General features: G+C 41.4%; 7 protein-coding genes across 11 annotated transcripts in view; 4 read left to right on the forward strand and 3 right to left on the reverse strand.

The window, feature by feature from the left end:
- Positions 1–13,550: 13,550 nt before the first annotated feature.
- On the reverse strand, positions 13,551–29,672 carry LOC111658719 (alpha-1,6-mannosylglycoprotein 6-beta-N-acetylglucosaminyltransferase B-like). Its single transcript, XM_023411357.2, has 17 exons — positions 29,623–29,672; positions 27,645–27,760; positions 24,497–24,626; positions 23,967–24,112; positions 22,006–22,067; positions 21,596–21,769; positions 21,281–21,448; positions 20,728–20,897; positions 20,357–20,488; positions 19,737–19,870; positions 17,475–17,611; positions 17,222–17,377; positions 16,992–17,138; positions 16,728–16,844; positions 16,527–16,601; positions 15,868–16,028; positions 13,551–15,660 (listed from the first exon to the last, which is right to left on the reverse strand). The coding sequence occupies exons 1-17, from the start codon at positions 29,646–29,648 to the stop codon at positions 15,462–15,464; spliced, it is 2,250 nt and encodes a 749-aa protein (XP_023267125.1). The 5' UTR covers positions 29,649–29,672; the 3' UTR covers positions 13,551–15,461.
- A 3,868-nt stretch (positions 29,673–33,540) lies between these two features.
- tbc1d24 (TBC1 domain family, member 24) lies at positions 33,541–43,079 on the forward strand. The gene is made up of 8 exons (XM_023411360.2): positions 33,541–33,617; positions 33,936–34,061; positions 36,915–38,029; positions 38,953–39,111; positions 39,356–39,419; positions 40,132–40,227; positions 41,145–41,391; positions 41,747–43,079. The coding sequence occupies exons 3-8, from the start codon at positions 37,041–37,043 to the stop codon at positions 41,899–41,901; spliced, it is 1,710 nt and encodes a 569-aa protein (XP_023267128.1). The 5' UTR covers positions 33,541–33,617; positions 33,936–34,061; positions 36,915–37,040; the 3' UTR covers positions 41,902–43,079.
- Positions 43,080–46,354: 3,275 nt separating this feature from the next.
- Positions 46,355–54,057, forward strand: atp6v0cb (ATPase H+ transporting V0 subunit cb). The gene is made up of 3 exons (XM_023411370.2): positions 46,355–46,643; positions 52,006–52,189; positions 53,030–54,057. Exons 1-3 carry the CDS (start codon positions 46,571–46,573, stop codon positions 53,232–53,234), a joined length of 462 nt encoding a protein of 153 aa, XP_023267138.1. The 5' UTR covers positions 46,355–46,570; the 3' UTR covers positions 53,235–54,057.
- Positions 54,058–54,834: 777 nt separating this feature from the next.
- nubp2 (nucleotide binding protein 2 (MinD homolog, E. coli)) lies at positions 54,835–57,931 on the reverse strand. Its single transcript, XM_023411369.2, has 7 exons — positions 57,805–57,931; positions 57,220–57,335; positions 56,769–56,967; positions 56,407–56,561; positions 56,067–56,177; positions 55,747–55,816; positions 54,835–55,137 (listed from the first exon to the last, which is right to left on the reverse strand). The coding sequence occupies exons 1-7, from the start codon at positions 57,818–57,820 to the stop codon at positions 55,001–55,003; spliced, it is 804 nt and encodes a 267-aa protein (XP_023267137.1). The 5' UTR covers positions 57,821–57,931; the 3' UTR covers positions 54,835–55,000.
- Positions 57,276–65,066, forward strand: spsb3b (splA/ryanodine receptor domain and SOCS box containing 3b). Of its 3 annotated transcripts, none has more exons than XM_087175369.1 (8): positions 57,276–57,390; positions 58,491–58,658; positions 60,687–60,822; positions 61,564–61,744; positions 63,026–63,213; positions 63,403–63,505; positions 63,627–63,752; positions 63,865–65,066. In XM_087175369.1, exons 2-8 carry the CDS (start codon positions 58,618–58,620, stop codon positions 64,407–64,409), a joined length of 1,320 nt encoding a protein of 439 aa, XP_087031495.1. In that variant the 5' UTR covers positions 57,276–57,390; positions 58,491–58,617; the 3' UTR covers positions 64,410–65,066. The 3 variants fall into 3 exon arrangements, with proteins under 3 accessions (XP_087031495.1, XP_023267132.1, XP_023267131.1); XM_023411364.2 differs by having other exon boundaries at positions 57,330–57,533; positions 60,647–60,822; XM_023411363.2 differs by having other exon boundaries at positions 57,330–57,533.
- On the reverse strand, positions 65,066–67,838 carry eme2 (essential meiotic structure-specific endonuclease subunit 2). Of its 3 annotated transcripts, none has more exons than XM_023411367.2 (8): positions 67,308–67,838; positions 67,038–67,159; positions 66,706–66,798; positions 66,493–66,617; positions 66,267–66,324; positions 66,038–66,153; positions 65,681–65,870; positions 65,066–65,554 (listed from the first exon to the last, which is right to left on the reverse strand). In XM_023411367.2, the coding sequence occupies exons 1-8, from the start codon at positions 67,762–67,764 to the stop codon at positions 65,399–65,401; spliced, it is 1,317 nt and encodes a 438-aa protein (XP_023267135.1). In that variant the 5' UTR covers positions 67,765–67,838; the 3' UTR covers positions 65,066–65,398. The 3 variants fall into 3 exon arrangements, with proteins under 3 accessions (XP_023267135.1, XP_023267134.1, XP_023267136.1); XM_023411366.2 differs by having other exon boundaries at positions 66,706–66,801; XM_023411368.2 differs by lacking the exons at positions 66,267–66,324; positions 66,493–66,617 and having other exon boundaries at positions 66,706–66,801.
- A 1,104-nt stretch (positions 67,839–68,942) lies between these two features.
- mfsd1l (major facilitator superfamily domain containing 1-like) overlaps positions 68,943–69,171 on the forward strand; it is a 4,162-nt gene continuing 3,933 nt past the window's right edge. The window contains exon 1 of the mRNA XM_023411212.2: positions 68,943–69,101. Coding sequence (XP_023266980.1) covers positions 69,080–69,101 — 22 coding nt within the window. The 5' untranslated portion in view covers positions 68,943–69,079. The remainder of the gene's footprint in view (positions 69,102–69,171) is intronic.

Genomic DNA, 69,171 nt, shown 5'->3' on the forward strand with positions numbered 1-69,171 from the left:
TTGCAATCGACGGGGCACAGGGACACCTGCAGCTCTGGCTCAGCGGTGACTACAGATCAGCCCTGGACGTGACTCAACACCAACCCGAACACACAAATGCACACACACACTCACTCACTCACCCTAACACTTGCATTCACACAGAAAAAGGCCTCCAGTCCCTCGCCTACGCTTCCACACATGTACGGTACATTCCACCCTGCAACTTCCCCCACCTTTCCAACAGCCTCTCCAGTTCATTCAGGGATGTCCAGCCTGATGAGAGTAATATGGTGAAAATGAGGACAGCTGCTCCCATAAACCCTGTCATCAATTTGTCCCAGTCATTAAAATTGGCTGTAATTGGCCTAATTGTGGTCAATCATGCTTGCCAATGGTGCAGAAAAGTGTAGGGTATCCCTTTACAAGAAGAGTGGACGATGAAGTTGGAGCAGGCCGTGCTGCTTTGAAACAATGATTGGTAAGTATAATCTTTGTCTAATCCTCACCACAAATGACCTATTTGATCAAAAGTAGAACAAATGATGCACTAATGGCAGACAGGTTGAAACAGTATGAGGCCGTCAACTGCAACTTACATAATTCCCTCTGAACAATGTCTTATTTTTACTCCATAAACCAATCCCATACAGCAGAGCTCTGTTTAAAGTCAATATATCATTTGATCAGTCACAGCACCTTATGACAGGAGCTGAGCCGCCACAGGATTACATTCTTAGACCTACATGGTGAGGTCTGCTGAGACAAACCAGTTTCAGGTACTGTGAAACTAGATTCCTCCAGCGGGGCCATCAACTGTCACTCTCAGCTGTGAGATGATTGACTCCCAGAATACTTCTCTCTTCAAACATCACATTTCTTATGCACACAAACAAGGACACATCAAGCGTGAGGAGAATGTGACAGGCGGCCGTGAGTGACAGCTAAGCATGCTGGAAAGCGTGGAGGTGGTTGGGAGGGGGAGGCAGGGTGGCGGGTGTGAGTTTCTACAGAGGTGTGCTGGGGCAGCTCAGGTCGACTGGGACACATGGCTGCGCTGGGAGGAATTTGTATTAAATTCACCCCCCCTCCCCAAAATTGTTTCCAGCCTGCGGCCATCAAAAGGCTGTCAGATCACCGGCTCCTCTCCTTTTTATTCTCCTTGCTCCCCCCATATCTCACGCACACACACAGACACACACACACATCCCACCCTCCTCCACTTTGAGTCCTCGCTTACACAAACAGTCAGAGGAAGGGGGGGGTAGTCTGGGCAGTCTGGCTGTCTGAGCTGAGGTGTTTGTGCAAGTAAGTGTGTTGCTGCCTGTATTGTTGTGTGTGTGTGTGTGTGTGTGTGTGTGTGTGTGTGTGTGTGTGTGTGTGTGTGTGTGTGCATGCGTGCGGCCTTACTCCTGAACCATCAGCAAAGGTCTACCCTTCAAAATACAGAGCTTGGAATAATTTAGCTGCAACTGAAAATATGTCTTGCGATTTCATGCATGCTTGGCAGCGGTAATCAATCTCTTTGAAGTGGTAGCCTGTCTCATTTGGAAACCAAATAAATGGCCAATTTCACTGAGTTGTTTGACATCAGGTTAACTGATTGTGGAAAATAGGACCATAATTTTAACTTTTCATGTCACTTCAACAATCCCAGGTACTTTATAATCATATCATGTGCCTCTCTCTTTGTTTTCTGGGTAGTTATCTAAACTGTCTCTGCCAGTAAGAAAAGGAAGCCTTACAGCACATTTGCGCAACCACTAGTGAAGCTCGACATCACATATATTGCCACCATCACTGAATTATCTGACGTCGCTCCGGAGGAAGCAAAGTTTCCTCAGAGCTCTGGTCCCAGGTCATGGTGCTGGGTCCCAGCTGTGAGCGGTTTGATGGTTGGTTGATTTCAGGCAGCAAAAACAACCTCTCCCCTGCTTCTCAGGCCAAAGGTACATGGCTGTGTGTGTCAATGGAAGGTGGGAGAGTGAGAGTGCGCCTATTCACCACTCATGGATGTGGAGATGCTGCGTGGGGTTACTCGGGGCAACGGGCCACGCCTGAGTGGGGGGCCCAGTCGAGAGGGTGGAGGTCAATTAGAAGCAAATGTCCTCCATCATGATCCTTCCATTGTAGCACGCCTCTCTGATGTTTTGTTGTGCACAAGAGGACTTGGTCTGACCCTGGCCGTATCACTCTCACTCCATATCACTCTCAATAACCATCATCCCTCTGAGAAAGGCCATAAAATTGGGTAAACCTTTTTTTAAAAGCATCTTATTTCTCATTGCTTTCACGAAGTTACTATAGTCTTGGTAATGCAATCCCATTGTTGATTCTGCGACAGAGTCCAACTCAACCACAGCCCCCCACCCTTTAACTTTCAAAGAGGTACGAGGACGGTTTGCATTGGCGCTCTTCCGGCTGTCAAAATTGAAACCACTCTACAAACTCGACAAACTTTAAGTGATTTTTCATTGTTTTCCTTCAGAGCTGTGGAAACATCCAGCATTACTGTAAACAGCAGTTCAAGACTCCAGCAGGGGATGAAATAAGTTCCATGAGGTGGACGGGTCAATAAAGACATCTCCTTTTCAGCCATCCGCTTTTATCATGCTAAAGTTCTCAGCACCAAGAGGCCATGTCTCCCTCACACTTGGACACAATTATGCTTTTAAAACTGTCTCTTGGAAAGACAGTTACTTAGCCACTTGCCCACACACACAAGCACACCTCAAAGAAAAGATTATCTACTCCAGATCTTGGCTTTTTTTAAGTCCCTGGACAGTTATAAAACACACACAGTATGTTTCTCTGACTCCTCATGGTTTAGGAAACAACTCCAACCACACACACACACACACACACACACTACACACACACACACACACACATACACAATCACACATCTCTGGAGAAGAGAGATGTTTTTGGCATGACTCTCTCAAAGCAGTGGGATGTGAGAGGGAAGTAATACATCCTGCAGTGACACAGTTGCGATGCTCCTGTAGGAAAATAGTTCAAACACTTCAGAGTAGAGTGGATGACAAGTATAGCGAAAGCTGATGTGTTCAGTAGAGACAAAGTGGGGGAAAGAAGGAAGAAAGACTTCAGCAAAAAAGGTGAAACAATGTAGAAAACATGTTGGCAAGGGACATGAGAAATACACAACGGTGAAAGAAAGGAAGGCTGCTGTCAAAGACGTAGATATGGGAGCAAAGGCGGGACTGATGGGATAGATGAAGAGACACGAGAGAGGTTTTTGGGAGGAGAAAGAGATGCAGATAGAGTGAAGGAGTCTGTCTGTATGTGGTGGATTAAAACCACATGTGTCTGCCTGAGGTGAGGACACCGCAACGCTGCACACACACACGTGAGGAACGAATGCCGTCACTTGCACCCACCAGGGGCTCCGCACACTTGTTTCCAGAATTTATTTCTCCTGCCAACTTTCTGCTGCAAAAACTTTGAACGTGTCATCCGCACCGCGTCGTTCATCTGTCTCGCAAAACAAATAAATAAATACACTCTTTTGTTCCGAGGTCATCTTCCCTCTTACTCAGCCTGCAAACAGAACAATACTTTGGTAAGCGTTGCCATGACAAGAAGCTCCCTGAAGAAACCTATGCGGTCAAAGAAGTCATGGGAAGAGGGCAGCATTGAAACCGGATGCCCAGGATGCCCTGGAGGTCCTGCTACAACGAAGTGTGTCCACCATGTTTAGGAACTTCCTTCCTTCATTTTTTTTTTTTTTTTTTTTTTTATTAATTTTTTTATGAATTTGATCATAAGTTCGTCATCACTCCTTAAAGTACATCGGACAAAACTGATTGTTAGAAAAACAGACTCATTTTTAGATGTAAACGGTTCCGGATTTGCATTTGAATACATTTAGCATGACTTATATCCTGATTACCTCCACATATGTTAACATGTATGTTCATAAATCATGTCAGATCACAAAAAAGTCTGAGATACCCTGACGTTACACATATCGTCTTCAATAAAACGTATTTAAGACAGTTGGAAGAATGAGAGGGAGGGGGAGATGAGAGGAGAAGGGTAGCTGGGAGAAAAGGGGGCGAGACGGCCATGCTATGGGAAAGTGTTTTGGGGAAACCAAATTAAGGGGAAGAAAGGCCGGACACAAAGGCCTTTGAAAGTGGCAGACAGTTCCCTTGACATGTGTCTTAAAAGAGATGCTGCCGCCGATGCCAAGAAGGGGGGAAAGGACAGAGGAGAGAGAGGGAATGGAGAGAGGCTGAAGAAGGAAAGGAAGGAGATCAAGGGAAAGATGGACTAAAAGTAAGAGGGCAGAGAAAAGCGAGGGCAACCTACACAAGACAAAACTCAAAGGAGGGAAGAGGACAGCGGAAGAAAGCGGCTGAGTTGGGTTCATGATAGATGTAATGAGCACGAATAAAGGCATCAGTGCAGGTCTGTGGTCTGTGGAGCAGACCGCTTCAAAACACTCTTCACTCTTCAAAAGGTATGCACTTTGTGAGCATGTCTGCGTACATGCGTGTATACTCGTGTGCATGTGTGAGAATACTTAAATGAGATGGATTCCGACTGCGCAATTGTGCACGAATGCGATGTGTGTGTGGGAGAGACATTAGGAGGCGGAAACGGTCTGAATTTCAAATGACTGTTAAATGGCACGTATCCTCAATTTTCTAATCCATTCCTCAAGGTCTCACTATTATGCAGTGTATGGGGATCACAGATAGTCTGCTGCATATGTTTTACATAAATGGCAATGTGCACTGAGACTTTTCTAATAACAAAATATGTTAATTTTCGTAAGTGAAATGATCCTCAATAAGTAAGATTTAATTGCCTTAAGGGGATAATGATATTTGAATTTAGTCCAACTTTGCTCCAGTTTTATTTTGTCAATGTTCATGGAAATATACATATTTTCTTAGATCTATCTGAACTGACATATTAAATAAAATAATGGTTGTTGTCTCCTGAAAATATAGTCTAATGGACTTGTCGTTTGGGAATCTGTGGAACTGAAAGAATCTGTAAACAACAATCACCCACTTTGTGTTGCTGCTTGCTGCCGATGTCAACAGAAAAATAGCAACATGCTTTTTCTCATGCAGATCCAGTCTCTTTGATGCAGGTCGGCCCCTCTCTTTTTCGGTCTCTCTCTCTCTCCTTCTGCCATTGTGTACCCCTCAGAATTCACACTGGACTCCCTCACTCTGTCTCTCTTCCTCTCTCACTCACACACACACTCACACACACATTATTCCTTCCTTGGGGCTGTGTCTGACTCCGGCATGAAATCAATTTCGGAGCCTGCACCCTCCCACCACCCTTCTTCGGCGCCCATTTTCTCTCACCATGAAGCGAGACCGTTGCTGTGCCAGCCTGAGGACAAAAATCGCCCTCCCCCAACCTAATGCCCCTTTCCCCATCCCAGAATCCTCCAGTTCTGTGCCCTCGTAGCGCCCGCCGTCGTCATCCAACCTCCCTTCCTTTCTCGCCATCACGCACTGTGGCTCTAGAGACCTCATCTTTCTGCCATATATCCCAAATTTTGGCCCATATTTATAATATGATTTCATCTGTTAAAATATGAAAAGGCAACGCACAGACAGTTGAGACCACACAATCACTAAAACCTATGTGTCATTTTCACCCTGCTGTTTTACTACAAACTGTATGTGTGGATACCTGTGAGAATCAACTTTACTGTCGGAGAAATTCAAAGACTTGACTTGGGTATACAATAAAAAGCTTGCCTTTGATCATCAAAATACACTAGCAAGGCTAAATGGGAGCCCATTAAAACTTCACATAAAACAGTTTGGCAACATGACAGCAGCATAAAGAGGTCTGGAATCCCAAAATTGGTATAAAGTGACAAATAGTGAGTAAGCTGAAAGAGGGATGGACATGCAGAGGTGCGGCGGCACAGCTTTTATCATTGCTATTCCCTCCGCTGACGCACACCGCTCCTTCCTAATCCGCACTGACAGAGTTTTCATCATATGAGGAGGTGGGGACGATGGAGGACTGGAGGGAGCTGAGAGAGGTGGGGGACTTTCCTCCACTTTCTCCCCAGTGGCGGTGCACGTCGAGCGGCCTCAGCCGGGGCCACCAAGGCCCCCTTTGTGCCGGTTATCACCAAGTGGTGAGTGATGGCACCGCGGCCTCCCGCTCTCAGGAGAGGGAAAGGGGTTAGAAGGGGGAGGAGGTGAGGAGGAGAAGGTGGGGAGCAGGAGAGGAGTAGATTGGAATGTTCCCAGAAGAGACGGAGAGCGCGAAAGAGAGGAAAAGAAAGAGGCCGTTTGAAAGGATGGCAGTTGTATCATCTGCGCTTGTCTCACAGGTGCACTGCAGGAGAAATGTGCTTTGCTGTGATGACTCAATAGCACATTAACCATCAATGAAATAGCAAAGAAAAAACTTCCAACAGTGTGGGAATGGTCAGGATTTCACTCATTATCTTTCTAGTTCATCTCATAACCTTGTTTTATTTGACAGGCCCCAATTTAACAAGCTGATGTCATCTGAGCTCTAACTAGGCTCGCTTCGTGTTTCCTGCTATGATTTCATGTCTTGACTCAATTACACTCGCTGAGACGAGCGCCAAGTGACGGACAAACGTCTAGACAATGAGCAGACGTCGAGGTACATCCGAGTCGCTGCAGATGGATCTTGGGAACTGCCCAGACGACGCAAGGGGTGAGAGGTCAAATTCCCTCCTCCCCGCTGCTCTTCTCTCTCCTCTCCCAGCCTTCTCCCACGCTCCCTCCATCACTACAACACCTGTGTCCTCACCAGCACCCAGGTCCCTTTCCCCCCTATCTCTGTCACACACACAGAAGCATGCATACACACAGATACCAGTGTCATAGATGTCTCCCTCTCTCTCTTACACACTTACACACATACACACATTCCTAGCCTTCCCAGCTGCCTGTGCACCTGGGCTGGCAGCTGTCATCGCCGTGGTAACTGGCATACAGCTGGTTGTGTCACTATCACCTGGCTCATCTGCCGTGGAGAGAGAGAGAGAGAGAGAGAGAGAGAGAGAGAGAGAGTGTAGTGGGCAGAAAAAGAAAGAGGTATAAAACGGAAGAATATTTAAAATGGCAGATTGAAGGTGGTTGTGCGTTAAAGGAAGGTGAGTTGGAAAGAAAAAAGGAGGATAAATGAATGGTTATTGTAGAGAGAGAAAGAGCAGAGAAAAGTGAGTGAAATGTCTTTTTTTTCTGCATACTAACCTCTCCTCTCATTCTACACGTGCCCAACAGCCGTCACTATTGAGTTTCCCACCTTTGCTCACCCTCTGACTGCACGACCAGCTGCTCCTCATTTAGAATCAGCCTCAGTATATATATATATATATATATATATATATATATATATATAGATGACAGGTATCAATCACTTTTAGCCTGGTGACCCCGGTCTCTTCTGACAACCATATGCCCTTTTTCACCTATGACACGTTAAAGGAAAGATCTGAAAACATGATGATGCACATGCTTCCATACGGGGCATGAGGGGTCACTTAAGAGTTTAGTATAAAAATGATGTTAATCATATGCTCTGGCATTAACGGAGCCACAGGATGAGTTGGGTTTGACGTCAACACTGATCGTCGTGGGTTGCAGTGGGCTTGAAAAGCCACTGATGTGAAGTTTGACTTGTGATCTTACAATGTTGTTTAAGTCGTGCCTCCTACCATCTAAACATTGTATGCATTATATTTCATAATAGTGAGCCACCACCATAACCATGTCTTTTCCCCCCTACTGGTTCGGAGTTCCTGCCCAGATATTAACTTATATATTGGCACAGACAGTGTTGGTGGGTTGTGGTGGGCCAACACTTTAATGTTATATGAATGGATTTTACTTTAATATGTCATCCATCTGTAGAGTATTTTAACAACACGGCTGTGTCTGCTATAAAGGTACCAGATCTGTTATCCAGTGTTAACTGCAGGACCAGAGAAAGAGTAGAGACTTTGATTTTGTGACATCAAAACCGTGATGAAATGTTTCTGAAGCCATTCTAACACAAGTTTCCTTTTTAATAATTTCCATAGTGTTTGTTTAGGTTGATGAATTTGGTCAATCTGTCAAATACTTAGTGGACATTAAAACAACAGAAAAACCACATCACCACCCAGAAATGAACTCCAGCCTATTTTTCCAACCTATTCCACAGTGTGATAAAAAGAAAAGCCTCACCCTCTCCTTTTAAAAAGGTCAGGATCAGGGGTGTAGCAAAACAAGACTTTTAGAGACCCCCCTGCATGGGTGGCTTTAATTACAGCCGAGGAAGTGGCACAGCTTAACGTGTACCACCCTGCTTGGCTGTTACATCCCATGACTGTGAATGAAAGCAGAAACGCAGTTTAATATCTTTTAATGTGCCTGTGTGTGCGAGAGTCGCACGCTAGCAATGTGTGGCAAAAGCACCATGCAGCATATGGGCAGGCACGTCTGCTCTGCCTGTTAAGCAGAGGGGACATCAAAAGGTGGGTTTTATACCCCCCCACACACACCCCATTGCCACCCCTCACTATAAATCCCACCCCAAAAGGAGCCATTTATGGGACAACGAGAGCCAATTTATGGGCCCCAAGAAAATGAAGGCAATTCAGAGGTGTAGGATGAAAGATGACAAGGGCTTTCTTGGGGTTAGCAGGCGTTAGCTGGTAGCTCTGTGTTTCTTCACAACTTTCTCCTCTGTAGTCTGTGTGTTAAGAGGGAGGAATGGAGAGAGGAAGTTGGAAATCGAGGTCTAGAATTTAAGGAACACTAGAATGAGAGAAGATTTTTGTTGCTCTCCAATTTTTCATTGCAAAATGTCATGAAAAATTTGTCCGCTGCATAGGTACAAATGGGACCTGCAAAATTATGTTTATGCATTTTCTGTTGTACCTTTTGCAGCATGTTTTTCTAGAATCTCATTTAATCTTGTGGTTGCTTTTACTAAGATCTCTCCCTGCTCAGATGACCTCTCCTGTCCCCAAGAGGCCACAAAATGCTTTCAGTCGAATACATACATAAAGACAATGGGATTAGCAGCATTCTGGACAGACAGACGCACACACACACACAAACACACACACACACACACACACACACACACACACACACACACACACACACACACGTACAAGAGAGGTGAACCGGATCCCGTCTGCCTCAGAGTTACTCAGGTGTGATGAGATTGCTGGAATACTGACATGAGACATTTGGGGAAAATCACAGAAAGGCCTGCCCCAATGCAACAACCATTCAACCATACACCACAGCTCTCTGGCCTGTAGTGTGTTGCTGATGGATGCAACAGCACATCAGGAAGAGCAACTTTTTCTGTTTTATCTATCTATCTCTTGGCGCGTATACACACACGCACACACGCACACAAACAAGCTTTTTCGTCCAACAACTGAGCTACACACAACAAAGAAGTGCATCTCCTTGAGGCCGCCCTACAATGAGTCAGCTACCTACGTTATGTCTGGAAACAACTTCTGAACTAATCAGTTTGCTCCTCTCTCCCTTCTTTCTCTCGTTCTGTTCCTCTTTTATTCATTTACTTTAATAGTCTGTAATAGTTACCAAGTATCATTAAGGCCAACCTCTGTGGCTTCTAACAGCGCTGTAGGCAAGCCAAGTGTTTGTTGTCAGCATTTTATTGGCTTCCAGGGAGGAGGGTTGTTGTTGTTCAGTGTAATCTTGGCACGCCAATAACAGGTTTCAATAAAAGCAGCTGCTTTCTTATGGTAATAAAGCTGCTCTTCCCTCCCCCCTTTTGCAAGTGTGTTTGGAGGAATGAACTGAAGGCTACCTGTAGAGAGGACTGGAAGTGTCTCCATGTGTCCTAACACCTCTACAGTATTTCTGTTTCCCTCCTTCTCTCTCTAAAAATCTCTTTTCTCTCTTTTTAAAAAAATCTTTTTCTGTTTTCATCTCTGTCACTCGTCTCCCTGAGCAGGTTTCTGATGTTTGTAACTGGTGTGCTGTAACTTAGGCTGGTGTTAGCTGGTTTAGCTTGACCACACTGCCCCCTTTAGGGTACAGCTGGCTGTTGCAAATCAACAAATCTATAGAGGTAGCGGAACAGGCCATAAAGTGATTTAATACAAATTATTCGGCCAATTTCCGTTGCATTTGAAGAAATACAGTGGTAAGCAAATGGTGTACAGCAGAAACTGGAGGTAATCCAATGATATGCAGCAATCTAAATAAGTATGTCCCTTATTTGTATAACAAGTTACTTTTCTCACCCATCTGCATTTAGATTAAAATCAGAAGTGATACATCATGCACAGAACACATATTTTCTCTGAACTCTTAAGCACAAAGCCGACTTGATCAGTCCTGGATCAAAATCCATGATTACAAGGGAATTTAACATGGATAAAGATGTAGTAAGGAAGGGGAGACAGGAATAAGAGAGTTGAATGGATGTGAAGAGGAGGGAAAAAAAGAAGCAGGCAGGAAACCAAATAAATTAGAAAAAGAGGGAGCATTCGTTCAATCTGCAGTTGTGTTTGACTGGAAACGACAAGAGCATTGGGAAACACTTGAAGATCCAATGTAAACAGTGTGATTCATAGTACACAATCATGCAAATATAATACAGCAATAACAACAAATCATGGGGGTTGCAACATTTTCCAGTAACTCTCAAGAAGAAAAAGACATGGGTGAGTTACATCATTGAGTTATTGTGTAACTAAACGTTGATATTGAGCCCCGATAGGGGGAAGTCATTTTGGACTGGATGTAAACTTTATCTTATTTTTCTGCTTAGTCATCCCCAACTTGTAAGTAAATTCATGTATGTGACACAAAAATAAATTCTGAAAAACAGCAAAATCTCTGTAGCATAAGGTTTCTCAAAGTGAATCTTTGTCATACAAAGAGACAGATATGACATTAGCTGAAAGTTCAAATTTAAGTGAAACTCTGTTGCTTTTCTTCTATAGGATCTCATTTTTCTTGGCAGCAAAGTTTGATTTGGCACTGCATTCCACAGTTAAAAGGTATAGGAGAATAAGTCCCTGTGTGCCTCAAAGAGTTCCTGTCTCTCATGTAAAATTAAAAAGCACTCATATAAACATTATTGAACCTCTACTGGTGCATGGACATTCCATGATGTCTGACTGAACCCAACACAAGTTCATGTTTCCTCTTGGTTTTTTTTTATTTTTTCCTCCATCAATCATCTCTTATTTTTAACAGTCTAATCGTTATTTCAACGTGCAGAGGTGGTATGCAGCAGACACTTGCAAGTACAGTGCAATGGGTGGTCAAGCATTTGTAGGACGTCAAACAAACCAAAGATCCCAAGGATTCCCATTTGACAGTATTTTTAGCCATGTAAGCAGCACGGCTCAGTGTATGGTCAGTCAGTCAGTCCATCACTTTGCTCCAGACTGAAAGATCCCAACAAATATTAAACGGATTAATAAGAGATTTTTTACACACACTCATGTAACCCACTACAATCAGCATGGTTTATGACTGAATTGCCAGCACAGAGACTGAGCAATGTATATTGTTTCAGAGAGCAGTTTTTTTTTGCTAAAACAGGTTTTTGGGGATGTCCACAGCAGCACATCACTCAGCTTCCTTGCTGGTACTTGTGTCTGCCGATCCAAATCTACTGCAGATAATACACTGATTATGTATAAGTGCTACACACAACCCTACGTCAAATAACCTGACCTATTCCTTTAAGATGGTGAACATGCTAAAAATTAAACCTGTTACCATGCATCCCTTGTCAAATAAGAAAGATGTTGATTTTTTTTTTCTTTTAATGGAATAAGGCAACCCCTGCAGACAACACATTTAAAAACCCACTCCAATGAAAATCAACTTTTTAACCTTACTAATATGTCCATATGGTGTTTTTTTATATAATACAAGCCATATCATGAGCAAAATAAGCAGCTGACACCATGACTGCGCCTTTCCACCTTGCAACTGCAGTGAACCAATAACAGTGTCATAAAAACGGATTCGGACAGCCAGGTATTCATTCGTCATCTAACCTGAGAAACCAATCCTATCAATGTGCAGGGACGGGAGGCGGGAAAAATAAACCAGAAACCTTGTCAGAACAGAGAGCGACAGTTCACATCAGCACAACTGCAAACACTGAGTCAGCCACTGCCACTCACAAGCTAACAGACATCATAAACAAATAAAAGATGCTCAATTTTGGTGCACAACACACTCCTGATCTGAGTCTGGGTCTGACTGAGACTCAAACATGTAGCTGAGTCTCTCCCGTGTTTCCTTTAACACTAACCATCTTGATACACACTGCTGAGTCACTGGTCACCAAAAACTTGTCAGCACAGAGAGCGAGAGTTTGCATTAGCACCGCCGCTAACACCGTGTCAGCCACTGCCAGCTACAAGCTAACAAACAACATAAACAAATAATTACACTTACCATTCTGATACGTCTTCTAGTCGCCGACTTTGGTGCACAACAAACTCCTTTAAAAACTCCTGAGTCTGGGTCTGACTGAGGCTCAAACATGTGGCAGAGTCTCTCCGATGTTTCCTCCAGTAGTCGTCTTGATTGGCCCTGCTGTTTCACCTGTGAACCTGGCGCGAGCAGCGCGGGGCACAAGGCCTGATCCAGATTTCTCAATGAGGAAGTAAGTGTAGACGTGCTTCCAGCCCCAGTTTTTTTATTTTTTTTTATTTTATTTATTAATTTTTCTGAAAACCATGTTAAACACAATATTAATCATAGCAGAGTATTTTTACATAATTTAAAACATGTCTGTAGATGAACTTAATTTCTTCAATTGTTATTGCCCTGCTCCCTTTTTTATTTAATGATCTTAATAAACAGGAAAAAAAATGAATTGGTGATTCTGTGCTAAAGTTTGGGCACCCTACTAAAAGTCAGCAAGCTCCCCAGATTGCAAACACTGTTTGTATCCAGCTAAGAGTCTTTCTGCTCTTGAATTCTTGATTTAGGAATTTTCACACGCATGAATAATGACAGTCACACAGAGTATGATCTGCCGAGAAAACCTCACATAATAAACATAAAAACATTAAACATGGTTTGTAGATATCTGAATGACAGCAAGCAAAAGGAATGAACAAAGATAGCTAATCTACTTATCTTGAGCCTTGAAGATGAACTTTAGGCATAAAACTAATTTGCAGCGATAACCACTTAACCCAGAGAACTAAATTATCCACACCACTGTCTTCTTGAAACACATCACTGCATAACAACATCAAATGGGCTTCTGACAAACATATGGACTTTGTCAGTTTTTGCACTCATATACGGCCCCATTCAGCGTGAGGTCCGTAGGCAATCGTGTGCAACACTAAAATCTTTGTCTGTCCACATTTACACATTTGCTCCATATACTACATATACAACCCCGTGCTGTTTTGGAACCCTTCGTTTGACCCTCTGCTATCAGCCCCCAGGGAAGTGAGTGACAGCTTTTATATGCCATAACACATGTAACTGATATGAATTAACATGACTCTCCAGGAATGACACATCACTTTCCTAAAATATGTCTCAGGGACGCCCCTCTGAGTCAAAAGCAACTTTTATTTTCTTTTATTCCAAAAAGCCTTTTGACATAAACACAACTTCACTTCCATCATCTTTGGATCATTCAGCTAATTACACAAAAGTCACATTTGACAGGGCCAAATGAATTCACCAAAATCCACCAAAGTCATCACAAATATTGTTTTCATGGACCGTTTCACAGCCATTTACTAGTCAATCACACTGTCGACCAGTTCTGTCGTCGCAACCCTGAGCGGTCTGATCCCGGAGCGACAATATGTTCTGGTCACATGGAGTGTATCGGTGCAGAAAAGGTCTCTTTTTCTGCCAATTAACATCCACGAGTGCGTCATTTCCAAGAAAAACCTCACATCGATCCAGTTCAACACAGCAGCTTGTTGCCATTGTGTTGGAGACATCTTTGCTAACAGCTGCGCCATGTAAGTGTAGCACTTACAACACTGAATGTGGGATGAAGTTTGGCCTTTAGTTGTTATCATTTGTTTCTTTCACAAGCTGTTTTGCAGGCAGGGACGATGGGATAAGCCTGCGTGACCCTTTCAGGCTTCTGACATGGAAATGTTCAAATGTTCAACCTCTCCAAATCATTGTATGTACTGTATGTAAAGTTTCCATGTTTGTTCATATCAACCTGGGGTGCAAAATACCCTTGGGTCTGTAGGTCATGAAGCAATCAGGGAATAATTTTGAAGCAAATGCAAGAACTCTGGGCAAAATTAGTCATCTGTTCTGATCAAAATCATTTTTAGGTGTAGTTTCGAGTAAAATAACTCAAGAAAACATAATTAATCCTGCCTTCAGTGACTTTATCCCGCTAAATGATGCAAAATATGTGTTTGAAAGACAAACAATGAGGTTCTGCCTTTACTGGCGGGGGCATGAATTGAAACAGAGCTGGGAGGGGGTTTCCTAAGTCAAAGACGGTTGGGAACCAGTGGTTTATATGACAGTATAATCATCGTCATATGGCTGTGACCTCCCAAAGGCATCCAGAGGTTATCCATGATTCGCTCAGATAATGAGCCTCATCACTTAGGCTGTCACCCTCTCTCCTCTGAGGCCCGGGATAATATTTGCAGCCAGCGATACATTGAGGAGCTAATCCCATGCAACACTGACCACTGTGCTACATTACTGTGTACGAATGAATGATTAGATACTTATTTAGCATAATATTGAAGTGCACTGTACTATGTGTGATCTGGAATTGAACTGAATGGCTTTACGGTCTTTGGTGCCGCTTCCCACTTCATTTAAATACACCTAAACAAATTTTCCCTAAAGTGCGTGTTGCCTTCATTATTTGCTTAAGGGACCAAGAAAAAGCTACAACAACAAGAGGGATTTTTATCAGGCACCATGAAACACCAGGCCCACAATTCATTATCCTTCAACACTTCAAGTACTTACGAAATGACATGTCATTTATTTTTGGTTCCTGAGTAATGACTGTCATTACAAAAACAAAACAAAAGCTTGACACAACAATTGCACTGGACAAATCTAGCTACAGAAATTTAAATGACGTAGATGTTCATTATTTGGCAAAACCTCTCTCATATTGTTTTAATAATTGTTAATCACTAGTGTCGGCTGCCTGCAGGACAAGTAGCAATCACTTGATGTGTTTGTGATGAATTTGTAACTCCAACATTTTTATGAAAAACCAAATGTTAGTCGTGCTGACTGAGAGGATTCCTTCATATTACTGGGACCCTTCAGCCTCTGTATAAAATCAAAACCACAAAACTTTCAGTAGCATTGGAAGCTTGCTTTCTTTGGTTGAAATCAATTCTTCACGTATACAGTACGCACTGCAGATGGCTCATTGGTCGCCTTTGTCTCCCTAACCCTACTACCTTTTCCTCTTCTCTCCCTGCTGTTTCCCAGGTTCTTTCACAGTTGTGTTTAGATGCAGTCAGGGCACAGTGCCACCTGTCCAGGTAGGTGAGCTCTGCAAGGGCACAGTCTGCGGTGCGAAGGGTCAGAGCCAGCACAACTGAACAGTAGAGGCTCCTGCTGAAGGCCACAGTGTCGACCCCAAGGATTGTAGGCAGGAAACAGGTGGTTGATTTCGGGCCCCACGCTGGAACAGCCTAGTCCAAGCCTACAAAATGGAAAATAGTGATAAGTTCAATTTTCTAAAGTGCATCTATCAGCGTTCACATGCATCTCTACGTTTCTTATTCAACATCTGTAGTATCGTTCTAACATTGCTCTGTTTTTTGGGGAGTAAATCCCCACTGTGTGATGATGTTGTACAAGTTCCCAAAGTCTTAGACAATAAGCTTAGTTATGTCTGCTGACCTCTCACCTGGTGAACGCGGAGGGACTGTTGAGGTGGTGAAACAGAGCAGGCTCACACACCAGGGAGGAGCGTCGGCACACACTCACACACGACTGGCCCAGGGGACCCAGGTGCACCCTTAGAGCACTTTCTGGTGGCCAAACAGGGACAGATTTACTGCAGAAGTCCTACAGTGATTTATGATAACAGAGAAAAAAAGAAAGTTGACAACGATGAGAGTTTGAACCAAGCAAGATCTGAACGGCTTCTCTTCTGTCTGTATGTGGTGTGTAAATGCCTTTGAAACAATATTGACTACGATATGTTAGTATTTCATCTTGTTTAACTAACTGTTCAGTGCCCTGCCTAATACATACAGATTAGCCTTTTAAATCAACAATTAAGATATTTGGCATTAATGACCACAAAGTAAATTTAGAATAAAGGTGTAGATATAGTTCATGCTGTATCAGAGGTGGATGACATCACTGCTAATAACTCATGTTTCATGAAAGGCCGATATCAGAGACATGTGCCGGTAAAGCTTTACTGTAGATGATTTGATTCTACGGATACAATCAATAGGTTTAAAAGGATATCCACTGCATTCTGAGATTTCTGTCTCCACACATTTCATAACAGATTGCAGGGCAGTGTCCTGTGACTCTTTCTGTGTATCTCTGCACCTGGTGAGTGATATAACCATGAACCCGCTCCAGCATTCCCTCACAGGTGAACTCTCGGGGGGTGAAAGGCTTCACCTGCAAAAACAAACAAACACTTTCCTTTAGTGCTACCGTAACATAAATTTGGGGAAGACAAGGCGTGTGTCGAGATATATGTATATACAGTATAACCGTGAGTTTGTTAGTCAGAAGCGAAGCTACCTCTGTGCTTAGGATAGCTTTGACTGCCTCTCGTACATCGGTGCTGTTGGTCATGTTCACAGTCCACACATGAGGTTTACCAATGAATTCTTCAGCATAAGGGTGCTGGGAGGAGATCTGTGATGCAAAGTTTTTACATGTTTTTTCAAATATTTTTTACTAAAACAACAGAAACAGCGTTATTTCTCTAAAAATATATGTGCAACATCTTTTCTCAATTCCCATGAGTTTGGGTTTTTTTTCACTTTGAGGAGTTATACCTACCTGTCTTGTGGTGGGTTTGCCCTTGTAAAAGTCATTGTTGTCTGATGAGTGTGGTGGGTCAAATTGTGGTTGAAGGAAGATGCAGCCCAGAGCTATTGCCTCAATAGGAGCTGGACCCTCATAGGGAAAACCAAGGCCTACAAACACCTGCCAGGAAGGAGGGAAGCCGCATCTTAATGAGGGTCCTTCATCAACAAGGCAGGACAAGAATACATGTCCACAATTCTGACCTTGGCTCTGCGGAGAAGTTGTAGGAAGTGTTCCTGAGTCAGCAGGCCGTGGTTTCTGATAAAGCTGGGCAGATTAGAGGTGTGTCCTGGAGGCTGAAAGACTGTGGCATGGGTCTCCAGCTCCTCACTGACCACCTCCACATACTCAGATTTACCCTGGACACAAAGGGAAATCTTCAGCATTCATCAACATCTTTTTTCTTTGCTCACCATTTTTCCACGTGCATACACTGTGTTCTTTTGGTCATTATACCTGCCACATGTAGTCCTGTTTGCCGTAGACAATTGCTATCCTGTCTTTCCTGTGGCTCTCCAGCTCCTCCTCTCTCACCTCCGCCCTCACTGCCTCCTCACTCGCAAAGCCCAGGAAGGAGTTATCAGGAGTGTGAGCTACAACAAAAACATTGAACAGAACATGAATTTTATCTGTGGTCTCAACTTGCACACAACACTGAAATCCCCCGTCACTAAATAACTATTCTACAAGAAAACTGAAAAAGATTTTTGAGATTAAGCTAAATTGTCTTTAAAGGTGCTATATGTAAGTTTTCTCTGATAACGATCGCTCGCCCAGAGCTTCAGGCTTTGTTGCATTTACAAGACGAGACGTTAGAACATGCACTCTAAGCAGCACTACTTCTTCATCCTCTCATGCTAAACTGAGGGCAAACTGGACGCTGCACTATGGAAAAGCAGTATTACAGGACAGGCCAGGGTAGCTAGTTGGTACGCTAACTTCAGTTGAAGAAAAGAAGCGAGACATATAGAAGCAAAACAAGAGTAAACATTGGCGTTGCTTTTCAACGCTGGAGACAAGTAAAGAAATTAAGTCTGATGCTGAACTTGCAAAGTTTTTCTAGACTGCAGTAAACAGCTGTTAATGATAACGTCGGCTGCGTAGCAATAGCAAAAGCTTATATATAGCACCTTTAAGCATGTGTATGTCTGTATGTTTTTCTATAGTATTAGATTACTTTATTTGTACAGAACAAAACTGGTCTTAAAGGTAGTCTAAATTCAGTTCTTAATTTACTAAAAGATGACCACAAATTGTGAATGCCCGTGCACAGACCTTCCTTGAAGACATCAAAAAAGAGAAACCATTATGGGAAATGTAACTGGAGGATCACAAGTTACTTTTGGACAGACATAGCTAGCAACGCAGACCAAGATCACAGGTGAAAGCTAAGATAAAAATTTTGCGAGAGAGGAAAAACATACGGTGCAGTATAAATCAGCTGTTAAAGGAAATGAGATTTCTACATATATGAGAGGTTGAGGTTGGTCTGTTTGGATAGGCAGCTGCCACCCTGCTGCCCTCCGACACACTGAGGGAGGTGTGAGAGATGAGTATTTACTTTACTAGGAATGTTCCAACAAAGGTGTGTGTGTGTGTGTGTGTGTATGTGTGTGTGTGTGTGTGTGTGTGTGTGTGTGTGTGTGTGTGTGTGTGTGCGTGCGTGTGTGGATGTGTGCGTGTGTGTGTCATTCTCTCCTGTCTCCAGGTACTTGTTTAAAAAGGCTGTTGCCAGATCTCTCCTCATTCACCCTTAAAGCAGCACAGAATCCGCTCCTGGCTCAGTTCCATTTGTCGCTACTCGTCTCTCACACCTGTCCAGGTTCACTGCCTCACACACTCACCTATCAGATTAGCAGAGATACGCAACGATACACTGACATGATCAACATTGTGCAGCTTGTGGGGGTTGGAGGAAAAGCTGTGAAGGAATGCAGTTCCTTTGGTTTCTTGGTTTCAGTCTTCTTGCTGTCTGTTTACAGTTCAGTGCAATCCTTCAGTCAACTATCTTCTTCTCCTCCGTTTCAAAACAGAAGCATAAACCCCCTGTTTGCTTTTCTCTCTAGCATCTTTCTCTTCCTTTCTTCTCTCTGTGTCTTTGTTTCTGTTTTGCCGTCTCTCTCTCCTTCTTTCTGCCCTTTCCACACCATCAGCTAACAGCCATCTCATTCTCCTCCTCCTCAGCAGGACAAATAAACAGTGTTTCAAGCTGAGGGATGAAGAGTGGCTCTCGGCCCAGTGTGTCCAGCTTGCCTCCATCTCCCAGCAGGGTGGGAAAGATGACAGGGAGAGGTGTTGGAATGAAAGCTCTGTCTGGGCACCAAGTTTATTTAACCTCAGCTATTAATCCTCTCACTGTGAGGACGCTTACAGGAGTGTGCGTGAAGGATCAGCGCTGCGGCAGCAAGATATAAATATGTGCATGTGTGTGTATATTTATATATATATATACGTATATATGTTGACTGTTGACCTGACCACAAGTGCATTTCTGAACCAATGTTCTGTTCTTCACAGAGTCACCATCATACAGTTATCACAGCTGTGCTCTCACACAGACAGTGAGTCACATGTTTGCATGATTGCAGGGTGTAAACACATTACATGATGCTGCTACTTGCCAGTATAATACAACTATATACACACAAACACACACACACACACACACACACACACACACACAGAGACACACGCACACACACACACGCACAGACTTACGGAACATGGTCATGTATTGCAGAGGTTGTAGACCCCATCTGCCCCACAATGTTTTATATCCGTGTCTATGAGCATAACTCCCCAGGTTAAAGGCAGGTTCAGTGCCAAAAGAATCCAGGATTCTGAAGCGGCACCTAGAACGATTTAAAGAACAGTTTATCACAAAAGAAATTTACTTCCAGTTTATCAACTTAGCAATGATCACATGAACACAAACAACTCAGTGTGTAATGCTATTTGTCAAGCTTACAATGCCCTGGATGTTCTGGACAAATAGCATGGCCAAAGAAGTCAGAGAAAGCTAAATAAGAATATTTTATCATTTTATATTTTTAAGTTGAAATGTCACACTGTGTGGTGTGAAATCACAGCATGTCTGCTCCACATTAAAACAGTATCAGACTAATGCAGGTTACATAAAATGGTCATACAAGGGAAACTTTTTATGCTTCTTTTTTAACACTGGTGGCTAATTTATTTATGATAATAATTTAAGTGAAAGTCAGTCTTTACTTATCATTGTCAAATTTCAAAAAATATAAAGTAAATATGTTAAATTAATCAGCAAATGGAACAATACTGTTATTAGATTAGTATGAGTTTAGAAATTGTGGTTGTACTGGTAATGCTGAAAAGCCAGTCCCATGGCTCCTTGAAGGTGAGCAAGGCCATGGTAGTCGGTATAGATGAGGTCAAAGGTCAGGGGCCTCTGGATTGGACAACTGCCTCGGCCAGGAGCAGCACCTATCAGGCTGGACCAGTCACAATAAACACACATAACACCAAGAACTGCTCAACATCATTCTGCACTGATCTTTGCCTCCCTCATCACTTCAGTGTAAAGTGGTTATAGATCAGACACCTATCAATATATATCATATATTAGTGATAGCAGATGTTGTTGCCTGTCAATGTAATCAATACTTTCCAAACAAACATGATAATGTAGTTTTAGATGAAAGCAGCTAGTAGTAGCAGAAGTGGTGGTAACCTGTGGAGTTGGTGCTGTGAGGTGCTGAAGGTTATATTGTGGCCCAGGATTATCAGACAGGCACTGAGGTCTGCCCACTGGACCAGCTCCCCAAGAGGCCCCCCTCTTTCCACCATGGCTTCAAAACGCTGACCAACAGTCCCAGCCAGGGCACCCGGATACAGCAGCACCTGGATGACGGCACATTTTAAAGTTCAAAACACAACAGGTACTGTATATTATTTTATATTCTCATTTCTTTACTTCTATTGCTTTCCTAAGCTTAAGTCTCTGTAGACCATGGTATCAACTTCTAAAAGGTACGATATAATAAATTATATTCAGTGAAGTTGTGAGTATAAAATAAATTGTTAAACATGTTTTATCTAAAGAGAAGCTGAATATTTTAATACAAGAAATGTGCTTAGAATCTACACACTAACACTCTGAAAACTCATACACCCATGTTTTTGAAATCTAAACATATGATGGAATTATTTTAGCTACTGTGTTCTCCTCAAAATCCAAAAATAAAAACTAGATGATGCTCATCAGAATGACCTGCTGCTCGTACCCTCATCTGGTTGGAGACCGTCTTGTTGCTGTTGTGTCCCATCCTCAGACCAGCCTGTATCCACTGTTCAGACATCCTGTCCACTCTGGACCGGATGAAGTCTATTGCAGGACCACTGTTGTTGCCGATGACTTCATACAGTTGGCTTAGAGACGTTCGTATCTCAGCCTGTGAGCAATCATAATGTGAAACTCATGTATGTACATGTGATAGGAATCATGGCAGAATAGTGTTTTGGTAAACTAGATCCTCTCAAGATCATTCTGCATTCGTACTGCGGTACTACACAATGACATGAACTTGATGTGAATGTACCTTTTCTGTATAAGTGTGAGGTTTCTTGTGCCATGGCAGTTCAGAGTGGTTCCTCCTGAGGTGAGGGGGGCAAAAGTCTTCTATTTGGCTTAGGTAAGTCAATATGGAGCAGGTGCTACCATCCACCCCATAAAATGCATAGCAGGGGTCTGACTGCCAGCGTGACTGCAGGAACTGCAAGAGAGACAGATGTTGGGTTGATATATACTCACAGAGTCTATAATACAAATATATGCTCCACTATACTGTCCCGTTATTGACATTATCATTAAAATGGTATTCCAGCACAAACCTGCTCATATACTGAGAAAAAAATATCAAACTGAAAATATTAAGATGTTTAATACAGCCATAACAGTGCACACACAGCCGTGAAGTTCATGCTACCACATATATTTCCACTTTCTCACCTCCACTTTCTCGGCACACACCGGATACGCAGAATCCATTGGCACCTCACAGTCATTGGGCCCTATGGGTAAGATATTTGCCGTCACACAGTTTTTCTTGTAGAGGCCATTTTGAATGCATCGTTATCCCACAGTCAAGGCTTTAGTAACAAAAAGCGCATTGTAAAGTTAACTCAATGTGGGTAATGCAGAACAGTGGATAATAACTTTGATATACAATCTCTCAACTGAAATGTGAATAGCAGCCACCAGCACGATGTATAGTGCTGCCATGCATGTAAGAGGCATTAGAGTAGAAGCAGTGTGTTCTCAGAGGCCCTTTCCCGTAAGCCCCCCCACCATCTCTAGCCAATGTCAATCAACTGGAATGAGCACACACACACACACACACGCACACACACACACACACACACACACACACACACACACACACACACACTTACATGAACACACTCACACACACCTGACCCACCTGCCTCCTACCAAACATTCACTTTTACAATGCTAGCATTTGCCAAAATATACAGTCCTTAGCTGTGTAAAACAACCTAGTAAAAAGGGAAAGAGAGGGGAAAAAAAAGATAAGAAAACCCGTAGGCATAGCTGAGGTGTGAAAGCCTAAAAACAGTGATATGCTGTAGGAGCACGGCTGAAAAGAAAAAAAAGTGCTCCCGCTGCAAAAACAAGGGTATGAGCAGACAAGCTGGTGAAAGGACTCCTGGGTAATTCAGTCGTATTTTATGGTGTGAGGTAATGTGAGAGGAAGAGGGTGAGGGGTGAGCAGGCTGGTGATGGGGAAGTGTGTGTTTGTGTGCATGCGGGTGGCATGGGGTGTGCATACAGTAAAGTATGTGTGTGCATGTCGACAAGTGTGTGTCCTCACATATGCACGGTATGGTGTCTGTGTGGCCCGAGCTTTATGAATTCCCTTTTTCAGGGAAGGAGGTTACGCATGCACCCACTCATCCATACCTCTCACACACTCTAACACACATACACACACACACACACACACACACACACACACACACACACACACACACACACACACACACACACACACACACACACACACAACCCTTCGCGTGCCAACCAGGGTGTGTAACCCAGTTCTCACCTGACACCTCTCAGGAGGGTCGTAGTGTAGATGTAAACTTTTTTCCTCCCCACGGCCAGTTGATTGGCGCTGGCTCTGTGGGACTTGTTAAACTTCTATTCAAGGACTTCATCCCCCATAACCACCTGTACCTACTGCCCTTTAACCCCCCCATTCACACCCTCCACTATCACAGCTTGTTAATTTCACTGTGTGGTTAACCTCTATTGAGGCTATGAACCGTGCATTTGGCTCAGAGTATCACACTACCACTGCAGGCAACCACAGAAAAGCTTGCAATTGGCCAATTATTGAAGCTGGCGGAGTGTATTTATTTGGTGCAGAATATTAAAGCATGTTATAACTGGAACAAACCCTAAAATCTCTGTATTAACTTGGACAATGAGTTGCTTTTAGTAAAGTAGTACATGGTAAAATGAAGCTAAAGGGATTTGAGTGTAACAACCTAATACACCTGTTTTATCGCTCTAAATCGAAATACAAAAACTGTCTCTGTAACTCTTTATTCAGAGGAAAGTGGGCACACAGAGAGCAGATATTTTTCCTACCTTATCCTTCTGTTTTCCTTCATATCATAGAGCATTAAGGCTGGTAACCATGAGCATGCTGCATACAGTTTATTGACATCTTATCTCGTGATTTCTGGTTATTTAAGTTCAAATTTTTCAGAAATAAAAAGCCTGAAAGATGCACTTGAAAGCATCTTTTCATTAACTCTCATTTGATATATCCAGTCCTCCTAGACAAATCAAAGAAGCGTGTAAAATCAAACAAACTCCCCTAAAAATAATAAAATAACACATTCATCGAGACAAGCTTTATGTGATAAATGTCTGGGCTTTACCTATGTGTGCTCTGTCATCGTGCGGTGGCGGAGTGTGAGACTTATGGTGATGGTGGTGATGACGGCTGAGCTGATCAAGCTTCTGGGACACTCTCTTCAGCTCCCTCTCTACCAGGCGGGCCAAGCCTTGCTGGTCCTGTCTAAAGCTGGAAAACAAATGCAAACTAACAGGTAACCAAACACTGCACACTGTATGCATGTATACAATCTAATTCTATACTGTATACACAGCTCCAATAACACTGAGTCACATCTGTATTCATGTGTCCCGAGATCCATAAACAAGGTGGTGTAGTTCAAAGATATGCAGGTTAGGTTAAATGACGACTCTAAATTGCCCATAGGTGTGAAAGTGAGTGTGAATGGTTGTTTGTTTCTAGGTGTCAGCCCTGCGATATAGACTGGCGACCTGTCCAAAGTGTACCCCACCCAATCCCAGCTACGACCCTCAAAGGATAAGCGGTGCAGCTAATGGATGGAAGGATGGAGATCCGTATATGTTTTTTTAAATAATAGTTGTTATTGAATACCTCTGCAGTAGCAGATTGACATCCTCTCTGGTCAGCTGGGTGACATCTCTCTCTCTGCTCAGCCTCTGCACCTGAGTGCTCAAAGCCTCCAATCGCAGAGCCAGCCGACGAAAGCCAAGACCACGCTGACCTATGACAAAATAAATACATACAACTTGTATGTACAGTATCATATGCTCCCCCCTATCCTCGCATTTAAGCATTGAAACTGTGTGTTATATCATAGCAAATCTTCTCCTGAATAGGAAATCTTGTTCTGTGTATCATGTGAAACAGCAGGGTTATATGACGCTGTTTTCTTAACTTGATGTACTGCAAATGAAGCAGCGATTGTGGTCATGTGTATTTTCCACATTCCATTTAGAGGGTAACGTCATTTAATTATTTTTACAGAGGTACATTTTCCACAAGAACAATTTTATGGCAGATAGAGATGGTAATCAGTCATCATTTTTAAAAGAAAATATTGAGGAAATTATGACTGGAGCTTTGTGGTCATCTCCCATTAAACACACACATACACACCGAGGCATACACTCAAACAGACATAGTGTATGCATATGTTTTTGTGAATGTTTCCACAGACACCTTCATGGTTGAAGTTAATGCAAATTGCTGACCTCATATACTGTGGAAACGTCAGTTTAAAGTAAGGTGTTGTGCGTTCACTAACTCAGTAGTTCCCTACCACTTTTGTGGTTTGTGGCCTCTTAAAACAAACGTCTCCGTGCGACCCCTCACCAAAGGTTATGGCCTTCATGCAGGCTCAGGTTGCGAGCATCGAGCAGTGTTTTTTTTTCTTTCTAATTTTAATATGACCCAATTTATCTTGGAACCTCTTGTGGGGTCATGAGCCCCAGGTTGGGAACCACCGCCTTAATCAGTAATGAGAAGAATTCAGAGAAAAAACACTTCTAAAATTCACGAGACCTACTGTCAAAAACATTCATCTCCGTAGAAGGTGGGTTACAGTGTCTAAATGAAACCTATAGCTCTTGTGTTTGCTCTGATAGGCCTTCCAGTGTCGTGCTGGACTGACCTGAGGTGGGGGCGTTCACAGTTAAGCTCTCTGTCAGACAATCTGCTGCAGTTACCAGACAGGTTGTTTGTGAGGTGGGGGTCGCTGGTGGAGTTATAGGGTTGATTTGTTGTCAGAATACGGATCTCCTTGGGGATGGAGCTTTACCCTGTGATACACAGTAAAAACCCCACAGACTGGTGACGTCACTTCATCTCTGTTTGCTCAGCTGACTATCAGCATATCACTACCTACGTTCCCTGGGGCCCTTTGGGCACAGAGGCAATGAAAGGTGAATGGGAGAAAAGATGTGGGATCCTGTGACAACTATATGCCCAAGCTTGTAAAGGCCTATATATATATGCAGCTTATAAAATCATACATGTGTGGGTATACATGTGTATGTGTGTATAACTCTTGCTTACTTGCCATATTACATACTAGAGAATATAAGATGTTTCTGCACACGGTCACATCACATGGAGACAGAAGATATGCAACATAGTCCTCACGTGCTTTCACAGCTCAACAATACTTTTTAACAAAATAATTATAGTCCACTGATATAAATGTCCTCGTGTCAGAGCCAAGATTTCTTTTTCTTAGAGAAAATCTACCATTAAAAAGGCAGTTCTGTTGTCTACTGTTGCATCCTGTTATCCTGTTAAAATAAACAGAATTATAGTTATGTAGGTGGCCATCATCTTTTTTTTCTAAAGCAGGCAAATTTCCATGAGATGTAACTGAAATTCACTCATGTCACTGCCAGATGTGTGGCAGGAAGAGCTAATTTTAGGATTAAATATAACCTCAAATTGCCTGGTAAGATGGAGGATTTGTCACAGACTGATTGAAAACTGAGCATTTGGTGATAAATTTGAGCCGGATTAACTGTGCGCGCTGACCAACAGCATCCCACATGTGGTATATTTTTCAACACAATCATTGTGGCTTTTGGGGGCCATTTGTATACACGCTGTGGTGGGTCCTCAAAGCACGGAGCAATTGTGGGTCTGCGGCTGAGAAGCACCGGTGGATTACATTGTCTGCTAAAAACAATTTTCCTAGAATTTGAGGAGGAATGGACGAGGATGTTTAGATAAAAAGTCATCTTCTTTAATTATATTTTGAAACTGTTTCAGTGGTGGCCATACTGTCCAAATTTGGTCAAAGTTCTGTTCTTTTTTTAGTTAAATCTGTGTCTGATTTTAGAAATAAATGTTATGCATAAATTGGTTCCTTTATATGGTTCCGTCAGTTTCATATAATTCAGAAGTAAATTCTTTTTACATAAGATAGTTATATAAATGAAATGCATCATTTATCTTTTTTTTGTAACGGGTCTGACTGAAGAGGGAAACATGATCTGTTATTATCAAAATAATGCAGACAACATTAAATTATTAAATCAAAAATACAATTACCATTTTATTCGGAGACCGCTGAACTACTTCAAACACTAAATGCAGCTTTTGAAGTGTATTTCCGAAATGCCCCTGATGATGTTTAGGAATGGCTCATTGATCAAAAACTCTGCAGGCACAGTGCCAGAATATGCTAATTTATTCATCGGTGCATAAAAAAGACATTCTGGAAGAGATTGTTGACAACATGTCTCTTCTTTGTAAACCAGGAAAAAGGTTTTGCCCAAACAATCCTGTCCTCAGCCCCCTTAAATACCCTCCCTCAGGTAAACAGTTTAGCCAGACAATTGAATTGAACATGGGTATATCTCGGCCACAAACCCACAACTGTGAGACACATGGGAGGACCCACCACGAATTGTGAGCAAAGCTTCACCTAACATTGAGAAGACAGTTAGATGAGGTCTTATCCCTCATAAGACACAGTACACTTCACCGGATGTGCAGATGAAAAAAGCCACATTTTTCCAGTCAGTGCTCAATGTCATGACATCTCATTACATCTGACTTTGTTCTATAATTTCATTTATCTGTGATATTTTCATTTGATTCACTTTACTCCCAATCTGTGATACCAAGGTTATGTGGGCGTATGAATACATGGATGTTTTTACATTTCTGCTATTAAAAAGGTTAAGGCCATTGTTTTAACAGACACAGATCAGCCCAGTTAAACCGCATATATGTCCATGTGTGTGTGAGTTACCCTGTTCCTCAGGTGACCTCCCGGCAGGTTCATCCTTGGCCATCTCAAGTGGCACCCAGAGGCTCTGTAGCAGCAGGGTGAACACTGACAGGCACAGACAGAGCACCAAGCAACCACTAGAGGGCACAATACACAGAGAAACCTCTTCAAATGTTACAGCAAACAGCATTCAGCACATCAGTGGTTCTGAGGCGTTTTTGTCTGACATGCCTCCACAGCCCACAGTCACATGAACTGAAGTATCCACTGACTGACTCCACCCAAATCTGTTTATTTGAACTGATTTCAAGATGGATGTTATTTAATGCACTCCTATATAAAAGTGGGCATCTGTGCTAGTTACCACCTTGGAGTGGAACATTTCAACCCTTTAACTATCAGTTTTAGCTAACTGTCAAATATTTACTCTATACTTTTAGCTATCCATTTCAACTGTCTATTACTTTAAGTCATTTTAATCATTACTCCATTACCTTTAGCCAACCATTTAAACTGCAGATTGTTTCAACAATATCCATGATTTTAACTATTTCAGCCATTTTATCTTTAGCCAACTGACTGTTATCCATCACTTTTAATTATAGGCCTATACTTCAACTTTTAGCTGTACTGTTTATCTATCACTATTTGTTAACTATTTCAACATTATATCTATTTCATTTGCAAGCTATTTGAACTTTTAGCTATCTATTTATTGATTACTTTAAGCTAACGGTTCAGACTTTTCTGCTGGGTAGCAAATAAGTTTTCAGCACACTCACAATTTCAGGTGTTACAGCTGACTCAGCTGACAGCTGATATATTTTTAATCAAATCATAATTTCTGTGTTTTCAAATGAGTTTAACTACCAACTGCAAAATTACCCCCAGGGATCTTCCTTGGTCGTATACAATATAAAATGGAGTCTGAATATGGAAGCTCATGCCTGATCTTTTGCATCATATTTTTCTAATAAACACAACAGTATATGCAATAGAGCAAACAACCCCATGTCATTATCATATTTCTTTGTATGCTTATTGACCACATATCAGACATGACATAAAAGGTATTTTTTAATAATCTGTGTCATACCCAACCAGTTAAATCTCCCTTTAACTTCATAGATTTGATTTTAACAGCAGACCTAATGCAATAAAAACTTACAGCCTGACTCTGCCTTTCACCGAACGCACTGAGAAAGTGAACAACTAAATTGTTCCATTACTTCAAGCGAGGAGACCCTAGTGTGTCAAAACGAATATCTGACGCATGATGTGCCATTATAGCATGTGTCTGCTCATTGCTCACATGGGAGCCCAGCTTTGGGTTTAACTGGTGCAGAGAGAGCAATCACTTCATTCTCACTTTCATCAGGCCAGTAAACCCACCAGCCCTCATCCAGAGAAACATGGTGTAGCCAATCTCAAGTACATATACAAACAGTTTCAAGGCTCTCCTAGTAACTATAAAGCTCCAGATTCTCATCCAAGCACATTATTTCAATTCAATTCTATTAGTCTGCATTTCATCAAAGCTGTCAGACCACTCATCAAAACATCACTTGTATTTGGTTGAGGGTATATACAGAAAAGCAGCACCCCTGTAAACTGCACGGGGGAGGGGGGGGGTGTCATATTAAAACATATTACTATGTGATAGTTGGCCTTAATTTCTACTGCAGGTGATACATGCTGGGGAGATCAAGCGCCACATAAAAAGCAGACATGATAATGAATATAATCAATTATGCAGTACACTGTGCTTTCTCAACAAGCCTAGCAGTCACTGTGAGGTGCCACTTGAACTTTTTAGCTGTCAAAATGAGAACAACAATTGCCTTTTTGTTTTTGCTCTCAGCTAGTTAAAGTGACTACAGCAAACTGGAAACTGTGAGCCAGCCAAGGATGAGGTGAGGTGCATCAGTCACTTTCTGCCGTACATCGTTGCTACTTCTCTTCACTGTTTAGCCACTGATCTCATGATGCCAAGCCTTACCTGCGTGGCCGCAGTGCAACACGCATGGCCCTCTGTTTACAGGATGTTGGATGTCACTGTTAAAAAAAAGGACAGTACAAATACCAGTAAGTGAACCATGCTCAGTAATAAATGTATAGCTTGGTTGTGTGCAGAGAAAAACATCTAATTCTTACACAATTACATTTTCCACTTCCATATTTGGGTTTAAGCACTAAAGATCCATTGTAGTTTCTTTTCAAATTGCAGATGAATGGTCACATTTTCCACATGAATTGCATCAATAAAGTCTCTAGTAAATAGATTTTATAGTAATGCTATTGGCAGCATGACTGGATATGAAAGCCTTTTCAGCTTGTGGTCTTTCTGTGTTGGTGTTCAACGTGTTCATTAGACGGATGGAAATAATCAACATAAACATAACAAAACTGCTGTCACCAAACTCTTGTTCTGTATCAGTGTGAGACAGATACAGAGAAGGTTCAATAGTTTGGTGTACAAGACAATCCAGCACATGGACTACCACACACACACACACACACACACACACACACACACACACACACACACACACACTCACACTCACACACACACACAGAAACACACACATCCTCACCTCCTCCTTGGGTCTCCATCCCAACCCACTGGCAACCATCAGGCCTGTTGTCAAAACACACAAACTATGAGAAAATAAAGTTGGGGCTGGGGAGTATCTTGCCTCCTTTTTTTGTCTCTTTTCGATCTCTTTCCCTCCTTCTCTGGCCGTGCCTTTTCTCTGTCTCAGGGCCTATGGGTAGGCATCCTGCGGTTGTCAAGGTAACCTGACTCCCTTTTAAAGAAAACAATACCCAGAGTGCTGCTTAGGCCTTTCACAGATACAATGGAGACCACGCTATTGGGTGACACAGTTTCTTTCAGTCTCACTGGCTAGACTAAAGCCTTAGCTGTGAATTGATACTGAAGAAGGAAGCTCATTTAAATAGCTCAAATGGTGCAAACCTTTGGCTCTGAATACACAATAGAAACAAAAGATGATAAAAATTTAATGATAGTAACAATGATACTGATAATAATAGACCGAAGGAATTACCCAGTGGAAACTGTGTAGATAACAATTACAGAATAAGTTGTAATTCTGACTTAGTGTGTTGTAACACAATTGCCAGATAATTCAGTCAGGAATGCATTTATTTCTTTGGAGGTTTCATTTTGGTGACAAATGAATAGATAAAGTGTAAGAAGCAATGCCGAGTTATCTAAAGGTCTCACTTTTTAAGGACAAACATGCTTCACTGACCCTCAAGAGTTCATATTTTCAGTCGGATTACTCATGATATTGATTTACTAAATCATACATGATGACAAGGCACTAAAATCACCTACTCTATTTTTGGAAACAAAAATCACCACAGATCAGACGAGAGTCTCATAGATACCTGAAGACTGCACCATAGTGCCAAGGCGCTCTTGTCGGACAGAACCTGTGTGGGAACGTGAGAAAAGAAAATCAAATGTTTTCTCAAAACACCGAAAAAATCCAACTCTCAGTACTCATATGGGAATCTCTAAAACATGTTTTAAAAAATGTATTTTCTTGTTTTCATTGGCACAACACACAGTAATGTGTGTCACATGAGGAAGTATAGATCAGAACTGAATACATTCCTGGAGGAGATGAACTCTGTGTAATACTGAAATACTTTTGCAGAAAAATATGAGGGAAACAAAAATGGTATTGTGATCTATTTAAAGTTTCCCTCTGAAAATAGTGATCATGAGAACGGACATGCAACAGTAATTAGCCGGGTTACAGATCACAGTGACATACAGCATTCCAAAAGTTTCCACACCACTTAACTAGTTAACATCCCATCTGGACAGAGAAAGATCAGGGAACATATGTCACTTGAGGAAGGATTATCTTGCTCCATCAGAGATAAAGAGAGAATGTACCAATTTCTTTCAAAATAGGCCATGAACGCAATTGGCTGTCGACTTAGAGGTCTGTGTGTCACACTGTGTCTTGCCACAGTAGTAAGTAAGCAACCACAACATTGAACCCTGGTTGGCTGACAGCACCAGCTCCTCAGCAGAGGTAAACCTTTCCAGTGAAGATGCCAGGTCAAATGCATTCAACACTGATCAAACCATTCTTTGAAAACTGCATGACTCTTTCTACCTGCTATAAGCTCATCTGTCACTTGTGGACAGGGACCTTTGATTCTCACAAATTATTGATTTTTAGCTGACTTAAATGATTAATGGATTAGCAAAATCATAATTCATTCATTTTTTTGTGGATTCATCTTTTTTTCAGTTTGTATATATTCAGAGAAAGCAATCTGAACATCCCTGCAGTACTTGCAGTACATATTCCCATCTGGTACACTGCAGCCATAGCCAGAAACAGTTGTAGGTTTAGTGCCTTGCTCTAAGACAGTTGCTGACAGAAAATAGCATTGCACACTCACTTTGCCTGCCTGCATTTTCCCAGTCAGCTCACTCCAGTCCAGTTCTTTAATCTCTCTATGCTACTGATGTCTGTTTAATTGCCTAAACTTCATTGAATCAAAAAATCAGTGTTTTGCTGGAATGGAACTGCTCTGGCTGGCACATAATTGCCAGGCAAACATGATGCTTACTGGTTGAACCCTGTATTTCAGGCCCTGCTTCTATTATAAAACACACACTGTCTTACTTATGTGTATGTACGGAACGTATATGTATATATACAAGTCTGTGTCTATGCCTCTGTTCATGTGCGCACAAGTGTGCGCATGTGTGTATACGTGTGAGATCAGGTGGAGTGGGAGGGAACTGGAGACTGATGTCACACAGTGTGTGGGAGCGGAAGGATTTGATGAGCATAAACCTCCATAAGCTAGGACCTAAAGGCTTACTGGCTTTACACCCATCTGTCTCTCTCTCTCTGTCTCTCTCTCTCTGTCTCTCTCTCTATCTCTCTCTCTTGCTCTCTCTCTTTCGCTCTGTCATACACACACACACACACACACACACACACACACACACACAAACACACAGACATACACACACACAAACACACACTGATGGTCTTTCATACTCACCCACCTCTTTTCTCATTTTTCTTCTTTTCGTAATCACACTCAAACACAAATACATGCTAACATGCACAAAACAAATGAAATATGAAATCATCATAATGATATGGTGTTCCTACAGGATTAGGATGCTCTGCCTACCTCATGTGACACAGCTGCGCTCTTCTTTCCCACACACTTCTGTGCCAAATTGATCAGCAGAAGCTGTTTAAAGTAAACTAGTCATAGGTTGTGGACGTCACGTGTGGAACTCAGCTTCAAATGAAACTAAACACATTCTTTAGCACACAGAACATTCATATTGTCTGAAGGTATGTAAGATGCTGAGATGTGTATGGATTTGTCTTGTAGTATTTTGGGTGGAAAACTCCCTCTGCTCACACATTTGCATACAGCCTGTGTTAGTGTACAACCTTACAGTAGATGGATCCTTAAGTGTAGTAAAAGTGGTTTGGTTTGGTTTGGGATTACAGAGAGATTATAAAAGAATAGAAGAATAGACAAACTGTTACATACAATTAAATATTTTTACAGAAACGGTTAAACATTCAGATAGCACAACTGAACAATTTCTGACATCACTAATTTTGCTTTTTCACTGCTACTGCAGCACCGAGAAGGTCATGCTAAAAGAGGACCTAAAAACATCAGCCACATTTAAGAGGAAAAGACAAGGCCAAACAACATTTTACCCTGAGTTGTTCTCGAAAGCAATTTAATTATCAGTAATAACTGTCATGTGTTGGGCAGTTGACTTTTGGCTGTTGCTTTGAGCACTGGACAAAGACATGGTTTGTTGTCCTTTGCTATGGATCTTCCTGTCCTGTCCCATTGCCATCGCTCATTTGACAGAGCAAGTCTGCAAGTAAACAAGGCGGATCAGATAAGCTACTGTGATCTGCCATGCAACCTCTCCATGGTCACTGACTTCTACAAGTAAGCCATAAAAGGAATAGGGTAATATTTGCTTATTCTTTGGTGTTACTCTTTGGTGCACCATAGGACATTAGAATACTTCTGGTGGTTTTAATATCTCGTGCTATTCCTAATTATTCAGTATGGACATTTGAATAGGTAGCTGATGTTGTAAAACACATCATGACTTTGTGTATTAGCCTATAATGTAGTTGGTTATCTTCACTGACTGTCTTTAAGTACTGACACTGCTTTCCGAAGAGACAGTAAGTTCCTCCACTTTTGTGAATTAACCAGAGCGTGCAGAGTAGAGGTTGTAACCTGTGTGTATTTAACCAGCCCACCTGAGCCCCTCTGCAGCTCCAGCAGCAGCACGCAGACCGTGACCGGGGTTGAAGGCACTGCGCATGCCCGAGGCAACTTAATATGAATGCTGCTTCACGTCTCAAGACATCTCAATTCCAGGTACGAATATTATCCGTATATTTGTTGACAGTTATTTATCATTTGCTTACCAGTCTTCGGTCTTGTGCTGTAGGGGTATTTCTTATTCCTGTCGCCGGCATTGTGTTTGAAATGCAGCGCTTTTCCACAAATTCAAGCTGAAATCTCTTCACATCAACAAACTCCCAAGACAGCTAGCGGACAAAATTAATTTGTGGTTGGTAACATTCATGCTAGCTGCTGCAGCAACGTTAGCCTGAATATTTTTACCGGGTTGTTTTGGTGTTGCTCTATATTTTGCATGGCTTCGTGTCTGTCTTGCGTGTTATCTTATGTCGGGCAGCTAGTTTTGTGCTCAGGTTAAGGTTTCGTTAGCTGCTGAGTCTGACATGCACTGTCAGGAACAGCTTGCTGGTAGCTAATGCTAGCAATGCTAACTTGGCAAGTGTGAATGGAAAAGGGTGTATCAGATTTACTCCGGCGGTAATGTTAAAGACTCTGTGACCCGTGTGCATTGCCTTTCTTTAACATGTTAGCTGCTATCACCTCAGCTGGCTAGCTGACGTTAATATGTTATTCGACTGAACGCATAGTTTCGGCAGCTCTGCGTGCATTTGAAGCTGTCATTTCGGTGTGTGTTGACACAGCTGTACCCGCACATACTGTAATGTTAACTGAGCGACAAGGTAGCAGACACTGTAACGTTAGCTTTGTCTGTGCTTATGTCTTTGTATCTGCATCTGCTCAGTCTCCAAGAAAAAATTGCAATCTTTGATTCACCTACAGTAACGTTACCCAACCCTGTCCAGTTTTGCAGAGATGCAGTTTAATGGCTAGTAGTCAGCTTCCTTTCCCGTCCAGTATTTTTACATGTTAAAATGTAATCAGTAATAGGTTAATCATTTTAGAATAAGTAACTTACAGCAAACGATTGCAGAATGTAGATTTTTAAAGGTATTGCACTAAATGCATGAACTCATTCTCATATATATTGTAGTTGAGCTTAAAGTAATATGGCCAAAGTGGCAATCATATTATTCAGTCATGTTATGGTAAATGCATTAATAATATCCACTGAAACCAACCCAAAAGAATTAGGATGTGATTATGAAAAGGGACATATGTAGGAACCACGTGAATGAGGACGATAAGTATATACATACAGTAAGGTTGAACACCTAGTAAAGGCCTTGTCTCATTCTGTCCGGAATGGGTGACAATTTTGGATTTTACCTCTTAAAAAAAAAAAAAAAAAAAAAACGATGAACAAAACTCTGGTTGTGTGGGCCACGATTCAGACAGTAGCCTGTAGTGGTGACCTAAACACATATGCATTATGTAAGTTAAGTAGGCTAAGGTCTTTTCAAGACAAAATGGGTACCTAACATTACAGTGTAACATTAGAGGAGCCATGTTGGTAGGATGCTACTAGGATGCACTGCTGTTAGGATGTGGCTATTCATAGAGATCTGTGGATCTCTATAGGACCAGAGATCCACAGATCTCTGCTAAGCATTCCTGATAGTATATAAAGTTAAGTTGTCATAAGTGGACCCAGCTTTAATTATCGCACACTAAGATTTAAGGGCTGACCCGTTCAGCTAAATGACAGCTGTGTTAGTTGGGTTTGGCACCTTGGTCAGCAGCATTTTAAGTTACTTTAGCCTGAATGCTAAATCATTTCCATGTATACATGATGGTTTGAGTATATCGGAGGATCGTGGGTATCATGGCTTTGGTTTAGTGGACCTTTTGTTCATCTGTGCAGAGAACTTATATTGACGGATTTGGAGAATTAATTTAATATTCTGACATTTCAAGGTGGTCTTTGGCCAGATAGATTTCTTTTGTTGGGTCTGAATTCAAGTCTGCCTTACGTCAGTTACATGCAATGTCATAGGTAAAATGAACATTTATGTAAACATGCCCTTTAAGTAAAACGGTTAATCTCCCTATAGAGCCACCATAAATGCTTCCAGTTTTACATGCAGTCTTCCATGTGACTTGTTGGGAGGCAGTGTTACATGATCTGAGCCTTTTATGAATGTCATTTTCAGTATATTGCAAGTGAACTTTGGACATGTATCTCCTTGTGACTTGCTGAAACACAGTGTGACATGATTTGATGATTGTGCAACAACTATTCTCAGTATATTGCAAATGATCTTTGGACATGCTTCCCCATGTATCTTGTGGTCAGCATTTGCAGGAAACTATGTGCTGGTAGCTGGTTTTTAAATTATACTGCTTGTTAACCTTTACAGTTGTAATTCCAAAAAAGTAATTATTTCCCTCACTACTACAGCTTCCAGTTCAACAGTTTTAATGTCACACTTTTCTTGGCCAATTAAATCTGTCCGAGATATATTTGTACATCAGAGGTCATTGTCTTTTTATGGCTGTCATATGGCATCACTAAGATAGCTTTGCATTCCGTTCAAGCAATGGGTTTGTGATCAGATGTATCGGATTCATGATGTACATGCTTTTTTCCCCTCTAAAGATATTTACCACAGCATAAATCTGATTAGTGAAATTAGCTCATGTTGTTTTACAGTACAGATTTACTGTCGCCATTCTGTAATGCATTTGTCTTAACTTCTGTGCAAATCAATACTTATGGAAACGGATGTATAAGAAATGTCTTCCCAAGTCTTTGCATTATCCTTAAACTGTTGATATACTTAGTCTAGCAAATAGCCAACTATGTATTAGTATGAAAATATAAAACTGGTGGAAAGTGGAAGTTTGATTATGCTCTGGTGCTGCTGACAAATGATTTTAATATGACTCAGAAACAATTTTGCAATGATTTTCTTTTGTCTTCCTGATGATACACACTCATTTTGTTGTTTTGTCATTTATGTTTTTCAGTAACCAGTATGGGCAGTTAAGAACAATAGGCCAGTTATCTGCTGTGTCGGGGACAGACGGTTTGTAAAAACCCCACAGCATCCCTCCTCTCTTCCCACTCAGGCAGTCCAACAAGTTTCCAGCACCATGGCCGAAGAAGACTATGGCAGCTTTGTGGACTGGAACCAGATGGGGGATCTGGCCAAGAGCAGCGGGCCCACCAAGGTTGACTGTAAAGACCTGAAAGAGTTCAAACAGATGGCTCGGCAGGGATACTGGGCCAAAAACCACAAACTACGGGCACAAGTCTACCAGCAGCTCATCAAAGCCATTCCCTGTCGTACAGTTACACCAGATGCAGAAGTATATCGTGACATTATGGGAAATGCAGCCACTAAGAAGCCCTCCTCTCACATCCCACTGCCAGAGTTTGTGGATGGAAGTCCTGTGCCGCGGTACTGTCTGAAGGCAGAGGCGGTAGCCTCAGCCCATCAGATTATCAACTGCCTGGCTGGACAGTTTCCAGATATCTCCCACTGTCCATCACTTCCGGCTGTTACTTCTTTGCTCCTGCACTTCAGCACAGATGAAGCTCAGTGTTTTGAGCACGTCAGCCGAATGCTGGCCTGCAACGAGCCAGGCAAGCGACTGCTGGACCAGACTTTCCTTGCCTATGAGTCTGGCTGCATGACTTTTGGTGACCTGGCCAACAAGTACTGCACAGCTGCCCACAAATTGATTGTAGCCACAGCCCAGGATGTGCTAGAAGTCTACTCAGACTGGCAACGCTGGGTGCTTGGTGACCTGCCTTTCAGCCATGTGGTCAGGGTCCTGGATGTCTACCTAGTGGAGGGCTACAAGATTCTCTATCGTGTGGCTATAGCGTTGCTCAAGTTCTATCGCAAGCATAAAGCAGGAGCACAGGGGGGCCAGGGCAACCAGCAGCAACAGGATTCTGGCAAAGTCAGGGCAGACATTCAGGCTTTCATCAAGGGCATTGCCTCCACCGTCACACCCGACAAGCTGCTAGAGAAGGCCTTTTCCATCCGTCTGTTTAGCCGTAAGGAGATCACTCTGCTGCAGCTCACAAATGAAAAGTCCTTGCAGCAGAAGGGAATCACTGTCAAACAGAAGCGGTACAGTCAATAATATGACTTTTTTATGTAGTTTTTATGTTTATTTGAATTTTCTTTAGAAACCAGGAAGCATCGAGTGGGCTTTCTTGGCAATGCTATTACATATCTGGCATCAGTGAGGACATTGAATCAATTACTTGTGTACTGTGTCATGCTCACTTACACATGTAAGAATTATAGACATCGTAAAAGTACCCTTATGATTCAAAATGAAATTTAGTTTATCGGCCCATATATCTATCACTCTGGTGAAATGGACATTCTTGAACTTGATTAAATGTAAGACACAGTTCCTGGACTGGGAATTAAATCACTGCGGTATGCACAGAATGAGAGGAATGCAATGTTAAAATAGTACAGGACCAGACGTATTTTGTACAGTTTATTACAAATATACACCACAGCAAAAGTAATAGGTTACAATAGATGAAATGTTTAAGCAATTTCCTTTGCTTCATTGGCAATAATGTTGTGTTCTTTTAAGCTTTTCACTCTGGCATGCTCTGGGGATTGGTTTAAGTTGCTCTTGCATCCTTGTCTCACACCATCTTCTTGTTTCCTTTTTGTCTGGTTTGTGCCACACTTTTCCATCCACCATCTTCTGTCTCATCTGCACTCCACTCCTGTGTTCACTACATTGGTTCTTTTACAGTCCTAGGTGGGTTCTCCTCTCTATGCTACTCTGCAGATCTCTTTCTAATTTTGTCATTTACACTCAGAATAGATATGGTGTTACATGTGGTGTTAAAATTGCACTTTGGTTTTCCTACACCCTGGTAATATATCAAATGAGTTGGCAGTGCCACTACAATAAAAAAAAAAACATAATTTTTTTAAGGTTTATGCATCAACAACTGTGTGATCTGCTTCTCATTCTGTACCTCTCGTCTCTGCCTGTGTCTGTATGCTTGGGATGTCCCCAGGCGCAACGTGCAGCTGGCACTGAACCCTGACACCTTCTCCTCTGAGATTGTCAGCGCCAAGGAGATGCGGGACATCTGGTCGTGGATACCTGAGCGCTTTGCCCTGTGCCAACCACAACTACTCTTCACCACTTCCACCCATGGTTGCAGCCTGAACAGGTACACTGTAAACACAAAAGCAAAGCTGTAAACCAAAAGACAAATTCAGAGCAAAAAGGCAAAAAAAAAAAAAAAAGTTGTAGACTTGTTTTGTATTTAGCCACCGTCTCATTTTACTTTAGTGTGTCTAGTAATCTGACAGTACAGGGCTGTTGCTAATGATCCAATAGATATGTTTTATGTTTTAGATTCAGGTGTTAATTCAGCCAGTTGGAATGAATTAAACTTCCACATTTTCCTCCAGATTCTACTCACATTGTGAAGGCTACGAACCCACTCTGCTCCTCATCCGGACCACAGATGGCGATGTAAGTAACTAACACACACAGACAGACAGGAAAAACTCTGTCATGATTCTCCCAGTGATTTTTACATGTCAAACTGAAGTTTATGAAGCTGTTGTCTGAGTGAATCAAGGATGCACATTATTATGAATAAAAATACATGGGATATGATAACACCCTGATGTCATAACAGATATTTTTGTTTAAAATGATGCAGCTCAGATCAGTGAGCCATTGTCATATTCAGGGTTTTTTGTCTAAATACATGGCTAGATATAGTGTGAAATAGGAGGTGACGGGTGTGTATGTATGTCCTCAGCCTTGGATATTTAAGGTACAAAGTGGGCTGAACTGCAGTCAAAACAAAACAGTACTGGTAGCACTCTGATAGACAGTTCCCGTCTAACTTCCTGTTTCGGACACTTTTGTTTATCAGTAAATGTTAGTAAATGGTTCTTGTTGACTGAAGTCATGTTGCAAAAAGCCTCCCTAGAAAAACTTGTGTACATGCACCTGGTTTTATTTACTGCGTTTTTTCTTTCAATAACGAGAAAGCTCCTCAGCTTAGCTTAGCTTTCTGCTTTTCAAAATACACTCAGGTTTTTATTATTGTGAACTGGTGTCAAAGGTCACTATTATACAGGTTTACAAATATCAATCTTCTACAAGTATGAAGTACTTTAGAGGATAAAACTAATGCATATGAGCAAATTAAACAGATTCTTTTTTCCTTCAGGTATGTGGAGCCTTCCTGTCCACAGATTGGGAGGAGCGGAAGAGAGGAGGCAACAAATTAAGTTTTTTTGGCACAGGGGAGTGCTTCGTCTTCAGGGTGAGTTTATATTAGTATTTGCACTTACAAGCGTCTTGTCAGCAAGAAACGTCTTTCTGGTTTTTTTTTTGTTTGTTTTTTTTGTGTGCTTTTTAGGAATCAAATGAAAGGATTTTTTTTTTTTTTTTATTGAGTAGTACCTCACTATAACCACAAGAGGGTACCATCCACTGTGGTTTCATATCTTCTTAATGTCAGTGTCCCTGGCCTCAATTGGTGTCTAGGGATCCCATTTGAACAGCCTGCCTTGTAGGTCAGAATTCTCCATACAGACATTGCTTTGTCTTCATCAGCAAAAAACAACCACAGATCATGTTTAATTTGCTTGTGATGTTGCAGCATTGAGCTTGAGCTTTAGCTTTAATAACACCTGGGCTGGAAATAGCGAAGCAGACTGGGTCTCTAATGCCTTCTGTATGAATTATTTAATTGGCTTTCTGTGTTGATGCACAGCTGTGGACTGTCTGAGCCGGCACAGCAGAAAACACCGTCATCTCACACACTAATACTTAAACACACACAGATTGGAAACTCCTGTAACTTGATCCAGTCGTATCTGACCAGGCCCTCATCTGACACCACACCTGACACACATAAGAGACGAGCCAACAGGGACTGATGTCTATCAGATTTGCAGCCGAGGGTTGGAGAGGGAGAGAAGGGAATTAATGGCATATACACTTTGCATTAAGTAGCCAGGTCCTCACATGAAGCATCTCTGTCTGTTTATGTTAGGAGTTGGTTTGAATTTAAGATGCATATCTTGTCACCTATATACTGTTAAGAAAATAAGAATAAGAATGCCTTTTTATGTGAATACATTTGCAATACTATTTTATGTAATGTGTAATGCCCCGGTGTCTAATTGATGATAACTGCCTCACATTAGCAGTCACTGATTTGTTTTCCCTTGTTAGCTTAAGCCAGAGATGGAGCGCTATGAGTGGGTGGTGATCCGCCACCCTGAGCTAGCCTCCTCCATCAAGACCCAGGGTCAAGAGGACACTGCCTCCTCTGAGGGCCAGAACTCAGACAGCAATAGTTTACAGCAGCCAGAGAAATCTGCTGGAGATCTGTCGCCCTTCCTCTCCGCTCGCCACTTCAACCTTAACTCCAAGAATACTTCCATGTTCATGGCTGGAAACTTTGACTCCATCATAGTGGGTGAGTGAATTATTACAACATGTTATTGTTGTCTATTTTGCATTTCTGGTCCCTTTTTTTGGGTAGTGTTTTTTTTTTTTCTCTCTCTCTCTTTCTTTCTTTCTTCCTTTTTGCCACAGTTAACTAGCAGAATGTAGTGTGGAGGTGATGGGGGATTTTTCCACTGTCAGCTAAAACATGAAAACTCATCAAATGTGGGATTTTATCATTAGCCTTCCACTACATTTAACACTTCAGTGTTGATGTAAAAAATGAACATGATTGTGATGATAAGTAAGAATCATTTGCACAAATGCAGTGTTTGTTCTCAGTTGCTTATAATTTATACAAACCCTGTGCTCTTGTGTTTGATCAGGGGGAGGTGAAGGTAACGCTCTTTACATTGACTCAGAACTGAATCATGGTCGCACTGGCAGGTGCACCACCTTTGACAACCCGCCCCTGTGTGCAGAGAGCTTCCAGGTTTCACTGCTGGAAGTATGGGGTTTCCAGGATACCATGGCCTCGTAATGCTGTACACATGAACACACACTACACATCCATGTAGCTCAACACATCATACAGTCATGGACACATAGGTGCATATTGATGAACACTAATTTTAACATTTAAACATATTAAAGCAGAAAGTCATCAAAAAGTCCAGCAAAGTGTTTGATGTGGAAAACACAGATATGCAAACAGAACTACATCCGTCCTACAAATTCATATATGATTAACTATTTTTTATTTATTACTGCAATCCAAATTTCAACATATGAACAAAAATGTCATATTTTTGTTTGTTTTTTTGTTTATTTTTGTATTTTCAGATTTGTATTATGATGCTCTAATTGTGTTCAAGTATGTGGTCAAATGAAGGAAATGTTCAGGATCAATTCTAGATAAAGCCGATACAAGATTCATCGGCCATTTTATGTCAGCTGTGATGTATTCATGTTCATGCTGAGCTACAATATTTAAATTTCTGAATGTAAATTCAGTACTTTGTTTTCTGGTTTAGCTCACTCTGCCAAATTTACTGTACAGCTATCTCTGCATTCCTTAAAAATCTATCATTTACCAGGTTTACGATGAAATGTGTGAAGTCAAGTCTTCTTGGTGATAAGTGTTTTTAAATGTTGAAAGAACAGCGCTAAGATGTATTACAGTTTGTACCAGGCTAGCTAGATGTTTGGCCAAGTCCTGTTGCACTTCCCCACATTTTTTGATTTATTGTATATATGTGGGAGATCTGCTGAATTAATTAATGTGGTACATGTTTGTTAATATCGGTGGTGAATTTGAGTGTTGCCATTTTGCACCATATGTCAAAGCTTTCTTTTGAATGAGTGGCAGTGTTTCCTGTATAGTAAATGAATATTCATGTGAATAACAGTACAAACTTTTTTTTTTTTTTTTTTTTTTTCTAAGCAAAATCTCAAAATGTGTTTTTGGTTTACAAGTAATGGAGATTAATGCAGTTTGTTCATCCTTCTCTTCTTTTGACCATTTTCCTGTAACTTCCGTCCTTTCTCCTGTGAAAATAGTAATGAAAGAAGTCCAAAATTGTGCCCTGTTGGCAAAGTGTTGTTGGGGTTATATAACCTATTTGTATCTGTATGGTCAAATATGTCCTCCAGTGAAACATCAACTGAGTAACTACAAATGTATTCTACCTGTGAAAATACAGCAATATGCTTTCAGTAGAGTGACTCTGTCTCTGTTTTATTGTCTTACTGTTTTTGGTCTTCCACATCTATCACATCTCTGTCCGTGCAAAGAGTGGGCTACATTTCTTCAGACTGTTGCAGAGGTGTGCCAGATGCCTTTTTAAGTCAGCTGACCAGGAATCTATCCCCCTTATCCCCATCTTCTCCGAGTAGTTACAGCTGGTATGTTGTTGTTGTTGTTTTTTTTTTTTTTTCTCAAAATTATTGGTCATTTTACATCATAAAGAAATTACTATTTTATTTTTATTGCTATAGTAAAAATGATGTCATGATTTCCAGCCTTCTGTGCACCTCTCTAGGACTAAAAACATTCAAACAGTTTACATTTAACATCAGTCAGAGAAGATACATAAAATGATAATGTCACTAATGTCATCTCCCCAGCAGGTAGGTCTGGGTTAAAAACACAAGGTGACTCCTAATTACTCATACACACTTCTTGAATAGACACTGACTATTTTTGTTTGGATGTCTCTACTTTGTGGAAGCTGACAGTGAGCTGCATGACTGGAAAATATGTAGCAGAAATGAGTCAGATATACTTACAAATATATCTTTAAAAGATGTCTACTTCTAATAGCCAGCTGTATTACAGACTTCAGTTCATTAAAGTCATTAAAGTGATAACACTATTTGATATAAATTCTACAAATTTGGTAAGTGACAGTTAAAACTGATATCCTCTGACTATTTGGTTTGGTGTGTTGCTCAACATGTCAGTCAAAGTGAATTCCATGTCAATCAATGTCAATATATTGACTCTATAAAATGTAAAACCAATTCATTTGCAGTGGGTGTGGCTCAGCCCTAATGCATCTGAAGAAATGTACCTTAGGCAGCAAAGTGGTGGAGTAATTCCTTCTTTACAGTAAGTGGCATTGACTCCGTCTTGCCAAGGCTGTGCTGTTCATTCAGGATTCACACTCTGCTAATCGCACATGCACGTCTATATTTAGCTGCTCGTTTGGGTGTTGGTGTGGCGTATCTCCTGAAAACCATGCTTTCCAGCCTCAAGGACTAAGATGCTTAAGTGTTTAACCCTACACTGAGATGGGTCTCTCCTTGACCAGCCCCCACCCCCCAGACAAAAAGGGGCTGTGGACAGGATTAAGACGTAGACTAAGGAGGTCCCGACAAATATTGTTTTGATTTTACAGACTGAATATTTCTCCGAGGTTATTGAGACACGGAAGGGTCTCTATTTCCAGTACCTATCCAGTGTTACTGAGTACACTTCACAAATCAGCCTTATGGATCGTATATATGTCCTTCTGAATGACTGATAATTGTCATTGTTTTTTTCAGGCTATTGCCAAGCAAATCTGTATTATTAATATAGGATTCAAGCTTTTCCATTTCCACATCATAAGCCTTTTTAATGACTGATATTTTATATTGACTAATATAAGTTTATCAATGCAGTAAGAATGAAAGATGGAGTTATGTTTTTGGTCACATGCTGAAATCAGACCTTAAGGGAAAAATGCCAAATCTGAGAGTAGCTTAGCTCAGTGACTTCCTTAATTTAGCTCTGGTCAGAGTGGAGCTCTCTGTAGAACTGTATCCTGGTCAGATCATATCACAGTAGCAGAACCACTGAAAGATTAAGAGCTAGATGTTGATCACTTATGTAGATAACTATGATATACTGTTTGTCTGGATTTACATTATACTGTTCATTAACAATGGCTGCTTTATAGTGCATCTTCAGTAGTATATTGATTAAATCATGCTCCTTAAAGACCAGCCATCAGAATATGGCTTGTTCTCAACTTGTTCCCACAACTCACTGATTAAAGCCACTCAAGTGCAAGAGCATCCACCTAATCATTGTATCCATCCACCCAAAACAAACAGGAAACAACAATGTGAAGGCACATAGGCTATCATATTGCTGCATGTTGTAAAAATGAGCTGGTTGCATATGTCTGCTGAGCATATATCCCAGATAGGAAAATCATTATCCAACATCATCAGAAAAGGCTACATCCATATCCTCCTAAAAGAGTCCTGGATCAATATGTGTTCACTCAGAAAAGAAAGAGGAAATGCAGTGAAATCATCTCAGTTCATTTGTGACCTTTTTGTTATCAATGCATCAGTGCACGCACGCACACACACACACACACACACACACACACACACACACACACACACTCACACATGCACAGTCTGCATCAAAATGATCTATTCTTGTTGCAATATGCAATCATGCATTTGGCAGCCAGAGCAAGATGTTGGCCGAGTAAAGTGTTTTAAAGGAAGGAGGCCTGAGATGTTGGTATAGAAAATTGCATCATGAGTCAAGAGGCTTTACAGTCATACGGGGGGAGGGGTCCTTCTCTGGTGCTGACTAAACTAGGCAATGCAGAGAGAGCAGGATGGAGGGATAGATGGAGGAGGAAGAGGAGGAGGAGGCATGGGGACTGCACAGGCTCTCTCTCTTCTGACTCACACATGCACTTCTTCCCTCCCATGGTGTCCTAGCTCTCTCGACCCCCTCCTCTTTCTGGATCTATGACCCTGCGCACTTGCTGGGAGCTGTACAGTGGAATGGGGGATTCTTGGTTCCCTACCCCCACCACATACACACTCAACCATATACACTCAGCCTCAAATTTCTCACTCTCAGGCTCCACACTGCTAGATATCACAGCTGAATGTAAATCACCCTCTGCTGCATGGTAGAGTCCTAGTGCAAAATGTAGAAATGTGTTTGAGAATAATATGCAACATTATTTGAGGAGGTCACTTTAATCAGCTGTGGGGTTTTCTTGGAGTATGATATTTAGATTACATGTAGTCTGAATTTTAATATAATGTATTTAGACATTTTAAAGAAATAGTGTATTGTCTTGGTTTTCTTTTCTTGGTAGCTAAAATAACACAAACACAAATTTTCTTTAGATTAGCACTGTCTCCACACCCTCTTGCTTATCCCCATCATTTCATCCTCCTGCCTCTGAAGGGTGAATGCGTAGCTATCAAAGGGAAAGCCTGCAGCGGGGCACACCAAAGTGATGGCCGATAGGGGTGACCTTCAAAAAAAAAAAAAAATAAACAAAAATAAAAAGCACTTTCTCTGTCCAGAGTAAGTCATTTATCATTTAAATTCCACCATTTTTGTTTCGTAGATGTGTTGCGTGGCATAGTATATCATTAACGAACTTTGTTTTAGTGCGTCCCCTTACACACACACACACCCAGTCGATGATAGGTTTTATCCGTACGACCAGTCAGGTGATATTTTCCGCTTCGCCATTTTGTGCTGCTGCGCCGGGTATTTATCAGAAGAGTCGTGACTATCCCGTTTACATTGCTAGTTAGGTGGTCAGACTGTTCCTGGTGTACTCAGTTTCGCATTTCAAGACTGTGGCCTTCGATAGATTTCGCGAAGTGCGATTTTTGATCCGTCATTGCTGATTAATTTTGTATATTTAGTTTATTTTTATACTGTGTGAGGAAGAATGTCGGCCGAAAGCCCCGAATACTCTCCGTTCTTCGCAGTGATGGGTGCCTCTGCGGCTATGGTGTTCAGCGGTAATTATCAAATGATTGATTGCCTTTTATGTTGAAACTGTTTGTTAGTTTCAAAATATCACTGTGTGCATTTGCTGCTAACCTCTTTTGCATTTATATTATTCTCAACAGGGTGCTTTGAACTGTCAACCAATGGTGCGTCCCTTGAAACTGAAAGCCATCTGCTAGCACTGCTAAGGTTAACGTCGCAATGCTAATATTGAGCTGTAATTTATTTAGACTTAGCTGGTGAAGCCAGTGACAGCAGTTTATTAGTAATATGCCAAGGTTTAATTAACAATGGTCGGTTAATATCATCATAGCTGCTGTCCTGTCTGCCTCAACGGCAGACAGCAAAGACTCGCCAAGACTAGGTAGCTAGCTAGCTGATGACGACTACATAAGTTAGCTTCGACGTTAGCTTAGCTCGGTTATGAAGGCTCAGAGCTTTATCTGAATGGAAATGACAAAACGGTATCTCACGCGAAGTGATCAGAAAATTTGACCATATCATTTAAGAAGTACATATTGTTTGACAGTTTAAAGTCATACAGTGCCCAACAGTATTCCACTATTCTCCACACAGTTAGCTGCTTGCTAGCTTGCTGTACTTAACAGGAGATAAGATGGGATGATTCCCACCTTTTTCTGCAAGATGCCACACGGCTGCATGCAAAGCTTATGGGTGTTTAAAGCAGTGGGTGACAAGATTGATACGAAATTATTTAGTGTAGCTTTATTTTAGAAATGATTAACCAGTAACATTTAATAATTGAATTAACTTCTTTCTGCGTAAATTGTTTGCTATTCTGCAACAATGTGCCATCCGTCAAATCGGTGGTGTGACTTCCAAATTAGTTTTATACATTTTATGACGGAAATAGCTTTCTTTTTACACCGTACGTGACCATTGGAAACCAGGATCAGCTGGTTAACTTCCTTATTGCTCAAAGGAATGACACAAGGTCACATGATCATCACATGATGAGACGTCTGACTTGAAATTGGCTACTGATCTTGAACAATATTAATGTAAATGCAAAAGATAACAAGTTTTGACTCTATTTTAAGAAAATATGGTTAATTTTACAGAAGGTAAAGGGATTAACACCAGTGGTGATACAAGGGTTTTTGGATCTTAAATGAGAAGTAGCACAGAAAGTGAACTTTGAAACTGGCTTGTTTTATAATTGGTCATACTTGTTTTATGGGTCCTTCTGTAGTTTATTATTTGTCTTTCGTTAATGCAAGGTAAGAACTACATAATTTTTCAATAGTCTGCAACTGCAGCACAGTGGTGGCCTACATGTGATCGTCTGGTGGGATGGGTGCAGCTCCAGTGGGAAATCGACAAGCTACTAATTGACCATGTTACAGAGTGCTTGACCTCTGTAGCTAGAGGCCTTTTGGCAGGACTGGCTCATTTATGCTGGTGAACAGTAAATATGTTTTCATTAATGGACACCTTCAGTGAATTGCTATAGTGTAAGACCTTGAAATCTAATTACAAAGAGCTTTTTCTGACATAATGTAATCTTGGATTATGTCCCTACCTTTTTGCATTGTCAGAAATTCATACATCCACATACCTAGGTAATAGTCAAGTGAAAGGAATGTTTAAGCGTGTCTTTTAACAAATTACATTGAGCTGCTTAGTAATGAGAAATATCAGAAATAATTTTGAGCTGGAGATTTCAAGTATTTGAGTAATTTCTGGGAGAAATCTGATCTAGTAACTGCTGTTTTGAGGTATTACCTTAGTCACCACAATAAGGAATTACACAATTATGATAGAAAAATGTCCCATTATACAACTATATGATTTAATACTGTCCATCCTTATCTGTAAATGAGAAGCAGTTGGATGCCAAAGCCAACCCTTTGCGTGTCATAGCTCAGGTTTAATGCGTAGTGATAGGCAAGGGAATCTTGGTGGTGGTGGTGGCGTCCCCTGAGGCTAGCAGTAGTACTAGTCTGTGGAGGCGAAGGAGTGACAGCTGGGGAATTAGCTAGTAGGGAAGGGATCATGTCGGCACAAAGAAGGGATGTGGTAGTGGTGGTATGGATAGGGACACTTTGATGATTCAGGCTTCAGCTTGAAGGATCTTGGTGTGTTGTGGAGTCATTGACAGGAAATTGTAGCTTGTGTTCCTTTTTAATGTCAGTCACTGTTGTCTACACAAGCTGAAGGACTATGGCTGTAATTAGAGATTGTCATCGTTCATCAATCTGTCATGTTTTGGGGCATTGATCCAACATCCAGTCTGTAGAATATTGAAATCGACAAATTCACATCACAAGTTGTCACCTAAATGGATGGCTTCAAATTTCTTGTTCTGATCATGACAAAACAACAACAAATATTTCATTTCAAAGTAATTTGCCAGGCATCTGGATCAGGTTGTAAAGTTGCTTTGATCTTCTGGTGTCAGGTGATATTACACTGTTTTAGTAATCTGGTGACAGTTTTGAGGGCTGTCTTAAGTGATGCCTGGCTCAGAACAGGTGACACTCACAAGGTACCACCACTCCCATGATAGCTGTGCTGCGCTGCTTCTGATTCCCCACTCCTTTCAGTAATATCTTTCCTAATGGCCAACATTTTCTCTTCTCTCTGCCAGAACAGTTAAAATATAGAGGAGACTTATTTTCTGGGTAATTGACTTGACTGATACTCGTTGTGGTGTTGACCACAATTTTAGACGTGTTTTCACTGCAGTGTGCTTGTCCAACTTCCAGTACAGGCATTGTTGGCATATATAAGCAATCTATCACCAAAAAAGTTATTTTTCTGAATAGTCATTATTCATTAATGCTTTCAGTTACTTGACCTTTTAATTCACATTTCCTTTTCTTTCTCTCACCTCTTTAGTTAAGAGGTGTAGTTGGTGATGGCAGCATACATGCTCTAGACATCCCTCAGCTTGCGATATGGTTGCAATAGATTGGTCAGCATGTCTCATAATTTCTTTTTGCAGCCTCATATCTGTACACATTATCCAGCCAATGTGGTTTTGTAAGACTGGAAAATGGTGTTACCACTACAAGCTTCCTGATTTTGTCATTTGTTCCTTAAAACCAGTGCTTCCCCATTCACCCTCTATTAAAGGGCAGATCAACCTCTTGTCTGTTGCGTGGGCATTTTGCATGCAAGATCATCCCTAGCTGGAAGCACCTGCTCTGACATCACAAGGCGTCACAAGGGCATCCCATACATCAAATATTCTGCAGGGAGGAAAAAAGAAAAGCTCTTTACCTAAGCTGAGGCGATTAGGATTAAAACCCAGAGGTTGTCCCTCCACCACTGCAGAAGCCACCCTGCCACAGCATCAAACCTTTAATCATCAGGACAGAATGACAGTGTTTGAGGATACCAGTGTTTCTCTGTCAACCCTCCCCTGTCACGCCTCGGTGAGTCCAAGCGTACGAAGAAAAAACGGAGTCAGAGGATAACGTTACTCATGGTGACTTATTACGAATGGATGGCTGAATGGTTAAAAGAAACAGCTGTTCAGAGGAAGGCTTACGTGTTTCCAATGTAAATTTTTTTTTTTTTTCTGTGTAGCTTAATTAGAGGGTTTGTTTTTGGATCTGCCATCTTGGTCAGTTTTTATATTGAACTGCTTGGGTAGCTTGTGTGTCCTTCTAGATGTGATGCAGCATAAAGGGCATCACATCTAGCAAAGAGGTTGGCACTTCCAATAAGACAGGAAGTTGAGACAGTTTGTTTTGTGATTGTCAGGGCTTGCGAAAACAGTGCCCAGTTATACTCAGAGATGGGCAGGAGTGATTTAACCTTGTACTGATGGCATCAGTCTGGTGATAAATCAGTGGGGATGGGGCTGGCTACCATGTGCACATCTAAAGATTGGCCTGAATCATCTTCCTTTTCTGCCTCTAGATTGATTTGCCATAAAGCCTCCTAGCTAGACTTGAATTAACCAGAACTATCTTCAGGCTTGTTCGACACATTGTCCCAAGACATGACAAAACACAGGGCAGGGTACTTCAGGCTGTATGCACAAGGCTGTCTTCCAAGATGATATCGCAAGAGACTTTTCAGATTTAATCATCATAAGTATGTTGCCTATGAGGAGCCAAGAAAACTATACTGCAAGGTCCTTCTTTATCCACCAATGCTATGATGAGATCAGCACATAAATGGAGGGATACAGTTCTGCACATTTTTTTTTTTTTTTTTTTTTTTTTTTTTTTTGTTAATGCAATAGAGAACCTAGAGAGTTCAAAGGCTATATTTAGCATCAAAACAGCATCTGAAAAAGAACGACTCCAACTGCTCCAGTATAAATTGTACATAAATATGTGATTTAATACTGCTGTATAGTGGATGTACTGGCATGTACAGACCAATATATTAGATGCTATGCTGTGGTCGGTGTCCAAGCTTTCACTTTATGTTGCTTTTGCTGTGGATGAGGGAATAGACATGTCCACGTTTACACACACCCCTCTGACATGGGGAAATCTAACCAGGCCGTCTCTGGTTCCTGACGCTCTGCCCTGCTCTGACAGGCTTTGTTGGACGTCCCTAAAGATTCTCTCTCATCTCACCTGGAAGCTGTCCAATTCTGTGTTGTTGTGCAGGACCAGTTCTTGATGGCTGGTTGCTGTTCTATATTTGGTATATATAGTTTCTAATATTAGAAAAGGGTGGTTATTGATTTTCTCTCCTCCTGCCGTCAGACTTGGTTTTGTGTGTGACGTACGTAGCACTACGGTTTCTCTGCAGCGTCACAGGCTGACGGAGCCAACATGCTGATGAAGCTTTTTGTTCTCCCTCTTCCCCATCACATTACAGTGATACTAACCAGAGACTAGTGAGGACTGGAGATTGCACACAGCAGATGTCGGTTGAAGTACTGCTAGTCCCTTCCCCTATATCTGTTTTGTACTAATGCTGGCTCTGGAGATATGGTATCCTGCCTCTCCTGTGATGTCAGCAGTTCCCAGTGTGCCTAACAAGGCCTTTTCATTCAGAGAGTGATTTACAACCCTGCACCAGATTCAATTCTGAAATTACATGAGCTGAAGCAGAGACACAAACTGTGACGAGGCTGATTTTTTTATTTTTTTTTATTTTTTTGGTTGCGTAGTATGTTCATCAGTAGAAAAGAACGTGATCTGGTATTTCCATTTAAACATGAGCAAAATTCCCCAAGTGGAGCCATGTTGGATTTTTAAGAGGAACAGAAATTGCTCAGTTGTATTGTTGCTCAATCTCTTATTTCACTTCTGCCTCATCATCCAGCTGTGCCCTCTGGTCTCTTTAACCAATTGTAACCTGCACAGCCTTGTGTGCAGTTTAGTGTGCTTTGTGGTTTATTTAACTAAATTTGTCTTCTCTCTCTTGCTTCCCTGCCAGCCTTGGGAGCAGCCTATGGCACAGCTAAGAGCGGTACAGGGATTGCCGCCATGTCTGTGATGAGGCCGGAGCTCATCATGAAGTCTATCATCCCCGTGGTCATGGCGGGTATCATAGCCATCTACGGTCTGGTAGTAGCAGTGCTGATTGCCAACAACATCTCAGAGAAGGTCACCCTCTACAAGTGAGTTCAGTTGACCACAGTCATAGTTTTACTCATTTGTGTTGTCTACATTTCATTTCAGGTTATTTTCAAGACATATCTAAAGACAAGTTGTGTATTCTGAGACACGGCTTGACATAAGCCATGCTGCTATATTGTCAACACATTCCCCAAAACCAAAATTTTTCCCACTTAAAAGTTTCATCCGTGTTTCCACGGCCTTGATGAAGCACCACAGCTCCAGCACCAGCTCCATTAATCATAAACTATTTAACTATTCCACTGGATGACACATTTCTTCATCTCAATGAACGCAACCAGTGGTTGCTGAACAACTCAACGACTACAATTTCAGTCTTATCACATCACTGCACATGGGATGTCCCCATGTTAACTCTGTTTAGACTATCTGAGGAAGTACACTTGCCATGCTCATTCTTCCAATGCAGTCATATGGCACGGGGCCATAATAAAAATACAATAACGGTCATTATTTTAAAATTTGACTGGGATTTAATTTAACATAATGAACATGAGCATGGGTTTGTAGTTGGATCAGTTTAAAATATTACTGAGGTAGAAATGGTTAAACAAGCAGCCACAATGATGAAGCTGCAGGCAGCAGACTGATCACAGATGTGACAAACTCATTTTAACAGCCGTACAGCTCTTTTGTATGAGGAAGCAGTTGCCCCATTCATGCATTACAGGCTCTTATCACTTCCACAAATATCAAAGGTGCTCTGACTTTGGCATGTTTAGTTAAAATGTTCTCTCAATTGCTTGAATTGTTAACCCAATTGTTAATCACTGAGTAATCGATGTCCCCCTGCTGACTAACACTTGACTGTGTGTCTTTAGGAGTTTCCTTCATCTGGGAGCTGGGCTTAGCGTGGGCCTCAGTGGGCTGGCAGCAGGCTTTGCAATTGGCATCGTGGGCGACGCAGGCGTGAGAGGCACAGCTCAACAGCCAAGGCTTTTTGTGGGCATGATCCTCATCTTGATTTTTGCTGAGGTCTTGGGTCTCTACGGGCTCATCGTTGCCCTCATTCTCTCCACGAAATAAACATCCAAACATCTCCACTACAAGATCTGTCCTTTATGTTGCTGCTGGAGAAAAAGTGTATAACGGGGAAAAAATTGTAAAAATTTCTGCCACACAAGATGAAAGAAGTGAAGGCGAGGAAAAAATGAATTAAAACGGCTCCATAAATATGGTCTTATCTCAACAATGTGTACAGTCGTCCCAATTTGATAGTCAACTTGTAAATGCGCAATGTAGTGATTTGTCTGTCTTGTGTGTGCGTGTGTGTGTTTCAAAACAACTGTATGATGAAGATTCCTTTTTTCCCTCCACTTATTTCAGGCCTTGAGGCCAGCTGAGGCAGCTTGGCCTCTGGTCTTAGAGAGCTGACCAAAGGGCCACACAGCTTTTTCTCCTCCCATATCGACCTGGGAGTTGACACAATTTCTGCATTAATCTTGAGGATCTATTTGTAAAGAGAAATGTGTATGGACTTCAGATTTTTTTCCACTGATTTTATTTATAAGAAATTGTTCATTGAACTGTTTAATGCAGCAAAAGTCTTTAATTCCCCAGGATATATTATACATATATATATATACAGACATATAAATATCTATATAGATAGATTTAATGCACTGTGGGTTAATTGTGATAAGTGGTTGGAATTCCTCTGGATGTAATTCATGGTTTAATAATTAAGATTGCCTTTAGTATGTTGCTGGTGGAGTGGGAGTTTTGTGTGTAGCTGTATTCTAATCATTACGGAAACATTCTCAAACTTCAGTGTTTTTCCTGTAGTACTGCTGTTTGCATTAAAGGTGTGTGTGCCCCATGTTGGGTCTCACAAGTGTAATTTCCAAAATTCATCTCCTCTCCATCTTATTCACCCCCTCCCCCATCTGTGGCTGTACTTCATCTCTTTCACATTCCAGCCATTAAAATCCTGCATGGGTTTCGGTGTTTTGTTGCTGTTGGATATGAAACTGAAGAGCAGGCTACTTTCAGAAGATTTAATCCAGATCAAAAAAGCTACTTTCATGTATAATTCCAGCCAAAGAAGAAGAAAAAAAGTTTCAATCACAACAAGACTTGATGGTATGGTTTGTAGCATGCAGCAGAAATCTGAGATTAGTGTGCAAGTTTGGCCTAGTTTCATTCAAGAACTGGTCTAATTTGATCTGGAGTGTGTTTTCTGAAAATGGAACTGCTGCTGACGCATTTACTGAAGCGCCAATCTACAATCCTGTATTACCACTGGTATTGAAGTTATCCTGATGTGTCGATGTGAATGTTTTCACAATCGAATTAAAGAAGATTCCAACTTAGATTTGACTGGCTTCCAAACACAATTTAGTGTTTTTAGTTCTGCATATCTCACTGTGATACTCAAGTATTGTACAAGCAGCATGACCTTTTTTATCAGCGCATTCATAATGAAAGTACGTCGGTAAAATTGCTGTAAAACTCAGATGAGCAAAATTGCTTATTTACAGTATTCATCTCTTCCTGTTTGACTCTGTGGTGACACTGTGGTTAATGCCTCAAGAACTGCAACTGCAGCACTGAGAGATAACTGCATACAGGCCGGTATTATACTGTAGGCAGACAATGATTTTTAAATAAAATAGAAAAGAAGATATTCAGTAAATAGTTTTATATTATGAACTGTACAGGACAAAATGCAACATCAAAATCATTACATTTCCACAATGACTAGTAGTTCTGCATTATATTGTACTTTTCACAGAGCCTATGTGCTAAAATGTGAACATAATCCAGAAATGTGAGCAAATTAATGACATGGCTCAAGTTTGGAGACTCTCGAGCAGAGTCTGTGAAATGCTGTTGATAGCACTGAAGGTGGCGCTGTCGGGAAATGACTGTAAGAAGTCTTTGCCCTGCTCTATACTGCTGCTGAGCAGAGGATCCAAGGGCACAGAACCTGAAATGGAGAGGACATAATGTTGATGCCTGTGCTTACATGATCCAGTTCATAGCTTCATGGTCTTTTCACAATATCACACCTGATATGTTATTGCTGAGAAATGATTCACAGCTACCTTAATGTCTAAAAGTAACACTCTCAAGTGACAACCTAGTTAATGATAATGTTCAAGTGGGTGTTCAAGGGCGCTGACCTATCAAATAGTGTAAAACCCTGTCTAAAAGATGAGTGACACAATGCGGTTTCCTTTGCTGGCCATGCAGCACTGTGAGCTACAGCTGGCTTCTCACTGCCACAGGGTAAGCTGAATTAGCTGCATCATTACTCAAGAGATTGATCTGCACACAAAGCGGATAACGATTGAGGGAACTGTTAAACAATCTATTAATTTGACCAAGAATTACTGATGAAATATGTATCATTGTATTCGTTGAGGTATTTTAAAGCCGCTGTTGAGCTGAAATCTGGATCGACCATTTTGGCAGTGATGTAAGATGCCTCCTTAATCATGAATGGTGGGTGAGGAGTGAAGTGCATTCGCAGTGTATTGTGACACCTTGTGGCTGTGAGCGAACATTACATGTAATACAGTCTCATTGATCTCACCTAGGAACACGGATCCAGTCAGTTTGGCCAATTCTTCACCACCACCCTTTGAGAATATATTACTGCATTCCTGAAAAGAAAGTATCTAATAAGATCAATACAGTCTGACCACACAGAACCTTGACACAAATTTGTATTTTTTTTTTAAAATCAATATCAAATAAAGTACATATTTTAAACAGACATTAAGGCAGTTGATTGGTAGATTAGCTTTATATCCTGTCACACCTGGATACACATTACTGTAACTACACTTTCATTAGCAGGTGTTGGTTTTTCAAGTCTGAATTTCCCAAACAATAGTATGAAAGTTTACTCACAGAGCAGTGTGGACAAGCAAAGCCACTCATGTTCTCTATAATGCCCAGGATTCGTACTCCCGTCTTCTTACAGAAGGTGATCTCTCTCCTCACATCCCCTGTAGATACTGCCTGTAACAGAAAGCCAGCAAGAGCAATTTCACTTAATGTCATGGATCTGAACGGGTTTCTGTGGTTAGGGTCCAGTCTAACAATAGCCATATGCTAAACCACATACAGCATACGGCTGAAAAGGTAAACAGCCAAAGCTAAATTTATGAGTTTGTTTGTCAGTGTAAACCCTCCCTTACTGTCACCCATGTGCTTTATGTACAGTTGGGTCGATAAGTCTAGTGTGTACCTGCGGTGTGGTGACCAAAACGGCTCCATCCACTCTGTGTTTTTTAAGGTTCTCCAGTACGGCCAAATGCTCATCAGACGTCCCCGGTGGCGTGTCCACCAGCAGCACATCCAGCTCCCCCCATGCTACGTCTGACACAAACTGGGCGATCATAGCTGCAGGAAAGGAAATTCACAGATGGAACGGAACGGATATGGAGCAAGAGAAGATAAGTTTGTGTTGAGACATAAAGTGGTGATTTTTTTATTATTTTATTAGTAGGTGATGTGGAAATATACCCTCTCAATAAGTGATGCCCACGTTACCTCGACTAAATAGTCTCACGGACCAGTTGTGTAATTTCCAACTAGAAAATAGCGCACCTGTTTTTTTGGGCCCCCTCCACACCACTGCTTCATCTGGGTCCTCCAGTAGGAAACCGATGGACATTAGGGCGAGGCTCTTCTGGGCATCAGTGTAGACTGGCACCCAGCCTGAGTCACACTGGTGTACATCAGGCCTGCCCACACTCAGCATGCGCGGGATACTGGGGCCACACAGGTCAACGTCCAGAATACCAACCTGATGAACACAGTTTTGTTACATTTTTAATGTTGTTAGGATTAGGCTGGGTTATAGAGGGTTAGGGTGTATTTCTGGACATTGTATGAACACAAGTCAGGTACCGTGTACAGAAAGAAACAAGACTAGGAATGACAGTGACTGCAAATGGTGAACGATATATGTACCATCAAGTACACATTGCCAGTGAACATGCATTATAACCATGGGATAACAACATTTCTGCACGTACACACAGTTCTTTAAGCTCACCCTCTTGCCAGCATGCCTGAAAGCCAGAGCTAACTCTGTGGTGATGGTGCTCTTGCCCACACCTCCCTTCCCTGACAGGACCAACACAACATGCCGGACCTGGGTCAGGCCCCCGTCTCATATGAAAAGGAGGAAAAATAAGTCAGTTCCGCATGAGCGCAGCAGATGCATGTAAGGGTTATTTCTAAATCGTATATGGCAGTAAATTATGACCGAGGGTAATTTGAACCGTTCAAAGTTATCTGAAACAAGGGTCAGAGAGAAATGTCGCAGTTAGGGGGTTTCGTCAGCCGAGTTCACAAGTTCAACACACAGTAAGTAGGTTAAAGTTTCTTGTGGATAATAGACAACATTACTCAGTATGTAACTGCCTCTTCTTACAAACAGATTTTAGAGGGTTTTGAAGTTATAAAAATTTAGCTAATTTATAGTTAGCTTCTGCGAACAACGTATACAAGGTATTAACGAATACGTCAGCTGCCATCTCTTAGCTTGAACATTCACGGTTTATGTAAGAATGAAACAAACTACAAGAAAGACGGAAGCCTCCTAAAAATCATTTGTTGAACGATAAATTCGACTTACCATTATTTTGTTCCATATTTTAGATTCGGGGATACAACACGCACATAGCACAGGAATGAAATACTTCCGTCTATCGTCATGCGCCACCTATCCAATGACACAGCACTTCTTGCAACTAAGTTCCGCCCCTTTTGCAACGCCACCAATAGGCTGCCGGGGCACATCATGGTGTGTTCCAGTGCACCACAAACTCTCAGAATCTGCACCAACCTGGCTGGGTTACTAAGGCAAATGCATAGATGTCTTAGCCTAAAAACGACAATAACAACCTGAACTTGACAAATAGTTGGCTCCATATATATACATATATTGCCATATATGGACACAGATAGGAACATGTATCTATTTAACATTATCCTGTTTGCTTAAGTTGATTATGCCAAAATCTTTATACACGTTGATTTAAGTCATGTGTTAAATTCGTGAATCCTATTTCAATAAAATAATTAATAACAGCATAACAAAATGATAACAACCTAAATGTTAGAATTTAATAGGTCTGGTGAACGATAGATACCAAGTACATTGTATAAGTTTTTCAGTACATGATGGGTATTCCCCTCCCTGTGTTATAAACTCAACACACATCTCATCATTTGAACAAAGGCCACAGTTATTCTACATATTGTCACCCCATTTAGGTAAAGGTAACTAAGTTAATTAACATAAATCCCTCCTCCACACAGGCCCTATCCAATAAGCACAAGACGAGGGCGTGGAGAAGTAATGTTTACGTCTAGGTCGCCTAGAAGTGGGACAGAGTGCAAACTGCACCTGTCACTCGGTCGGGTATAGAGGCACACCAGCTTCCAAATGAGCCATTGCAAGACAGTATACAGGAAGACTACTGCAAGGTAAGAGCATGAATGCCTTTGAAATTTACATATTCCTGCTGCACTGTGGGTGACGAAGTTTTTAAGCTTTTAAGTTAAAGAAACAACAAAATAGACTTTGGGTTGTGGAACATTTCATCAACATACAAACGGTACTTTAGGCACTCCAATGATATTGTCTAGAATGACTTACAAGGAGAAATGTAGATAGTTTTATTGCACTGGCTTGTCTAGTGAATAGAGGATTAGATTCAGTTGTATTAGAATGGAAACTGGGCAGGACACAGACAGTGATTTGATTTGACAACAGAAACATTTTCAGTAATTTAGTGTCTTAAACATAACTCATTCATATCAACGTCACACTCCTACTGCAGATTGCATTCATATCATAGGCATCAAAACATTGGCTGACAAAGATACTGTAATTAGTCCTGACTAGCTTGACCAGATGATGCATTTACAGTATGTGGGGTAAGGCCCAATTAAAGTGAGACTAGCTCCAGATTTACTAATCTAAATTATTGGTATTTATCTCCTGCACCTGCTTGCAAAGCAGTCACCAGCTGCTGTGTTCAGTGCTGGCATTAACTGAGAAATGCTATCAGGTTGAGGTACCTATAGGTTATTATAATATAGAATAAATCTATAACAATTGTAATATAGCACAAAATAATAATTTGTAATGTAGAACATGTTTTCTCTTACTTCTACAAATGAACTCTTGACTTACTTTTCAGAAAAATAAAACACTGCAATTGAAGCAATTGATTGTACTGATTATTGACTGTGAAGGTGGTAAATAGTTCAACACCGGATATATATTCTTTTTAAAAGCAAGCATACTTGTCTTTGTGTCTTGTTTTTGCCCTGTTTTCTGGGTCATAAAGGCCAGAACAGAGTGTGAAGTTACAAAAATATCCAACTAAGAATTATGCTTGAGTTAGTACATATTATATAAATACAAACTGATTACAGGCATAATGAATAATGACCTTGTCACAGATTACTTAGTCTTTATTAAAACAGTCTTGATAAAGCACATGCAGTGTCAGTGTTTGTTGTTCTGTGTCATGATGGAACCAACTTAACAAGATGTCTCCAAAAGTTATACAAGATGAGACGTTTTAATTGTTCTCACAGAGTTTTTGATCCACCTTCATTAAACTGCCAGATATTTAGTAAGATGTCATAGTCAGTATTAGGGCAGGTGTGAAGACAAGTATATGAAAACCTATGATTTGAGCTCTGTATGCATTTTGGTCACTAGGTTAGATGACCTTATCTGTGTCTATGTGATAATGAAGCTAGCTAACGTGCTGCCACAGTGGCAAAGCAGAGGGTTGGGTTTAAAGGTTAAAGAAGTGGCTGGAAACACTTCCTTCTGCCAACTGTGGCATATGGGGCAGATAGAAATAGGCAAGCCACCACACAAAGATCAGTCTGCGGGAGGCTAGACATTTTTCCCTTACAATGCTATTTTGCAGCTTCCTATTGACTGTAAGAGCAGATTAGGAAAGTAAACACACTGTTGATTGTTTCCTATTTGCAATTTTTTCTGACTTCATTTAAGCTGTTCAACCAGTTTTGGAAGCATTTGAGAAACATTATGAGAATGCGAGGTAACTTTCCTATGCAAGTTGGAAAAATGTGCACATTGCACCCTAGAATTCATTCGTCAAACCTCATCTTTGAAAATGAAATAATGCAAACAACTATCTATTCTGTATCATTCACCGTATCATTTGTTTGAGATTTAATTTTGCAATTTTCAGTTGATTCAGTGTGATGTGAATTCCCAGAAAGCCCTCTTCAGTGTGAAATACAAAGTTATTTCTGTCTCTCTTCCTTGAATATGGCCTGCTAGGTTTGGAAAATGTGTAATCAGTTATGCTTGTTAATGTGTCAAAAATTAATCTGACCTCAACAAACCAATCAAAGAATAAAGAAGTACTGAAGTTGGAGTTTAACACTGACCTTACTTACAAAGTACATGGCCCACTGTACAGATAACAGCTGGTCATAAGGTGTTGGATCTGCTGTCCACAGAGCTGCCATGCTGAGAAGAGGCAGAAATGGCCGGACTCGGCATTTGGCCTGGAGCGAAATACGGCAGGAGACAGATGCCATGGAAGTGATCCAGACATTGGACAGAGAGCAGTGGGAAGGCCAGACAACAACACAGGTGAGACACTGGGGTTTTTAGGCCAGAACAAAAGACGAAAATAGGTCAAACACGAATAGAGAAGTGGAAAAAAGTAGGGATTTAGAAGGAGGTGGTGTTCTGGGGAATTCAGATGTAATGTATATTTGGTATAAGAGGAGAACGATACACTTACAAGCATCACTTGCTTGATGTTAGGCGATATGAAACAGCTATATCCAGCGTTTTTTTCCGCAGAAAAGAGGAGAAAATCAAAGAGAGTCATGATATGAAAGATCATATTTCTACCTGAGTACCAGTAGTTTTCCACTGGGACTCTTCCCTGTCTGAAATGGCTGTGTGTAAAGACATGGTCAGGTCTCCAGTATTTTTGGAAGGGGTCTAATTTTACTTACTGGCACACATGACTTCTCTCACCAATAGGAACCATGAACAGCTTTTAGTGAAAAGGTTTTGAAACATGGGATATGGGTGATGGCTCTCATTTAGCCCTTTGAAGTGTGTGCGACACTGCAAGATTATCATTTTCCAGTCGAGACTTAGCGACCTGTTATTCTTTTAGTTTGCTCTTTAATTTGCTCTTTCTTGCCTATAAGGTCTCTATAGGGCTTTACAAGGGCATCACAGCAGACAGGGCAATTGATAAAACGTCAAATATAATCCTGGATCTAATTCCTGTCCTTGCCACTGAGCCAACATCTCTGGACTATGGCCATGTCTATGGACTTACAAGATGCCGTTTGTACTGTGTGTGTCAACCAGATCAGCGATTTGGAGTCTGACGTGGACTACCTGGCGAGTTCCCAGACTGTCACTGAGGTGGTGGCCTTGCCCTGCACTGTGCCAGTGATAGGGGAGTCTTTCTGCCAGTGTGACCGTCAGGAAGAGCTCAGCCCAGGATACATTCTTATCAGTGACTGCGTCTGTGGGGAAGAGGATCAAGGTGAGCAAAAGTTGACGAACACAGTAATACAGTATATGAACACAGCAGGGTACTCTATAAAGTGTGGTGTTGAGGCTGCACAGACTAATATAACAATATAAACCCTTGACAGTAATATGAAAGTACATTACTATATTTGGCTTTTGAAAGCATCTCTATATATTAAGCAATATCCCAATCAATTTTAGTAAACCAGATCATGGGATAATGAACTGATACTATACACTAATAGAAAAAACATAATTTGCTCACTCCAAATTTGAATTAAACTGGTTTATTTACCCAGCAAAAATCAACGTTAAGTCCCTTTCACTGTTTGTTTTAGAGTTAAGGCTAAAAACTGTTATCAATTTCAAAATCTTGGTAATTATTGATTGTCATATGGCATAATTCCACTGACTCTATTCATGTATTTAATAAAATGAAGTGAAAATATCCTAGTAACAGAGACACAAACAGGATAAAAGTGTCCTAAGCCATGCTTGCAATCTTACAGTGCTGAGCTAAATGCTAATGTCAGCATGCTGACATGCTCACGATGTTAGCTAACATGCTGAAGCTTACAGGGTTTAATGTTTATCATCTAAGTTTAGCATGCTAGCATGCTAAGATTTTATAATTAGCATCAAACTAAGTACAGATGATGCTGAAGGGAATGTTATTACATTTTGACCTGTAATAGTGCCAGATGAGTTACATTATTACATTTCATCCTGAGGGAGACACAAATGTTAGTAGCCTGTGTATATTCTCATTTGTCCAGGTCATAGTATCCTAAAGGAGTTTTTTTTAAATCGAAAACAACTGGACTAGGTTATTTGTCAGGTTATTTGATGCCCTTGTAATAAATGTTAGTAGCAAAATTTCATGGCAATCTGTCCAAATACTTGTTGAGACATTTCAGTCAAAACTACAAAGTCATTCATCGTCTGGCAACCATGAACGTCTGTGCACGATTTTGTGCCAGCCTGTGCAGTTAAGATATTTCACAGAAAAAGTGAAAACCCTTTGACCTGCTGGTGGCAGTAGACCTACAGGACGAGTCAGAGGATCACAAGAGTCAGTCGGCTATGTCCTCTGGGGACCATGATTGCAAATAACAAATTACATTACATTAGTCCATTCAGTGGTTGTTGAGATATTTCAGTCAGGATCAAAGTGGTGGACCAACCAACAGACTGACATAGCCTAAGTAAAAATGTCCTTGACATAGGTATAATGAATTACAAAGTATGAAATCGTAGCCGGTCAGTGTAGCACACATGTCTGGTGTGTTTTCAGGTTTTGACTGGGTATGGGATGAGAACTGCAAATCCTCCGGAGCTTTCCTCAGCTGTGACAACAGGAAGGTGAGCTTTCACTCCGACTACAGCTGTGGCACAGCTGCCATTCGCGGCACCAAGGAGCTGGCAGACGGCCAACACTTCTGGGAAGTCAAGATGACCTCTCCTGTCTATGGAACCGATATGGTAGGTAGCAGTCTCTTGAATCATACTCAAGTTAAATTAACAGTGGCCTAAAACACTCGTGAAAGTTCCTCTCAACCTCTGTTTGAAAAGATGAATGTTAAGTATCATTACAGTCTATAATCTAATGATGAGCTAGAACTGCTACTGCTCTCTTCTGAGGTTTTGTTTTCTGTTGTTTGATTGTTGTAGATGGTGGGAATTGGAACTTCAGAGGTGAACCTTGAGATGTTCAAATACAGCTTTGGCAGCCTGCTGGGCCATGATGAAGACAGTTGGGGACTTTCCTACACAGGTTAGAGAGTCAGAGTACAGGGATTACAATAGACCATGAGTTATCAGAGGAGTCTGTGAACTGGATAGAGACTTTTTGACCGAAATAATCAGTTTAATTTCTTATCTACATGTGTTTAAAGGTCTCCTCCAGCACAAAGGGGACAAAGTGAAGTTCTCCTCTCGATTTGGGCAAGGCTCCATCATAGGGTTGCACCTGGACACCTGGCATGGTACCCTGACCTTCTACAAGAATCGGCACTGCATAGGTGCGTGTTTCCCTGTAATTAAAGCAGCATAATTAAACTTCATATACAGTCAAAGGAAATAGAATTTTAATGTTTCAGTGTTTTCATCCTGTCACCTCTTCTGCTACAACAGGTGTCGCTGCCACAAGGCTGCAGAACAAGAAGTTCTACCCCATGGTGTGCTCCACAGCAGCCAAGAGCAGTATGAAGGTGATCCGTGCCTGCTATACACCCACCTCCCTGCAGTACCTTTGCTGTGCCCGACTCCGTCAAATGTTGCCCTGCTGCCCAGACATGCTTGGTGCTCTGGAGCTGCCCCCAGGCCTGCGCACCCTCCTCCACACACAGCTGGGCTGGGTCTTCACCCTCAGCAGCAGCCCTGAAGCCTCAGAGCAGCACAGCGACTTGCTTGAGGACTTCTACGAAGAGACGAGCCTACCTTCGAGCCCCAGCCCCAGCCCCATCATGAGCCCGGTATCCAGCCTGAGTGCCTGCGCCTCTCCGAGCCCCTGCACCAGCCCATTTCCTGACACAGTCTCATACCAGTGCCCCTGTCAAACATCACCTCAAACTCAGCCCTGCACTTGCCACTGCCCTCCAACTCCTCCCAGCAGTGACTACGATAGCTGCTGCTCTGAGCCAGAGGAGTACCAATGCAAAAGATGCCGCTGGACATGACATAGTAGTCAAAACGTAGTTCTAAGTATTTGGCACACAGCTATTCTACCATTGCCATCAGTGTCTCCTGTTTGAAATCATGGATAAAACAGCATTCTCATTCTTTAGCCAATATTTGAGTGGATATTTAATTGGATTGTTGTTTCTCTTTTTTATCTAGCAATGTTGTGTCACTCGGGGCAAATTTCTCAATGAATGGGGCGAAGGGAGTGAGTCTGTAGTCTGTGAGACATTTAATGCAGTTCAGATATTAGAGTGACATTGAGGTCATTCACTCTCATTTTAGCCAATTTCTATCATGGGGCTAATAAGAGCCATATGTATTACTCAGGTTTTTTCTTCATTTTATCTTTAAAATATGCCAGTCACTGTCTTTGTGAGGCCTGATGTTTGCCAAATATGACTCTGACAAAAAAGCAAAAAAAAACACCCTTGTTATTCTCAGGGATAGACTCCAGGGGGAAAGGAGTTGCTTTTGATACTTCGGAAATTACTTTTTTGTAAATGTGTTTTGTAATCAGCATTTGGTTTGAATATCAACAGTGGTTGTGTTCATGCTTATAAGAGGATTTGCTACTCAGTGCTTTTCTTTGTACATTTATGCTTTGTTTATGAACTTTCTTACAGAGGCAATTCTATAAAATTAAATTAAAAGGTTCTGTTGCAGCTCATTTTATACACTAGTTCAAACATATACAAATAATATTATACAGTTAATGGAGCACAGCTTACATTTATACATAATAGATTATTGTATTAACATATTATACATTGTATTATTCCTTATTTTACAAAACATATTCTACTCCTTGAATCTGCAGAGGTTCAGATGAGTATAAATAATACTTTCCTGGAAGGTGAACATGATATCTAAGGAATATATTTAGCTTGTAAACATCAACATTTATGTATTAGCAGCCAAGTGGTGACACAGTGTCATTAGAAACCAGATTAATCCTCGCTGATATCCATCCATCTCATTTTACAAATTAGTCCAGGACCAGCTGGGGGTTCTGGGCTGTGAAGCAGCGGTAAACTCTGGCTGATATCTCTGGTCCTATACGTCTCTCTTTACCTCCGCTTTTCACTATGAGACCAGCCAGCAGCCCCTTCCTCTCCTCTTCGGACCCCAAGCTCTGGTACGCCTAAAAACAAAACAAAAAATAAACAAAAAAAACATGGGAATTGAATTACGAGAAAAATTTATATTTTTGTGAATTCATTCTGTAAAGAAGCTCTGCAGGACCATGTTGAGGAGCACTCCGGTCTACCTGCAGCAGCAGCTGAGGAGAGGGATAGGCTGCAGTCACAGTGGAGGCCACAGCAGGGCTAACTCTGTTCAGCTGTTGGATCTGTTTGCTCCAGACCTGGATCAGCTCCGAGCCATCCCTCTCTACCCGAACCCCGCTGGCCCACGAACCGTCCACACAGAAGGGCAGCTCTGCTCGCTCTGTCAGGAGTCTGTGAGGACATTGAAGGACATCTCATGAGTGAAAGAGAACAGCGTTGTTTATATGGTTAGTGAGCAAGTATATTTGTTTTTAACAGGCCAATAACAGTTTAGAGTCGATGTCTGAAGGAAACTTTGATTTTCTGTTAATGTGACAAAAACACGAGTAGGTGCATACTTGAAAGGGCGTTTTGACAAGGCCTTAGTGACAGCACACACGTGGTTGGTGACGTCCTGCCAGCCATCCAGGAAGACCAGTGAGATATTCTTGCAAAGCTGTAGGTAAACAAGGACCTGGAAAGACAGTACCAAAGAAATCTCTCATCTTCTGTGGACAGTGAACATCATTTCTCTCACATGCAGGTAAGTTAAGGTCTGAAAATTATGATGATTTAAAGTAAACAAACCTCTTCAATATCAAGATTCTCCATTCCTAATTCAGATTGCACATCACAAGCATTTGTCCTGTTGGTAAGTAAACCAATAAGTCAGGTCAGTCTGAAAGCTAACGCACAAGTATTTTATCCCGCTAGAGACGAATACATTCAGAATAATAAATTTACTGAATAAAGAGTTATTTAGTATCTATCTCTCTGCCCATCATAGGCCGCAGTCACAGTCAGATACACTGACCTGTAATCTGGCTGAGAGTCTGTCACTAAGAGAGTGACAACCTTCCTGGCATCACAGTTGAGACACTCCAAAAGAGGACTGAGAAAAGACCCCACCCCTGTCTCCTCCCCTTCACTGTCTAGCATCTGCAGGGGCAACAAAATACATTATTGCAGAGTCCATCCTGTGGGCTGCCAATAGAGTTCATTTATTACAACTTGAAAGGCTGCTTACTGTCTTCACGGAAACCACCATCTCCATGAAGTCAGTCAGACCCAGCACCAGCAGCACTTGCTCCTCCTCCACTGAGCCCATCCCGTCGTCTCCCTGCTAAAAACAAAACTGTGATGATTGCACTGAAGAAACTGGAAAAATGAAGGACATACTGAGCATATGTAAAGAAAGAGTCCAGATATGGACTTTACAGATGTAGATAACATGCAGCGTACACAAAACATTCAGATGTGGACATTTTCATTAGCAGCTCCGCACGCTCCACAAGCTCCAGGTCAGTTGAATTTTAGTATTGTTGGGTTTGTCTCTTATGAAAAGCATCCTGTGCTTACCTGGGGTAAATCTCTGGTCCAGGTGATGCAGTGAGGAAGCTGCTGGCTCTCAATGCTGAACCTCCACTCAAAGGCAGCCAGAGTATCCAGCAAGATGTCTGAGCCATCCTGTTGCAGAAGAGCTGGAGAGAAACACACTGGCTTATAGTAGATGCATATCCCTATATGCAGCCTATTGTTATAACCTAATGACATGACATGTTGTCAATTTCAGCAAATGGCCGCAAAGTTTCCGACAGCACCTGAAGGCAGCACGGTGAGCCTGCTTACCTGGATCAATGCAAACAGTCAGACACTTGAGGCAGTTCTCCGGCCTGAGACTCTTGAGGTTCTCCGCGGCTTCTCTCCTCCTCTGCTGCTCCTGTCTCCTCTCCTCCTTCTCCTGGGCTCTGGCTGCTCTCTGCCTCTCTCTCTCCTCCTTCCTCTCCCTGGCTTTCTCTCTGTCCGCCTCTATCTCTTCCTTGGTGCGGCGTTTTCTCGCAGGACTTGGTGTGCCGGAGCGTCCTGGCCGCGGAGGAGGCAAAGCAGAAGTGTGACTAGACTCACTTCTTGTTGCTGACGAGGTTTTGCGTTTGTGTTGTGAACTCGGATCCTTTTTCAAGCCCGTGCTGACTGTTGTCGCTCTTTCACTGCTCTCATCATGGTTTAAATCGGACTTTGTGTCGGTGTCGGTTTCCTCTTCAGACTCAGATATTTCCCATGTTTTAGCCCTACGCAAGACAGACATTTCCAAGGTTTAAGGCATAGTCCACCTACGTGAACACACAGTTTATGAAGCGCATGCTACCCTTTAAATTGGGACAACAATGTTTGTAGCACCAGTGTCCTATGGTGTCCACCGAGGGACAACTGTAAAACGCGCTATATATATTCGCATTTTACCCTGCAAGAACCCTTTACAAAGAGATATCTTATAATATAAAGTAAATTACGGGTCTTTAATTAGAAATAGCAGAAGTCAAAGAGAGACACATAGCAGCTGTCAGCAGGTGGACTACAAACCGGTCGACACATGTTGGTTTTATTGATTTAAATTTCAGGACACAATGACGCAAGGAAGGAATGGTGGACTTTAAAAGATTTAAAACTAACATTTAGCTGTACTTTATGTGTGATCAGACTTGGTACTGGAACCACATATATACACCGCAACCTATCTTCAGTTGTACAAGATTTATTCTCAATATGAAAATGTGAATATGTAAATATTGAGGTGACCAATGTAGTTGTTATCTCAGAGTCATACTAAAGTAAGCAGCCCTAATGGGCAATTTGATGGTTTTGGTTTATCCTTTTTGCTCCATTGTTTTTATGAAGATTTTAATAGACTGAAACTTCAATTAAATGTTGATTTGACAAGCATAAAAAGGCAATGTTAGCTGGAAAGAAATCCGAAAGGATGTGTATGTAATAGATTTTAGGGATGTTAATGGTGCATTCAAAAATAATAAGAATAAACAAGAATAAAATACCATACAAATGTTTACACCCAGTTATATTTTTAACTTGTGCTTTTTGGCTCACATTGATTGTAATTGTAGTTTTTTTTTGTAAATCCCAACACTTAATAATTGTAATTGAAAAATATTGTTCAAATTTAATTAGTGAAAGAAAACGCGTATTTATATATTTTAAATATGAAAAAAGCAAAGGATTACAATTTCTGTCCGGACTTCTTCTTCTTTTTTCTTTTCCTACAAAGGTTTTTAAAATTACATAAATACAACAGTAAACTGCTGTTGAAAAGGTTGATTAATAATTTTAATTATTCCGTACTATTCTTTATAAATAAAGTTTCTGCACAAAAAACCGGTCTGGTATGTTATGTGCGCAGATTTCCAAACCATCGGCTTCCTCCTTACACAACAACAGATCGATCCATGTAGCTTAAAGAGCTGCGGTCTGCAGACTCCAGGCCAGAGTAGCTGAAGCAGACGTCACCGTTCCCTGCGACCCCCGATACTCCAGGCTGTTTATGTAAACAACACTAAAGGATGTGATTTGGAAGTTTTATTTTATTGCTAACGTCCTTCTTCCACACAATGGCGCAACCGGCAGAGAGAGGTACGTTTTACTATAGTGTTAATTCTCAAAAGTTTGCTACTTTAGTCACCAAATGTTGCCTTGCTAGAGC

This window comes from Seriola lalandi, unplaced genomic scaffold, assembly GCF_002814215.2.
Source record: "Seriola lalandi dorsalis isolate HSWRI2012SDOR001 ecotype SW California unplaced genomic scaffold, Sedor1 jcf7180002054464, whole genome shotgun sequence".
Taxonomy (NCBI): Eukaryota; Metazoa; Chordata; class Actinopteri; order Carangiformes; family Carangidae; genus Seriola; species Seriola lalandi.

Excerpts from the sequence above, each read along its gene's own strand:
- LOC111658719 (XM_023411357.2), bottom strand. The coding sequence starts at position 29,648 with ATGCGTGTTGCACTGCGGCCACGCAG. Across the intron at positions 24,627-27,644 it reads GAGGTCACCTGAGGAACAGG|GTCAGCGTGGTCTTGGCTTT; the intron begins GTAACTCACACA and ends ATTTTGTCATAG. Across the intron at positions 15,661-15,867 it reads AGTCCCTCCGCGTTCACCAG|GCTTGGACTAGGCTGTTCCA; the intron begins GTGAGAGGTCAG and ends TCCATTTTGTAG.
- tbc1d24 (XM_023411360.2), top strand. The coding sequence starts at position 37,041 with ATGGCCGAAGAAGACTATGGCAGCTTTGTGGACTGGAACCAGATGGGG. Across the intron at positions 39,112-39,355 it reads CATGGTTGCAGCCTGAACAG|ATTCTACTCACATTGTGAAG; the intron begins GTACACTGTAAA and ends ATTTTCCTCCAG. Across the intron at positions 40,228-41,144 it reads GGGAGTGCTTCGTCTTCAGG|CTTAAGCCAGAGATGGAGCG; the intron begins GTGAGTTTATAT and ends TTCCCTTGTTAG.
- atp6v0cb (XM_023411370.2), top strand. The coding sequence starts at position 46,571 with ATGTCGGCCGAAAGCCCCGAATACTCTCCGTTCTTCGCAGTGATGGGT. Across the intron at positions 46,644-52,005 it reads TGCGGCTATGGTGTTCAGCG|CCTTGGGAGCAGCCTATGGC; the intron begins GTAATTATCAAA and ends CTTCCCTGCCAG. Across the intron at positions 52,190-53,029 it reads GAGAAGGTCACCCTCTACAA|GAGTTTCCTTCATCTGGGAG; the intron begins GTGAGTTCAGTT and ends GTGTGTCTTTAG.
- nubp2 (XM_023411369.2), bottom strand. Across the intron at positions 56,562-56,768 it reads GAGGGGGCCCAAAAAAACAG|CTATGATCGCCCAGTTTGTG; the intron begins GTGCGCTATTTT and ends CCTTTCCTGCAG. Across the intron at positions 56,178-56,406 it reads TTTTGGTCACCACACCGCAG|GCAGTATCTACAGGGGATGT; the intron begins GTACACACTAGA and ends TTTCTGTTACAG.
- spsb3b (XM_087175369.1), top strand. The coding sequence starts at position 58,618 with ATGAGCCATTGCAAGACAGTATACAGGAAGACTACTGCAAG. Across the intron at positions 61,745-63,025 it reads CTGTGGGGAAGAGGATCAAG|GTTTTGACTGGGTATGGGAT; the intron begins GTGAGCAAAAGT and ends GTGTGTTTTCAG. Across the intron at positions 63,214-63,402 it reads CTGTCTATGGAACCGATATG|ATGGTGGGAATTGGAACTTC; the intron begins GTAGGTAGCAGT and ends TGATTGTTGTAG.
- eme2 (XM_023411366.2), bottom strand. The coding sequence starts at position 67,764 with ATGTCTGTCTTGCGTAGGGCTAAAACATGGGAAATATCTGAGTCTGAA. Across the intron at positions 66,802-67,037 it reads GGACCAGAGATTTACCCCAG|CAGGGAGACGACGGGATGGG; the intron begins GTAAGCACAGGA and ends TTTTGTTTTTAG. Across the intron at positions 66,618-66,705 it reads TGGTGGTTTCCGTGAAGACA|ATGCTAGACAGTGAAGGGGA; the intron begins GTAAGCAGCCTT and ends TTGCCCCTGCAG.